At 39.1% G+C, this 72,089-nt stretch overlaps 4 protein-coding genes and 1 pseudogene across 14 annotated transcripts; 3 read left to right on the forward strand and 2 right to left on the reverse strand.

The window, feature by feature from the left end:
* Positions 1–16,865: 16,865 nt before the first annotated feature.
* On the forward strand, positions 16,866–27,287 carry LOC109078291 (paired box protein Pax-8). Of its 6 annotated transcripts, none has more exons than XM_019093603.2 (12): positions 16,866–17,446; positions 17,786–17,936; positions 20,824–20,989; positions 22,047–22,244; positions 22,392–22,468; positions 22,548–22,673; positions 23,021–23,190; positions 23,274–23,379; positions 23,698–23,937; positions 24,046–24,147; positions 25,774–25,860; positions 26,254–27,287. In XM_019093603.2, exons 2-12 carry the CDS (start codon positions 17,915–17,917, stop codon positions 26,322–26,324), a joined length of 1,365 nt encoding a protein of 454 aa, XP_018949148.1. In that variant the 5' UTR covers positions 16,866–17,446; positions 17,786–17,914; the 3' UTR covers positions 26,325–27,287. The 6 variants fall into 6 exon arrangements, with proteins under 6 accessions (XP_018949148.1, XP_018949149.1, XP_018949147.1 ...); XM_019093604.2 differs by having other exon boundaries at positions 16,870–17,446; positions 20,848–20,989; positions 23,695–23,937; XM_019093602.2 differs by having other exon boundaries at positions 16,871–17,446; positions 23,695–23,937.
* Positions 27,288–33,810: 6,523 nt separating this feature from the next.
* LOC109078290 (PH and SEC7 domain-containing protein 1-like) lies at positions 33,811–43,075 on the reverse strand. 4 transcript variants are annotated; one of them, XM_042715937.1, is made up of 16 exons: positions 42,993–43,075; positions 42,296–42,368; positions 41,867–41,987; positions 40,717–41,276; positions 40,322–40,406; positions 39,024–40,020; positions 38,867–38,947; positions 38,607–38,778; positions 38,411–38,500; positions 38,282–38,325; positions 38,038–38,210; positions 36,781–36,851; positions 36,438–36,583; positions 36,217–36,361; positions 35,143–35,289; positions 33,811–34,438 (listed from the first exon to the last, which is right to left on the reverse strand). In XM_042715937.1, the coding sequence occupies exons 4-16, from the start codon at positions 41,116–41,118 to the stop codon at positions 34,154–34,156; spliced, it is 2,838 nt and encodes a 945-aa protein (XP_042571871.1). In that variant the 5' UTR covers positions 41,119–41,276; positions 41,867–41,987; positions 42,296–42,368; positions 42,993–43,075; the 3' UTR covers positions 33,811–34,153. The 4 variants fall into 4 exon arrangements, with proteins under 4 accessions (XP_042571871.1, XP_042571875.1, XP_042571881.1 ...); XM_042715941.1 differs by lacking the exon at positions 42,993–43,075 and adding an exon at positions 42,755–42,805; XM_042715947.1 differs by lacking the exons at positions 41,867–41,987; positions 42,296–42,368 and having other exon boundaries at positions 42,993–43,065.
* A 1,115-nt stretch (positions 43,076–44,190) lies between these two features.
* LOC109078294 (zinc finger protein 664-like) lies at positions 44,191–47,899 on the forward strand. Of its 3 annotated transcripts, none has more exons than XM_042733600.1 (2): positions 44,191–44,443; positions 45,462–47,899. In XM_042733600.1, exon 2 carries the CDS (start codon positions 45,533–45,535, stop codon positions 46,931–46,933), a length of 1,401 nt encoding a protein of 466 aa, XP_042589534.1. In that variant the 5' UTR covers positions 44,191–44,443; positions 45,462–45,532; the 3' UTR covers positions 46,934–47,899. The 3 variants fall into 3 exon arrangements, with proteins under 3 accessions (XP_042589534.1, XP_042589528.1, XP_018949152.1); XM_042733594.1 differs by lacking the exon at positions 44,191–44,443 and adding an exon at positions 44,537–45,030 and having other exon boundaries at positions 45,465–47,899; XM_019093607.2 differs by lacking the exon at positions 44,191–44,443 and adding an exon at positions 44,556–45,030.
* A 7,657-nt stretch (positions 47,900–55,556) lies between these two features.
* LOC109078282 (uracil nucleotide/cysteinyl leukotriene receptor-like) lies at positions 55,557–56,941 on the reverse strand. The gene has a single exon (XM_019093587.2). It carries the CDS (start codon positions 56,754–56,756, stop codon positions 55,833–55,835), a length of 924 nt encoding a protein of 307 aa, XP_018949132.1. The 5' UTR covers positions 56,757–56,941; the 3' UTR covers positions 55,557–55,832.
* Positions 56,942–60,361: 3,420 nt separating this feature from the next.
* Positions 60,362–63,686, forward strand: LOC109074295 (annotated as a pseudogene).
* Positions 63,687–72,089: the final 8,403 nt, after the last annotated feature.

Consider the following 72,089-nt stretch of genomic DNA (forward strand, 5'->3'; position numbering starts at 1 on the left):
GAGATTTGAATACAAGCCATCCCACCAAGTAGGCAGAAAAAGCAAGTTATATTCTGGTTACTGACAAAGCAAGCTAATAACCGTTTATGAAATTTTTAATTGCTTTTGAAGGATGAGAAAATCAAGACTTCACATTGGTTAAGTAGCATGAAAAACAAAAAACAAAAAAATTATAAATGATACAAAGAAAGAAAGCGAAGGACACTAAAGTGGTCCATGACTTCAGTCTAATGTGAGCTATGCACTTTTGCAAAAACTCCCATAATTACTGAAGAAAATCGCTTACATTTATTTTTCAACTTTGTTGTTTGATTATGACAGAATTTGTGAATGCACATTCAGAATTCAGTCAGTAAGCGTGCACACTTGAACAACTTCGGCATACTCCACGGTGATGAATTAAAATGCCTCTGATTGGACATTGCATTCATAAACTCAACAAAAAGGTGTATGAATAGTTATGATACTCAACACTGCAAAATGCGAGTATAAAGATATCTGATGCAACATGAGCAGATCTACTCTAAAATGTAACCCTTTTCATTTATTTCACATTAAATCGTGACCGCAGCCGCTGTAATAGTTTTTGCTTAATTGTGTAGGGACACTTTTTGCACCTAATCATAAATTTGTTCATTTCATTTCTGACCCTGGTGCCAACCAACATTATAAGTCCTGCTGGGGTGTGCGATTTTGACAAAAAAAAGATATCTTGATATTTTCTGGGATTTTATCAATTATGATAATAAGACAATATTTTGCTGAGAGTGTTATTATGCTGGTATCTTAAGGATTGCTGTGGACAGCTCACTCTTAAATTTTTGATATTCTTCATATTCTGTGTTGAATTCATATTCACATTCCGGTCAGTTCACAGCAGTGATAGAAATAAATCTTTTATAATAAGTTTAAATTGATTTTTATCTTTTATGGGCTTTTTTTTTTTTAAATCTTTTATGGATTTATCTTTTTATCCTTTGAGCCAAATTTTTACATTTAATCAGTCATTTAGAATAATAAGACATTTGGGCTGTTACCAAGAAAATCAAATCAGTATCAACAAAATCCATCTTTGCAATGCAGAGGAAACACAGAAGCTGCATCTGAACTGAAGTGGCATTTAGATGCATTTACAATACTGTTTAATGCAGGCCATGTTGAATCCTCATTTTATATATATATATGTATATATATATATATATATATATATATATATATATATATATATATATATATATATATATATATATATATATATATATATATATATATACACGCACACACTTTTTTATGTGAAATTAAAATTATGTGGCATCAAGTCACTGTTAATAAGTAAGTCATTGCAATAGAACCGAATTGTTAAAACAGTTCATTCATTCAGGATTGAAATGTTGCTCAGAGGCACAAAACTGTGCTATGGTGGCTGTGTTTGGAATTATTTTTGTTGTCGAAATAGAGCAAAAACAGGCAATATGGTGTCTAAAACGTAAGTCTCTTAATTAAGTTTTTGTTTATTGAACTGTAATTGTGCTGATTTTTGGAGAAAAAAATGGTACTCTTCATGTTATTTTGTTTAAATTTATAATATGTTTTACATTTGTAACCATGCAGATATATATATATATATTTTTTTTTTTTTTCTGATTTCATTTTAATAAACTGAATCACGCAATGAAAGAAGACACTCTAAATGTGCATGCGCTCTAGTCTCCTAGACTTCACAACACTCTGTAGGACTCAGTCGCGTAGCTACGGGTTGGCTTGTGTGGGTTACCTTCTGGTGAACCTGTTTTTTAGTATGTTGGTGTGGTAAGAATGAGAGTCGTTTCTGGTCAAGTATTTTCTTTTGAATGACAGATCCTAGTCACAATACTTTTATTGTGTTGTTGCTTTTTCTTGTTTGACACATAATGATGAAGATAAGTTTGCAAACAGCCCCTTAACTACAGCAGAGATCGCTGGATGCCGTTATACATGCCTTTGTCCATATTAGGGGTTTCCTGGCACGTCAGGTAACTTCTATGAGTCCGTTTTGTGCTTTCTGCGTGAGAACGCCCTCCAGCGTTGAGTATGAATGAATCATCCACGCATATTCCACGCACAAGGAGCTGAACAGCTCTGCTAGTGCTAAGGTTAATTCACATATTTCTCCATCACCAGCAGTGCTCCATTCTTTAAAGGCTACCTCCCCTACACGCCAGTGTATGGTTAAAAAAATCTACATTCTCCTAACGTCAGTTGCCTAGTCATCGCTGTTTATTTCATGTGGATTATGTGGCTGCTGAACCAGACTATGACCAAGCATGGGTTTTACATACTGTCCATCACTACTGTCCTGCTGATTTAATGATGGTGTTGTGTTGCATCTGTCAGATGCATGTGTGTGTGGTGTGGCGGCCGTGCTCATGCTGTTCTTATCGTTATTTTCTTAACACTGCTTATGATGACATAGGCTTATACTTTGATTAAACGGTGATGTAAATTCAAGCAGGTGTAACTGTTAGTTGTGTTGGCCTATTTTGATAACAGATGTTTTTTAGGCTAGGCCCACCCACATTGTTATTTTTGTATAAGATGTTTTTTGGGGTGTTTTGTTTGTTTGTTTGTGTTGTTTTGCAAAATACTCGATAATATCAAATCACACATCGTTAAAACAACAATTACGATATTATCACAGACGAGTCCTGTACCACTGTCTTTTTGGCTAATTTGTGCAAAACCTCTTGCTACATTGTCAAAGCTTCATTTTAACCACCAACGCAACGATGCAAGTATTTAGCTTGCCTCTACTGCCCAGGGTTAATGTTGAGATTTTATAAGCTGCTAGTTTGGTCTCCCTAGGCAAAGACAGCTTACATTGCATAATAGAGCTTAAAGGGATACTCCATCCCAAAATGAAAATGTTGTCATTATTCACTTACCCCCATGTCGTTCCAAACCCTAAACAAAAAGCTTTGTTCATTTTCAGAACACAATTTAAGATATTTTGGATGAAAACAGTGAGACTGTCCCATAGACTGCCAAATAAATAACAGTGTCAAGGTCCAGGAAAGTATGAAAAGCATCGTCAGAATAGTCCATCTGCCATCAGTGATTCAACCTTAACGTTATGAAGCGACGATAATACTTTGTACACGAAGAAAACAAAAATAACGACTTTATTCAACAATTCTTCTCCTCTGTGTCTCTTCAAATCAGCGTAGCGCCATTTTGACAAATCTGAGCTGTACGCAGGCGGCTTATGCTCTTCTGTATCAGCTGCGCCACAATGATTTTTGTTTTCTTTGTTTACACCGCCTCTGTGTAAACTGTGTAAAAATACTGTAAACATTGTGTCAACTTATTTTACAAGTATGATGAACAGCGATAGATGGACGGACGCTGAAGTGCAGGCACTTGTAGCAAATGTAGCACCGTCAGTTGTCGTTGGAGATTCTTACTTCTCCTTTCCATTCTTTCAATCGCTTTATGTATACGTTGACATTCCATGTCCATTATTAGTGACACCCACGAGACACAACAACAACACAGCTCCAATCACAGTGTCCTCCATCCTCCTGTTGTTAACATTGTTCTTCTTTGTTTCCGTTGTTGAATGCCACGCACAAATGACGTCGCTGTCGACCAGCTTAGGTCACTTCCTAGTACACACTGTTGGTGCGAATGCAACCCTTTAAATGAAACTGGGAAATAGTTAGTGCAAAATCGTCCCAGTACTTTTGTAATGTACATTTAGTTCTGGAACTAAAGTGGTGCGAAAGGCCCTCATGTCAATAGTACCTTCGCAATTATTACAGCACCCCCATACCATGATAGACTTTTGCTTTTGCATCTGTCGCTGGTAAAGTCTGGATGGTCCCTGTGGTCTTTGGGACTGGAAAGTCATTGTCCATTTTTCCCAGAAACCAGATGAAATGTGGACTCATCTGACCACAGCACACATTTCCAATGTCTTTTTGACTATCTGCATCACTGCATAGAACTGATGTACATTATAGTTTTCTCCTAGTGTAACAGAGATCTAAGTTGCATTTATTGATGCAGCGGCAGACTGTGTTAAGTGACAGCGGATTTCCGAAGTACTCCTGTCCTGAGCCCATGTGGCTATATTTAACACCGCAGCATGACGGCTCACTCACATTCAACTGAGGTTTACTGCATTGTCCTACACAGACTGAGATTTCCCTGGTTTCCCTGAATCTTTTCACAATATTATGTATGGTAGTTGGTGAAATACCTAAATTCTTTGTGATTTTGCATTGAGAAATGTGATTTTTTTTTTATTTGTTTGACACTTCTATCATGAAATTTTTTGCTTGCAAAGACTGAGATGCTCCTTGTATACCCAAACATGACAATGTTTCAAAACCATTTAATTTGGATTAATTAAACTTTTCATTTTTATTTAGCCTCTGTCCCAACTTTATTTAAAGGGTGTTGCAGGCATCAAAATCGATCTTTGTTTATATTTACAAAATACATTTAAGTTGGTCAGTAAAAACTTTGGAGATCTTTTCCAAATTAATTAAAGTTAAAGAAAATTAACAAAACACAGATTCTTGATTTTACTGCATTTTACAAAACTTCCCAACTTTTCTGAAATTGGGGTTGTGGTGTTTAGCACTACTGTAAGGTTAACCCTGCCTGGTTTAAATGTTTGAAAATTACTAAGTTGAAAACAGATGATAACATGGTTTCAGCTCAAATCAGTAGTTTGTGTGTGTGTGTGTGTGTGTGTGTGTGTGTGTGTATATATATATATATATATAAACAGATGTAGTAAGTGAAAAAATGTACAGTTATTGTCACAAAATAAACTCTTTCAGGGTTTAATGACTAACTGTATATTATCCTCTTCTTATTTTTCATCCTTTTGCCTATGAAGAATGGAGAAAGTATTGTCTAAGTTGCACTAACATGTTTAATAGAGATCTGAGCTCTAATTTATGTACATACTGATTTTTATGCACTACTCAGATAACAATACTTTTAGGACACGTGCCATAAATATCATGTTCACTTTATGTATAAAGTTCTTCTTAGTGCTTTGAGAAACCCTCCAATGACAGTTGAATTTATTTCTCAGTAAACAAGCAGCTTTCCTTCAACATCAAGTCAGTAACTGCAACCAAACTCCTTCACACCATCCAAAGCAGTAAAGTGTGTGTTCAATCAAACCTTGCTCCGTTTATAGCATCATAACAGTCCCACTGAGAGACAATCCCACAATCTCCATCATCATCCACTGATTACGCCACCACATGCCGCTATGATAAAAGCAAAGCAATGTGAGCCAGAGCTGCTGATGTGTCACCCCTCCGGAGCCCAGACCATAAACATTGGAGTGGGAGGACAGAAATCGCACCTCAGTGTGGGTCACAGGATGGTCCGCCGGACCCAGCGGGGGTCCAGCATTCTGTTTGAAGGTGTAGAGATACAGACAGATGAGGAGATAGTGGCTGGATGGAGAGGCATCAGATGGGGGAGTGAGAGGAAAAGTTTCTGGAACATTTAATGCAGAGTTTTATAAATATGGGACATGATAGAGACAAACTGCAGCTTTCTCATGAGATGTTTAAAAAGTGTCAGGTGGATCGCCGCCTTTCTAGGAAACTTGTGAAACTCCATCAATGGGATGTTTTTCTTCATCTCTCTGTTTTTTTATAATGTTGTATTGTATTTGTACTGTTGTATTTAGCCATTTGATAAGCTGAAATGACCAGTCATTCTTTGTAGTATTGTGAGGATAATGAAACGCATAAAGCATCAATAACACCAACAATAACCTAAAGCTTCACTTTTGCAGCAATGTTAAAAAGCTTCTCCAATAAGAGAGAAAGAATTTCAAAATGTTTTTTTTTTTCACTCATACTCTTATCACATCATAATTATGACTTCCAAACTTCTAGGAACCTGCTTGAGGACGGATGAAGAATCAATTAGAACTCAGCTGCCTGCCTCAGGTCAAAGGTCATGATCTTGACTCCTTTCTAACCTCTGACTCCAGATTTTACTCACGCCAGCCAAGAGACAGCGGCCCTCGCTCACAGAATCACAAAAATCAAGTTCCTTCACTGACTGATCATCCTCATTTTTGAAAGGATCTTTTTCCATTTCCTGCGCTGTCTGTCAGTCCGTCCTCATGCGTCGCTCTGTCTGTCCTCGCTTTGACTCTTTATCACCTCTCGCCGCGAGAGAGAACTGCCTCCATCCGTCATTACAGCATGCGATGACAGCTCCTCACGCATGCATGAAAGAAATAGATTTTTACATTTGGCCAAATCCGGGGGGTTACTTTAGTGTAACCGATTCGATATTCTCCAAACGAGCCGGGCGATATATACGAACACGCCGAGACAGATGTGATGATCTATAGCTCGCTCTTAATGGATTCTGTCAACTTTAGAGAAAAGACAGGCCTTCCACTTTTAGGGAGAAAAAGACATAATGTGTGCAATAAAAACATAATTATTCAATTGATTAGGCCTGTAATTTATGCCACTCACATTCGCCGCCGTCTGAATAAGTTAGAAGCGTCAAACGTGGCCTAAGTAGGAAATGAAGCGACAAAAAAAGAGCCACTTTGACAAAGTAGCATCGCGTGCAAGTCCTGCGGCCAGTGAATCACGTCATTACACCAAAACACAGCTGGCCGAGCGCAGGGCAGTGCTGATCGTCCTCAGATAAGCTGAAAAATCAGTTCAAACGCATCTGATAGAAAGTGTGTCAGTCATATCCAGCTAAAGAAATAGCTTCAGCTCACATAAAAACACCACGAGGCTCATCTGGAGGCGGGACCTTTATCATGCTGCTCTTCTACAAGTGTTAATACACGCTTGCAAATTTGAATAAAAGTTTTTCTTTTTTTATGAATCTGTGAATTAATTTATAGATCAAATCCTTCACATTCATGGCATCTTTTCTCAATCAGTGCCAGTGAAGTAGGTGGGCATCATCAGGACCCTGATCGTGACAGAAGCTTCCAGACTTCACCAGAATCTGTAAACATTAGTTGTCAACTCTATTAATACGGTTAAGGACAGTTAGTCAAGAAAAGCACTGAACAGTATCATATCTACACTCTTAAGAAAAAAGGTTCTAAACAGTACCAGAAAATGGTTCTTCAGCTTGTAACAATAGCAGAACACTTTTTGGTGCTAAATAGAACCCTTTTTGAAGGGTTCCATAAAGAACCATGCTTTGCAAATGCTATATAGGACCTTAATGGCATTTATAAATAGCATTTTTTTTTTCATTAATATTAGTATATTAGTATATTTATATCATTAAATTTGTACATATTATTTATTAATATTTATTAATATCACCTTTATATTCTATTTTTTTTTATCCCTCTATCTGCCTGGTATAACAATATCTTGTAGCCTCTATTAGGGTTTTGCATAATAAAACAACAACAACAGCAGCATGTTGTGTCAATTGGGTACTTTATTTATTTTAATGATGTGCAATTGTAGCAAAAATGGCAACAGTTATTAGCAGAATACATAAATAAAAATTGACCTTGAAAATAAATAAATACTTTAATAAGTAAAACATAATAGAAACAGAAAATCATATAATGAAGACCAAGTTCCAGTGAAATGCTGTATTTTCATAATTCTCTGTGATGCATTTAAGTCCACCATTATGTGTATTTTGGTGTGATTGAATGGCCGTTTCTCACTGCAGAAGATGAGGTTGTGATGCATCTGAAATACACAATTGAGTTTAGAGTTACAGTGTGTCCATTTGTTTATGTAAAAATAATTGTTCATGAAGGCCAAAATAGCATAAAATGGACAGTATATGCTGCTGAAAAGTGATAGTTTTTTATTTTTTTGTGACTGCATATGTTTATGCGTAAACCCATGTTATAATTAGCATTCTTAATATGGATTATAAATTCAATGTCCCTGTTACTTAGTGGAGAAGAGGAGAGAAGTATCCTCATCTTAGCAGAGCTGCTCAAACTTACATGTGACCAAAAAACTAAAAAGAGAAAATAACATGTTTGTTTGGAAACCAGTTACAATTTTAAACTTAAAATTGTATTTAAATGTAAAAATGAATTAATTTACCTGTTAAGAGTGTGTTGACACTCTGTGTAGTTGGATCACTGAGCTCCAGAAAATCAGTAATGAGGTGCTTTAACGGTAACAGATTTTTTTAAAAAGACAGGAATAAAGAACCCTAACCTCTAACACAAAGAACATTTTCAGCATAAAAGGGTTCTTCAGGATGCTATGGTTCTAAATAGAACTGTTATTACATGTAAAGAACCTTTAAAGAAGCACTTTTTTTTTTTTTTTACTGACAGAGTGTACTGACAGAACACTGAACTCGTGTGACTTCATTCATTAGAACCTTTGGGCAGATTCATAGATTATATGTCAGCTTTGTTTGGAAATGTAATTGGTTTCATTCAAAATCAGATTTTTGTTCATGTGTCTCAATCTGAATGGTCAGAATTTCCTCATTCATTGTCCGTCTGGTTGTTTATACATCAGGTGTTGCAGCAAGAACAACAGTGCATGTGCTTCTCAACTGAATATTAAAAGCTTGTTAAAAAAAAAAAAAAGGTGTAAAAGACCAGAGCTTGTCAAATATTTCCCTCCATAAACAACTTGAACTCAGCAAGTCATCTTGTACAGAAAGATGACACGTTCCCACCGGTCACTGCTCCTCCTCACAGTGACAACAAGTATTACATATACCATCAGTATTCTGCTTCCACTGGCAATGAATGTGTTCAGATTTGGACACAGTGCTCATAAGGGTCATAATCAATGCCAAAATCAAACACTGGCAAAAGCTACTGCAGTCTGAAAAGAATAAACCCGATCTGGACATAAGAACATGCAATTTGGACAGTCATCAACCATGTTTCAGCGTAAACAAGGACAAAGTGTTTCAATGTCATTCAGAAAATCTTGGATGGTTCTTATCCTGTTCACAACTGAATTACCTGATCACTAAATTTACTAAATTAAAAGAAGCTTGTCATGTTCTTGGTGATGATATCAAATTTGTATTACACTCACAATTATCTTGTTTTTAAACAACGAAAGGGAAATTTCCTAATGAAAGAAGTTTTGAATGAACGGCTAGTGATGAACTCATGTGTCCAGCTGCAGAAACGTGTCCTTAGTGTTGAGACTGTAACCGATTGTGAAAACGCCAGTGATTAGACCTCAGGATGTCATGATGAGTCTCATCCACTAATAAAGAACAGATTCAGGCAGGCCCAGCTCCATGAATCAAATCACTGAGGGTGCTCTCTCTCTCTCTCTCTCTCTCTCTCTCTCTCTCTCTCTATGTACTATATAAATAATATATTTGTGCCGTCCATTGGTATGGCGCAAGAGCGTTCCCTTTATAACCACTAAAAGCTGTCACTCATCACGATCTCACAAAGTTATGTTATAGCTAATCAATGAAGTTCTCTACACTGCACAGTGAATCTCATATTTACATCGCTTCACTTTGTTATAATGAGATGATTCGAGCTGAACGCAACACCTGAACAAAAACTGGCGATTTGAGCGGTGAGTGGATTCCAACTTAAACGCCTCTGATTGGATGTTGGGTTCTGTGATTGGCTATATTGCTCAAAGCTGCAAAAGATATTGAAATAGAAACCGATCTGCAGAGCGCAAACCATAAAGCACTGGATAGTTTGCCAAATCTGCAATGAAATGCCATTATTATAGCATTAACTGAGGGTGCTATTGATTTCACTTAGCACCCTCTAGCACCCCGGTAGAACCAGGCCACTTGCGCTTCAGGATTTAACCGTGTAGCTACGAGAAAGCGAAGGAGACGAGAGACAGCGTTTGTGTTTGGTTAAATATCTCTCTTTTAATGTTTTGTTTCTGCGAGCATGTGTGACGTGGAGCGAGGGAAAGCAGAAAATGACAGAAAGAGAGAGAGAGAGAGAGTATTCTCAATTTCCCTCTAAAAAGAAAATTCATTTGCGCTTGCTAATGTAATGTCATCGTTGTGTTTACTGAGCGTGGATGATGTATAGGGGATGTTGCATTGAGTGAGACTGTTTAATGATGCATAGAATTAAGTCTGCAGCTTTCAGCTGAGCTCCTCCCGCTCCCGCGCCACTCGCTCCTGCTCTCCTTCCCTCTCTCTCTCCCTCTGTGTCTCGGACCGCTGGCCACACGCCGCTCCACGCTCCCATGCTTCACTCCATCAATCACTGCAGAGAGAGGGGGTACGGAGAGTAAAAGAGATATTGTTAAAAACAGGCCCAAAGCTCCACACTACAAACAATGAGTAGACACAAAAACACACAGAAGCAGAAAGACACGTTATTTACTTTCGAAATCGCCGCATATGGTCTCCGGCGGACGCGAGCAACTAAAACCGCCGGATTGCCTTTAGCGTCTCAGTGAATATACTGAGAAATGAGAGAGTGTGATTATAACTGTTATTGTGATGATGGCGATTATGATCCCGTTTATGGTTATGATGATGATGATGTCATATCCTCTAGTCTAATGCGCGTTTGCAGTGAAAACTGTTCATTGTTGCAGGACAAACGGTCATAACAAAGCTAAACAGACAGCAGACTCACAATTACAGACAGACAGATGCTGACGGAAGAAAAAAAAGAAAAAGAATTGCAACATTTTAAGAGTGTTTGTCGAGGCCTGTGCAGAACATGACGGCTTTCGCAGGTTTCAAAGTAAGGAAGACGATACTGAAAAAAACTGATCCAAAACTAGGCCAACTATTAGAATTGAAATTTACTTATTTGAAAGTTATAGAATTAAATAGTTTTCATCAGTTAAAAATAGCTAGGTTATTGTGTTTTAGGTGAGTTGAGCTGTTACTATCGCTGTCAGAAGAGATTCAACACCTTGTTTTATGTTCTTTCTGCACTTTTTTAATTTAGTCTATATCAAGGGCTAAAGGTTTGTCTGGTTAGCATGGTTGCTGTTATAACTGCTGTTGAGATTTACGTGATTAGATGAATATGCTCCTGCTGAATTCCAAAACAAGTTTTAAAGGGTGATTCTGACACAGCAAAAACATCGATAGCCAACTATGGCTGCATATTCCATCACTTCCAGTGTGATTTGAATGACAGATGCGTGACAAAATTCCTACATTTTCAGGAAACCATCATCCCTAGCTATATCAGTTGGTTATATCAACATGGCTGATCAAACATATATTTTAAGCATTTTCATTAAAACATAGATTTTACATGCTAAACTGTAGAAATAAGCTATGATAGGCCTACGTTTTTATTTGATTAAGTTGTGCCGTCAGAACGAGGAGTGTGTGGGAATTTCATTACTGATAAACGTGTGAATCCTCATCTCTCCATCATGACTCATGTCAGTTATTGAACTAGCAAAAACAACTGTTGATTTTTTTTCCACAGCATTTATAGTAACAGCACAATGTGTCTCTACAGCTCCATCCATCATCCGCCACATTCCTAGTGTGGAATTATTGTTGCTTTGATGTGCTGAAAACAAATCCATTTTACTGGCTGTCAATTCATCATCTGGGACGGAAAGTCACAGTGTAACCCTTCACTGTACCTGAGACAGACAGACAGAGGGACAGGTGAGGTGGACTCTGCAGTGCTCTTAAATAAAGAAAGAAAGAGGAGAGAGAACTGTTCCACTGCTGCCTCTCTCTCTCTCTCTCTCTCTCTCTCTCTCTCTCTCTCCAAATGTCTGTGATAATTTATCACTTCTTCTAGCTCAACTGACAAACTATTTGCAGGAAAATGAGTTTTTCCGCTACGGATTTGTCCTCTGGGAATGAAAAGGGAAGCAGTTGTGTTTTTATCCTCTTTTACACACACACACACGTGAGCTCATGAGGAACTATGAGCGCCTCTCTCTCTCTCACACACACACACACGGATACTGTGAGTATGTATGTGGGGTTTAAGATAAATGAGGTAAATTAATAGAGTCACTGAAGGAAAAGATTCAGCCTTCACTCCGACATACTCGAGATGCACTGAAGAGACGTTCTCGCTCTCTCTGTCTGTCTATATGTGTACAGTGAATACACACATACACAAACCTCATTCACATCCTCAATGGTCCAATATGATCTCTGTGAGACTATAGGAGAACTGGTGACTTAATGACTTAATGCTCATTACACTCACTGTAGTTGTATCAAATGTGTGTAGCATTTCACTGATAATCTGCATGTAAATGTGTGTCTATTTCAGTCTGTTTATCTCATTTGCTGTGTGTTTCTGAAGTCATGAATAAAGCCTGAACTTCATCATCTGCAGTATCGACATATCCAGTATGTTTGATCAGTTTTAGGCCAAACACTTGTCGAACTGATGAGCCAAACCCATAGAGTGTAAGTGATCTGCCCTACCTCAGTCCTCGTAAAACTTTCATCATACATTGACCTGACATTCTTGAGGAGCTGCGAATGAGGGTTTATATAATCACAGGGCTCAACCAAGGTCAGCGAATCCAATTTTCTCTCATGCCCTCAACAAACAACACACTGACAAGCATTTGATGGAGAGTTACGGGACTATAAAGGCCTAATTGCGCTGAATTTACACAAGAGTGTTTGTAAAGCTCAGTGGATTTCTCCACAGGGTTTCCTGCCAATAAATCTCCTACAGACGCTTGTGTGACTGGGGAAAAACTCCCTTGTTATAACTTAACGACTCTGAAATGCATGGACCACTAATTGGAATATAAAGCGCAGCTCAGTTTTACTGCATAGAGGTGATAAATATATTTGACTGAAGCAGAGAGAATGAGATGCTCATTGCTGTTTTTCACTGTATACTCAACGTGACAAGGATTTTATCAGCCAAAATGTTCAAGCATGAAGTGCTTGTTTTAACATCTTCTAAACTAAAGTTCAGTTACTTTTAAATTTTATGGAGATTGAAGCCCGTCTTACTGCAGGCATCTTCATCCGTGTTTATTTTCCTGTCAGTAAAGCAGAAACAGATTTAGTGTCCTTCGGTTTCTACAGCATTGGTATGTTTATGTTCTGTATTCGATTAAATCCTTTTTACTGGTACTGCACACCTAACGGGTGTCCGTTACAGTGACCCACATCACCTCAGTGGTTTACACGTAAACGTTTCATTTCCACCTTCAACAGCTTGACCTTAAAAATCTGTTTAGCCATTAATAGTTCCTCAGTAATAATCAAGAATATGTTTGATCTCTAATCAAACATATTCTAAATTAAAAGATTGTTGAAATATCAGCTCATGAGACAGATCAAACTTTGAACATCAGTGAGAGAAGCACAAACAAAGATTCTATCCGTCAGAGATTGGAATTGTGAAGCACAGTTTGAATCGACATGACATCCAAAACCAAAAAGACACTAAACAGTTTCTTCTTTTCTTTCTCTCTAAAAAGATGATTTGGTAGTGAGAAGTCAATCAGCTGAACGGAAACAGATCTAGATAATCTCATCAGTTTTATCAGTCACAATATAAAATTGCATAACTTCTAATAATATGAGGATAGTGTCGTTTCACTTGCAATGACAGTCTAAGGCTTACTAACTCTTCTGTGCTGATATTTCTGTTTTAAAATGGCTGTACTTCCATCATGATCTCTGTAAACTCACCTGGACTCCTCAAACACTGATGAACCACTTAAACACACTGAACATGCTTTGCCCTGTGCTGGGTGGAGCTCAATCCTCCTTCTAATGGGCTTTTAATGCCTTTTCATTACTGTGGCATGTACAATGGCCGGCATGCTGAGGTTTTGTCACAGCTTCTCTAAAACAGTTATTAGACCCCCAAACTTTAGGGGCGAGCGACCAATAAAGGAAGGACCAGGTCTAGGAAACGGGGGGAGATCAGAACAGGGTTTGGGGTCAGAGGTTACAGGCTGAAGCGGAAATGGGAGACAGAGACTGAACAATGCTGAGGGCTGGACCAGCAGACAGAGATGGAGGGGGGCGACAACGCACAAAACACCAGGAAAACAGGGATGAGCAGAGAACAGAGAGAGCTTAAAACAGAATGTTAAAGAAGGGAAAGAGAGATGAAAAAAAGCCACAATCAGAAGAATCTGTAGAACAGAATTTTATTTAATTTTTTTTGAGTTGATATTTTTTTTTTTTTTTTTTTTTTTTTTTTTTTTTTTTTTTTTTTTTTTTTTTTTTTTAAAACAGAATGTTAAAGAAGGGAAAGAGAGATGAAAAAAAGCCACAAACAGTACAATAGACTGATAATTAAATAATTACTATTTTGTGGGGTGGGTGGTGGGTTTCTGCAAATTAGTGTTGCGTATGGTTGAAGCAGCCGATAACTGGAACTAATGCTTAAAGCATACGCCACTCAGTCAGACGATGAAGAATAACTCCTACTATTAATTGTATGAATAATATGAATATGAATAATATGAATAAATCTACTTTTAAACAACAACAACAATGGAATCGTCATTATCGGGGCATTTCCTATATGCTTAATGATCGAATTATTATAATCTAATAAATAAAAGACTGGTTAAACGCAAGCTCAAAACTAAACTCGAGCGCGCGACAGTTTCATGTTTGTAGCTATCCTTTAATCATAAAATTGCAGAGCTTTTTGCTGCTTTTTTTACACCCATTTTTTGAACCATTGTAAATGACAAGAGTTTTAAGATGATTGTTGGCAGTCTTTCTTCCGGACGAGAAAAAAGAAAAAGAAACTTAATTTATCCAAAATGCTTAAGAAATTAAAACGTGCAAACATCGCTGTTTTGCATGTTAGATAAGGAGATTAATAATTATTTATACGACATTGTGGACTTTGTTCAGTGTGAGTTTAGGCATAAATTAACAACAACCAAAAAACAGCCATATTGCTTGAATGTGATTTTAGCCTCTTTTTTTATTTTTTATTTATTTATTTATTTTTACATTCATAACAGACCGTAAAGATTTATTGAAATAAAAGTTGTACTAAACCCTCGGTCACCTGCATTACTTGATGTAATGAGGTAAAGTGGATGACAGCATGACAACAGTCGCATTGTTTCAGCTCTTCTGATCGGTTTGGACTTGAAAGATGCAACAACATGAACCTTTGCCCTCTGATTTCCATACGGACACACCCGAAGCGCTGCACTTTATCTTGATCGCCGTGGGAATGAGAATAGTGCGAGAGGAAATTATGAATTAGCAGCTCAATCGGAACTTTACAAGGTTATATTTAGGAATATGAACATCCATCTAACTATGAAAGCTGAAATAATAATAATAATAAACACTCAATTATATTATTCAATTATTCTTTAAAAAACAAAGTGCTACACTGTCGTAGGCTTTAGATTTTATAAGAGTATATAAGCCTTCGTTCACGTTATGCAAAGTGTTTAATGGTAAACACACGGGCTATGTTTAGAATCTTTATGCTTTCATCAGTTTTTCTTTGACTGTCGATATTTGCAGGGTTATCATGTGTTGGTCAATGTAAGTTTCACAGAAACTTTAAACTGAGTACCAGTAAACCATAAACTGCCCTTGCTAATATTTATTTAACCGTTATCGCAGATGATCTGTCCATTAAAAATAAATGCAATAAATCAGAGATGTAATTTAAACTGGGTCTGTCCTTTTAAAATATTTAATTGTATACTAACTGCGATACTAAAAAACATTTCGAGGATGAAATTCTGTCCATTATTTTATATTATATTATATTATATTATATTATATTATATTATATTATATTAACTATAGTGCCGTATTTGTCTCTGTCTTAGACTCAAAATCCACGTGAACTGTTCAACTGTGACTGCTCTTTTTTAATCAGGTCTAGCCTATTTTTGATATCAGAACAACTCTTTGAATTGCATTTAAAATAGGCCGAGTATATCTGGACCCAACACGAATAGCACACACACACACAACTGTTTAAAATAGGACATATGAAAATCACTTCAGAGTATTGTGTTTTTCTTTACTTGGTTTCAAATCATTTCTCTTCAATGGTCACTCCATTAAATAAATAGTTAACCACTTTTAGGCGTTTAATGCATCATTAATTTAGTACTAACATATTTTAACTATCGCTCATGGGTTTAATCCCTTGTTAAACTTTCGGTAACCTCTGTTTCTCTCTCTTTCTCCCATTCTCTGCCCTCTCCTCAGGCGTTTGTTCTTCATTCGCTCTTTTTGCACTTAAGAAAGGAATTTTCTGCTTCCATTAACTGTGATTCTCTTTACTCTGTATTTATCTGAAAACACCAGCACTTTGTTCCGCGCTCGCTGTATTTACACTATGCACCGGGCGAAGGCATGAATACGAATGAATGAAATGAAAGAACCTTCCGAGGAATAGCAAGATAAGTATATGGAGTGCGTTTGCGCTTATTTTTCTTTTTAGCCTTTTAATGTGGTTTAATTGTCTTGTACCGAGGCCACATCCATGTAATGAGTCCAACGGAAGCACAAAATATTCATTAACACTCACGTTTAGCTATTCTTCATTAATGTTTGGTGTCAAAATGTGCTAATAAAATATTTGCTCCTTAATTTCTTCACTGCCACGCGCCATATGGCAAAGGCCAAACATCTCACTGTCATAAATGAGTAATTTGGGTTGTTCTGTTTGTTTAAAAGTTGTGAGAACAACATTAACTGTGTGAAGATGCTCGGGAATCCAGTTACCCTGCTGAGAGTTAGTTTATTCACGGGGAGCCGCTCAAGTTTCAAACAGCCCAATAAAAGGCAGCGAGAAGACCTTGCGCCCCAATTCTTTAAAGGACTAAAGCTGAAGACTTTGACTGCAAGCGATTAAGGAGAATTATTTTCAGAGAAATACTATAACATTATTATTATTAGGCTATTATTAAACAATAGTGAAATAACAACAAATAAATACAATCCAGTAATTATTATTTAGCTATTTGTCGCCTGTTCTCTCTGTAAAGTGCTGGTATCCATCAAGTGAGGGATCAGGTATTTGTCATGATTTAATAACAGATTATAGCAAATCATCAGTCCAATTGTGTGTGAACGATGAGCGCGTTCACATCACCCCAGGAGGCGCGTAACATCTCACATCTAATCACTGGGTGAATGAAAACAAGCCCGATCCTTGACAAATATTTCCGTAAACGTTGACGTATCGCTTGGTGTTTTGTTGTGTTCTGGAAGCGCTTGAACACCCAGAATCATCCATCCGTACACTTCGGTCTGGGCTACACCCCGATGAAAACGTCACGCTACACGAACCGCCCCTAAATCCGTCGTCCAATGGTCGAAGCGCGTCCTGGGCACCAGAGAGCCGCTGGGATAAAACCTCCGCTGGGCCCGTCAGGCGCTCTTACGGCTCCGTAATAGCCTACCGGACAAACTCTAATCCATCCGACCGAGCAGCCAAACAGAATATGTGCCATTCTAACTGACACTGTGGCATTGGATAAAAGCCTTCGGATATTTCCAAACATTTCTTCTCCAAAAGGTAAAACATGCTTAACATGCTGAATGTCATTTTTGCGCATTGATTTGATGTGGATTAATGGGGTCGACAGGTGTACATTTATTGCTAACTGCAGATTGTTCAGCCAACAACTTCTGTATCTCATAATGTAGCTACAGTAGGCCTATAACACGCAGTAAAACAAGCGAAATCTCTTTAAAAACGAGGAGCTTGACGTTAATAATTCATCGACTAAACATTAAGTGCTTAAGTATCGAATATGAGAGGCTGTTTGATGCAAATAGTCATTAATAAAGATTAAATAATAAATATATAACAATAGCCGTAACTGTCAGGTTCACCATAAATGTCCTTTTGCAGGGAATAAAACTATCCACGCAGGAATATTTTCACGCAAGACCTCATATGGACTAAAACACAGCAAATTAAGTGAGAGTGGACACTCGGACATATAACCAGGACATCAAGAGACCAAGACTTCTCTGAGAAATGTCCAACACAACTGGGCGAGGTAAAAACAATAAACGAGTTATTTTGAAATCTATACCGGAATCTGTAGATCACATGAAATGTCTAAATTTATACTAATTTAAATAAGATATTTTACCATATAGGCAACGTGTAATGTTCATCGTTGTACAAATTGACATTAAGTTCAAGAAACTAGGCAATACTCAGCGAATATCAGACAGACCTTCCATTTTATTTTATCAGTTTATTTTACAAATAGCTAGGCCTACTGTTAATTTACTATCAATTGTAAGAGAAATATAGAAACTGCTAATTTGACAGTAGTTGGACAATTTATTATAGAAGTTATGTGTCTCTATATTTCCAGCGGTCCGTGTTGGTCTCATGTTAGGCTATAGGCTATGCAATACTTGCTGATATAAAGGCTATAACAAATTACAAAGTGAGATCCTCTTACATTCATAACAAAAATCCGATTAGAAAAAGAAAAAAAAAACTATGAATTGGATTTTTGTTTATTGTTGTTTAAATAGTTAATCAAAGGTTTGTAGTGCAGAAGAAGGGAGCAGAAATCTCGAGAGGAGTTAGACATAAAGTCTTTACTCACACAGATATTGGATATTGACTTTACCTTTAGAGGTTAATGGCTTAAATCCGTTGGTGCTCAGTTCAGGTATAAGAGCCTATAGCAATTGAGCAGTAAACCTGCTCCAGAAACCGCATTCTAACACATGGATTTTTTCCGGTATTTACGACTGTATAAGAGCGGTAATGGAGAGAGACATCATTCAGTTTTTGTGTTTGGCCCCGAAAGCCGCTTTCCTGTTTTTCTCTCTCTCTCTTTTTTTTTTTTTTTTTTTTTTTTTTTTTTACATGAAAATAAATGTATTGGTAATATTAATGGTGCGTTTTGTTAGTTTGCATTTAGGTGCTAGGCTATATAACATGTTTAAAATAATTTTACACAGCATCATATATAGCACTTCTGTGGAGAAGATTTTTCCCCTACGATTTCGGTCTCATATTTTTACCTGAACATTTCGTTTTCCACGTATTTAAACTACTATACAATTAAATGTATTTTTATATTCCGTTGTTCATTGAAACACGATTATTATGGTCCAAATGTGTTGGAATTTCGTCTCACGTTTTTACCCCCATTGCGTACTGAAATTATAGGCTACACAAAGACTTAATTGTATGAAATATATCACGTGTCCACAATGTCAGAGAACAAAATAGATTTTAAACTGCCAAATAACATTTGCGGTATAAATAATTAGTTAAAATCATTTTGTAAGCGATGCGCTATAGATTTTTGTAGGCTAGTTATGCATAATCCAAAACAAGTCTCTTAAAAAACTCTATTAATAATGTGCATTTACAATTAACAATTACAATCCATCATCAAAACTAGGCTATAAGATTTGGCTGAGGGAAAGTGAACGTAAAACTTAAATTTGTGCAGCATTTGGAATCTGTGTTAACCCTATTTATTTTATTTTTTTTCAATTTAAGTACCTTTAAATTGGCATAATTGTGTTTACACAAAATGTTGCTAAAGCATTGTACAAAAAATAACCATTTTGGAAACAAATTTGTAGTAAGCTCGATGTCATTTGTCCTTATTTGTGAAAAAGGTGTTTTAAAAAAACTTTTTATTGTACAAATTCAGGAAGTTTTCTGTTAGGTAATGGTGTGGGTTAGTACAACTGAACAACTGAAATCTATGAAAGGTCGCCATTTAGATTGTGTGTGTGTGTGTGTGTGTGTGTGTGTGTGTGTGTGTATTCTCCTGGGGTTTCTCTGCTTTAATATCCTGTCGCTTGCTGACTCTTGGCGAGGAGAGTTTGACACACTCCGCTAACACCGTTAATAGCGCCGTTTGATGTGGAAATGAAAGCTGCAAAAGAGCAAAAGGGGAAGAAGAGACTGAATGGGTTAAATTAAAAGTGAGGCGCTTGTGAGAGTCACTGGTGCGGCGCAGCACGACATACGAGCGTGGACAAATTTCGTTACAAAAGGGCGCATGGCGAAAACACGAAAAACGAACATTAACATCTGCTGCTTAATATCAAATCTATTATCCAGACACTAAAAACAATGATAATAGTAAAAATTATTACTTATTACTGATTAATATGAACATCGAATGTTTATTTAAATGTAGGCTATGTATATATATATATATGCAGTTATGTGTGTGTAAACGTAAGTCCCTCTCTCCATTATTTCAGTGCAAAGGATGAATTTCTTTCAAACATTATTCTTTTCCTCTGATAAAATTTTACTTGTTTCATAGTTTTAATTGCCTTTGTACAGGTTCTTTATACTCGAAGACACAAACACTAATGGCTAAAACTGGTAATAGGTGTTATTAGTTCATATATTATTATTATTATAATTTCTTCTATATCTGAGAAGAGTTTAATGCAGTCAGAAAATACAAATATTCTAAAGGTAGTGTGTGTAACTGGTAATAGTTGTTTTTAGTATCTGGAACCATTTCCAGAAAACGTGTGCAGAGTGTTCTAGACCAGAAGCTGTCTGGTTACAGTACTAGTGGTGAACTTGAGATTTATATAATCGTTTTAAGAGTGGAATTGGTAACAGTGTCTGCTAGGTTTATAGAAACTGAGGAAACATCAGAAATGCTGAAGACATCATAGTGTAGTAGATGACATGAAAATCTTTTCAAGTCTGTCAAGTTTGTCGAATCTGGAAAGGTTTTAATCTGGACACTATTGCGAATGTACATAACTTTCAGAAGAGTGTTAATGTGATTCGGTAACTATCCAAAGAAACCTAGATTTCTGTAATGAGGCAAATTAAATTCACCTGTGCTGACAGAGGCAGTGTTCATTGTGCACGTTTTTCTCGTACATTTGGTGTGATGTTTATGTGTGTTCATGTCCTTTCACCCCCAGGTCATGGGGGTCTTAATCAACTAGGTGGCATGTTTGTGAACGGACGCCCGCTCCCGGAGGTCATCCGGCAGAGGATCGTGGACATGGCGCACCAGGGCGTACGACCTTGTGACATCTCCCGCCAGCTGAGGGTCAGTCACGGCTGCGTCAGCAAGATCCTGGGCAGGTAAACAGTCAAGAGCGGCCCATACTGGAACACATTGAACACACACACACACACACACACACACACACACACACACACACACACACACACACACACTTTAACAACAATAGGATGGGCCAAACACACTTATTTTCTTCTTTTCGTCATTTAGTGTTTGTTAAGTCTCCTCTGCTCCACTGCCAAACATACTGAATATGTAGCAATTGCTATATTGGCATTTTGTGTATTTTCAGTTGTTGTTTTTTTTTCCCCTCTGGATTCCATAATGTTATCTCTCCATTATTTTAGTGCAAAGGATGAATTTCTTTCTTTCACATTATTCTTTTCCTCTGATAAAATTTTACGTTTCATAGTTTTAATTGTCTTTGTATAGGTTATTTATACTCAAAGACAGAAAAATGTTAATGGCTAAAAACTGGTAATAGCATAATCAGTTCATATATTATTATATTTCTTCTATATCTGAGACGAGTTTAATGCAGTCAATAAATCCAAATATTCTACAGGACATCTGTGTCCCACAGGCGCATGAGATACATATCTTGAACCTTTTCTCACTTATTTTCTGCTTTTTCTCTCTTAGTGTTGGTAAAGTCTTCTCTGCTCCACTGACAAACATACTGAAAATGTAGCAAATGCAATATTGGATTTTTTTTGTATTTTTTAGTTGTTGTTTTTTTCTGAATGCCATGATGTTATCAGACACAAGTGGTTTCAGCATATCTGACATTTAGCCAGAATCAGGATGCACATTTATTGACCAAGCTGCACTTGCAAGAACTTGGTCCTGATTTCCTCTAAAGTAACCATCCCATATCAATTACTCCACTTATATAATGTTACACACAACATATAATCTATAAGATGATATACAGCACAGTGCATGATATACACATGCAGAGTGAGCAGACTGAGAGTAGAGTAGATCGAATCTAGCAGAAATAAATGAAGAATAAGTGAGCAGACGGGTGACAGAAGGAAGCTGTGAAAGCAGTCAGCGAAACTCACTCCCAGCAGCTGTGTGTGTGTTTTGTTTAAATGGTCGTTTGTCTTCCAGGTACTATGAGACAGGCAGCATTAAACCAGGAGTCATTGGGGGGTCAAAGCCGAAAGTGGCAACTCCTAAAGTGGTGGAGAAGATAGCGGAGTACAAGCGTCAGAACCCAACTATGTTTGCATGGGAGATCAGAGACCGACTGCTGGCCGAGGGCGTTTGTGACGGTGACACTGTGCCGAGCGTCAGCTCCATCAACAGGTAGTGTACCCAAACCTCATCAAAGAACATTACACACCACAGACCGCCAGTGTGCTTGAAAATCTTCTTAGTCCTTAATTTTCCTTGTGCGAAGTTCATCTTTCTTCTTGATTAACTTTGCTAACCCGCTGCTTTCTTCTCTTAAAGGATTATTCGCACAAAAGTTCAACAGCCATTCAATCTTCCCCTGGACAGTAAAGGCCTCAGTCCTGGACATACACTGAGTAAGAACATACACTAACAATTCACAATAATATCTGTTTCAGTTCAGTGTGGTTAAAGTAAAGTCTGTTTGGTTTACAGTTCCAAGTTCAGCTGTCACTCCTCCAGAATCTCCTCAGTCGGACTCTCTGGGCTCCACCTACTCCATCAGCGGCCTTCTGGGAATCCCACAGACCAGCGCCGAGGGCAAGAGGAGCCACGATGACAGTGAGTCTTACACACTATTAGTGGGCTGTAATGCACCGATTCAGACAGCACTGAACGATGACAGAACCTCCAGACACCAAACATATCAAAGTTTAACAAATAACCATGACATACTGAATGATACTGCTCCATAATGTTCCATATTGCTGTTTGCATGAGGCATAATTTTGAAACATTAAATGAAATTTCAGGCAGGGTTAGGAGATGGGTTTAGGAAAAATGCATGACTGGGATGAAAACAAATGTGGCACATTTTTCAGGTTTTGCAGAAATGTCTGTATGGTACTTTGTTTTAAAGAGAGTCCCATTATCAGTAAAGAAATAATGAGCTTTCATTGGCGTGTCAGGTGATCAGGAGAGCTGTCGGCACAGTGTGGACTCTCAGGGCAGCGGCAGCGGATCCCGGAAACAGTTGAGGACCGAACACTTCCAGTCCCAGCACCTGGACTGTGGCTTTGAGAGGCACCACTACAGCTCCGACACATTCAGCCAGACTGTGGCCAGCAAAACAGAGCAGGTACTGGAGCAAAACACTGTCCCAATCATTGCGCATGCACATGATATTCAGATATTCAGCTACTGACTCTCTCTCTCCTGCAGTCACTCTATCCTCTCTCGCTCATCAATGGCAGTTTGGACGAGGGTAAAAGTGCTTCAGCTATCAGTCGAAACCTGGCAGCACATCAGGGATACACAGTGGTTGCAGGTAATAACCACAAACCATATGTAAAAGCCTTTAATTCCTCATTTATTCTCCTCATCAGAACAATATTTACAAGAAGAGAGGCACATTTACTGTACGATATGTCCAGCAACACATTACACAGTTAATTTAGTAAACTGCTCAGTCCTGTATTCCCCAAAGTCATAATTCCTATTTGATTGTTGTATTTGCCATTTTCGTCATTGTTTTGCATGTGTGCTTATGCTGTCTGTGATTATTGTAATCCATTCCGTTGCACATCAATTAACATTCATACATTCATTTTTCCACCTGTCTGTCAACCCATGGCTCCGCCTCAAGCTCTACAGCCCCTCCCACTCTGTTTGAAACAGGAAATGTCACCTGAGGTTAACAGCTCAAGCCCCTCCCCCAACATCATTGCTAATTCAGCCTTCCTAGAGCTCACTTCCATTTCGGCTCCGTCATCAGCGCCCATCGGTAACAGCTGCAGCAACGCCACTCATTTATCTCATGGCTTCAACTCATTTTCCCATCATGCCCCAGTGCACGGGCAGTTCAGCAGCCCGCCACTCATCACAGGTAAAACTTCACACATCGCTCATGCATCCATCATCCCAGTTTCCCCACCTGTCCTGTGTTTTTGATACTATAAGGAAAACCAATGAGTGGATTTGATGACTGTTTCAGGCAGAGATGTGGCGAGCTCAATGCTGCCCGGTTATCCTCCACACATCCCCTCGGCCACGCAGACGGGCTTCTCGTCATCCACCATTACTGGGATGGTAACAGGTGAGCCAGCCTTTCAAATTCTCATGCATTTAGTGGTGTTTGTTAAGGCAAGTGCCACACCAGGCAGCAAGCAGTTTCGGCCCAGATCCGGCCCACATCTGGCCCGCGTGAGATCCATGCGGGCCAGATGTGGGCCGGATCTGGGCCGAAAATATCATTCTAACATTATCTACATACGGGAAAGAGTAAATTAAAGTGGCACTGGCTGTTCTGAGAAAATTATAGCATTTGTAATCTCTTTATTTTTCTTACGTTGGATGTATCTGAACCACCAAAATTGAACCATTTTACTCAGAGAGTTCAAAATTCAATTAATTTTGACCTGCCCAATAACACAGGACTACAGGGCATGAGCCAGCCAACCACCCAGAACAGCCTAGCAACTGCACAACAAATCCACAACCGCAGAGACACTTACTCTGATTCCTATTTATTAAAAACAATCATGTGTCTTCCGTTCTTCATTTCACCCCTACTCTAGATTGTGTACTAGTCTAACTTAGACTTAAACTTTCCACTGTATGCTATGAATCTGGTTCTTATGACAAATGACTTGTGATGTTCCTCAACTGGATAAAAACATCTGCTCAGTGAGTTCAAAGTGAATGCATAGCAACAATCCAGTATTGGTAAGTTTTACACAGGCATTCACATGTACTTCGGGAATTGTAAAAATTTAGTTTGGTGATTCCGCGTTCTCATCAGTGCAGTTTCTCTGAAAACAGTCGGTGATAAACATGGTACAGTATAAATGTGAGGAGCGCACAGAGCGTGTGAGAGTGCCAGGAGGGCGGTTTAAAGATTAACAGAGGGACGGGTGGGTTAATCAGTAGCTGGTTTGCTGTGGTAGAGCAGGTCTGGGGAGTGAATGGGGGGAACGAGGCAGGAGTTCCGCCCTGCTGCCCGCGGCGGCCCCTCTCACCCGACCACACAGCGCCACAGGAACCACACTGGGGCCCCACTGAGGGATCATGACTATCAGTCCCAGAGAGATGGAGAAAAGACAGTCTTGGGTGGAATGCAAACCATGAATGAATGCACAATCTGTATGAAAAAGCATATACAGAGAGTATATGCATTAAGGAACAAACAGCAGGAGGAACGTGAGGCAAACGCAGCAGAGCTCGATGGAGGTGCTCAGACTCTTATACACTTTTCTTTTTCATCTGAAGTCTGCCCTGCCAAGCGCGAAATGAGAGGGTCTGATTTATTATTTTTCTGGTGGGCTTGCTGAGAGGAAGCGTTCATACACAATTACTCACTGAAGGGGGGGATTCAATCCGGCTCCCATAATTACCAATTAGATATTGGAATGTTAAAAAAAAGAATGGCGGAGGGAGGCGGCGAGAGCATGAAAGGCTAAAGGAGGAAGTGAGGGATGGAGAGACGCTAAAGCAGACTGACTGTATGCACCAGTGAGCAACCGTCCACCTGCCCAGCCTGCGGGATTAATGGTTTACAAGCACCTCTAACCACCGAGTGAATGATGTGCTAGAGCTCAAGCTGCCGAAAGTGCAGACGAACTCGCACAGCCTTAGTCTGAATCTGTTGTCATTCAAGGAGTTTGTTTGTTGCACGCTTTTTGTTGCTGTTATATGCTGTTAACGGATGTGTGTTCACCTGCAGGTCCAGAATACATGGGCCAGACCTACAGCCACACGCCATACACTTCTTACAGCGACGCCTGGAGATTCACCAACTCCAGCATATTAGGTACGTTGAGCAGAATCAACAGTGTGTCTCTGAGGACTTTCAGTGTCTCCACATGGTTATAGTTGTCTAGTAGAGGGTATTTGCTATACATATGAAAAAAAAGACTTGTTTACACCCAAATGGGACTGCCGTGCCCTTCAACGATTGCATAATGTTTCAGTCACATGTCCTCTGAGGTAACTTTTTGTGTCTTCAGGCTATTGAATGTTTCTGTGGAAAAAATAGACCTACTGCTACAGTCACAAGACGGCCGTTAGCCCTCTAGCTCGTGATTTAATTAGAATTACAGAGCAGACCAACTAAAGTTTTAACAATACCAAAATAAATATAACAAATGTCTGTTCTACTTTGGCTTCTCAGTTTACTCTATGGACTGACTGTCTCCCCCTGCAGGTTCCCCCTACTACTATAGTTCAGCCGCGCGAGCGCCGCCTCCCTCCACCGCCGCTTATGATCATCTCTAGTACCGGAGAAGAACGGAGATGACTTTCTCTTTTTACAGTGGAGTGTCCAGTGAAAGACACAAGGAGTGAAGAAAAACGAAAACATATTGACGGACAATACCTTTTATTGCCTGTAAAACTATTTATGTCCTTTGTTCAAGGCGCGATTAAAGGCCATTTACAACCACACGTTTACATCTTCATCCACCAGTCAGAACATTTATTGGCTGGGTTTTTTTATTTCTCTGTAGCCAAAGACAGTTCTGCAAACTGTTTTCATATAGCCTATTCATTGACAGAAACTCTTCACGGGACATAGGCGTTGTTTTTAGCAGCTAAAGTATCTGAAGTGTAGCCTACACGGTCGACAAATACTACGAAACTGCATCCAACTAAACTATAAAAATTTAAATGTTATAAATGATTTTAACGGAGTAATGCCATTTTGCTCACGTGACATTTTGATGTTGAATTCGAGCTGAATGAATTTATATCGGATGGCCTTCATCGATATTCATACAGAAAATATTTAAAACGACATAAAAATAACACGATGTTAACAAGCGGATATTTCTCTTTGATGTGCCGTCCACCAAATCCACAAGGATTATCAAAAACATCACATTCGGTTGCATATTCAGTCCAAACCATTACAGAAGTTTAATGTTTTGGGGCAATATGTAAATAATGTAGAGAAGGCAAAGCCCTATTAAAATGAAATTGATTTATAATATACACATGATTATTCAGGCTGAACCGTGTGGGGATTCATTAGTTATAAAATGTTTTTATTCTCGCTTTTATTTTTTATTTTTTTCCAGCTTATCATCATGCTCATATTTCTGTGATTAAATGAGTTTTGTGTTTCAGAGATATCGTTTTGTTGTACTGTTAATTATATTATTCAAATGTAAATTAATAATTTCTACAGAATTATTTTGAATTAAATAAAGCATGACAATGTCCACTCATGTGTTTTCCTCTTTGATGCCTATCATAAAAGTGTAATTATATATCAAACCTTGCCTAGGCCTAATTGCATAGGCTGCTGCTGCTACTGCTGCTGCTGCTGCTAGACTAGGGTTGGGGGTGATGATTATGGTGTTTCTACTATTTTCTTGTTGAAAACCATAAATTATGTTGCATATTTTTCGCCAGTCAGCGGTTTAACGGAACACATGAAAGGGACAAAAGCAATGATCCTGAAAACATGCGCATCTGTTTAATTTCCTTTTTTATTTTCTGCATCACGTACTTTTATTTGCAATTATTTCTCGCCTCTTTGTGGCCTCATTATAATGGCTCTTTAACGAGGCCACGGTTCGACGGTGCCGCGGCCCACCTGGATCCAGCGCTCGCGTGATGAATGAGGGCCGTTTACACGTGGCAACCGAGAACACGAGCGCCTGGGGCTCCGGGACACGACAAGAATCCTGAACGATAAAGATACTGACCGTCGAAGACCCTCGATATTTACTTTGCTTCGTGTGAGTACTGAATGTTGTGTAAATGTACGGCAGAAACTGTGAAATCACACATGAGCATAACCTTCCTCATGTGACAGCAATCTTTCGCTTCTGCTTTATAATTTATTTTGCGATCATCCAAAGCAGCCTATATTGGAATCACAAAGACAAACCTACAATGTACTACCACCAGTGGGAGAGTAACACACGCACACACACACACACACACACACACACACACACAAAACTGTGTGTAAACTGTACAAACCGTATATCGCCCTACACAAACCTACACCCAAATCTAGCAACCCCTCACAGAAAACTTAATGCATTTAAAAAAATAAAATAAATAATAAATAAATAAATAAATAAAATAAACATCTATATGCATGATTTACAAGTTTGTTTCCCCTATAGGGATCAGGTCCTCACGGTGACACGAGTCCCCTTGAGTCGGTGTGTAGGCTGTTCAGGTTTAAGTTCCCACCGGAATTGAAAGCGCGCGCACGCACTCACTCACACGCACACAAACGCACACAAACACACACACACACACACACACATTTTAAACTGACGATTGAATTAAGTTTGAATTAAAACATCTTCCATAAGCTGTTTACCATTTTGAATTAAAAAGAAAGCAAGAGAATTGGTATTTATGGCAAAATAAATCTTTAAAACAAGTAGACCACATTTTATTGGGCCTAGCACTACTTGCATGGATAAGGTGTTTTATTATACATTTTCCCAATAAACAAAAAACGTTATAATCACTGAAATATCGGAGGTTTTTGTTGTTGTTTTTGTTTTTTAATAATAATAATTATTATTATGGGGTGTAGTGTGAGTTTTAATGTGTTTTTATGTGTGGTTATGGATATTTCGGCCGAAAACAAATTTGAATTTTTTTTTCACATTTGTTTTCGGCCGAAATATCCATAACCCGACAGTTAAAATCATTTTAATATCCTTCTGGGAGAGATTTGGTATTTTTTGTTATTAAGTGACTGATTTTTTTTGGGTTGGTTAATTTGGAGGTGATTTTTGTATATAATAATGAGAAAAAAAATATGTTTTGTAAAAGATTTATTCAGTGTCCTTTGTAGAGGACATCAATAGCCTATACTTTTTTTAAGTAAAACTACAATTATTTTTTCATTCACCAATCAATTTTTAGGTTTCAGACTATTTTGAACAAAACTTTGTACAAAGATGATTCTCAACTATGTTATTAAAGATATAACAGAATTATTTGATATAGGCTACTATTTTACTTTATGCAATATGTACGTAAAATGTCCATAATTGATATTCCCATTTTATTCAATGTATCTATAGGCTACACTGCATCTAATTTGCATATTAATGTGTTCTTTGGGCAAACCATGAAAAAAGAAGTTATAATGGGAGTAATAACTTGGCAACATTTTCATAAGAATATCTCTTATTTCATAGGAATATTGATCTATAATTTCTTTCCCCGTCGTGTCTCCCCAAAATGCCTGATTAACATGCGGTTTGGTGTCCTCTACAGAAGACATGTAAAAGGATGCCTTGTTTCGTTACAAAAACGTCTTATTACGATTTGAAACCCCATAATATTTTCCGAGATGTTTATTTACGACAAACTATTTGAAAATTAGTCAGACTGAAATGATAATTACGAAATATTATCATATTTCCCTAAGAGTGCTTAATTTGATCAGAATGTGCTCTGTATAAGACATCCAGACATAAAATTGCGGTATGTATGGCCTCAGAGAAATTCACTAAAATATAATGTCCTCTACAGAGGACAAAAGTCTATGCCTGGGTCCCAGGAGGGTATAAAAGCAAAACCCGATCGCCAAACATTTTGGCAAATCATTTTGATTCCGCTTTGCATGTACCTTTACCACTGCTCTGATTCTTGTGCGCATGTTTGCGTTTTTGTCCAGTTACGTTTTGACATCAAAACCTGAGGAAAAACTCCTGTAATTTCAATCCTCACGTAAACGCTTTGTCAAGTTTAAAAAACGAGCTGCTTTTTCGTAGTTTTTTATTGTTGTGCATGTAAATGCACTCAAACTTCTGTGTTCAAGCACGCAGAAACTAAAAACCAGGAACAAAAATGTACAAGTGTGTGTGTGTGTGTGTGTGTGTGTGTGTGTGTGTGTGTGTGTGTGTGTGATCATGGAGGCAAAAATTACACAAAATCCCTTCCTGTCATCAACCTCAAAAATTGTTTGCCAGTGCTGCCAACTGGGCTCCTGCCTGCTGCATAATGACCACAACTATCAAACCTTGATGCAGCTGAAATCCAAAGAGAGTGAGAAAAACAAGAATGTGTGGCCATAAAGGCAATGATAATACTTCCTCCCTGTCTCTTTTAACAGCCTCTTTCTGTATTTGTGCCTCACTCACACTGTTACCCCTCCCTTCCTCTCGCCCAGGGCGACTCAAGCCCTATTAGCATGGTGCTCGGGCTGTCGGTTTGCCAGTAATGAGTCCGGCAGCACAATACGGGCACCGGGCTGGAACAGCTGAGAGAGGACAAAGCCTCTGAAAATGGGACTGGGCAGAGGGCACAGAGAGAGAGAGTGGGGCCAGGAGTGTGTGGGCATGTGTTACTATCATCACAGGAGCCAAATAATAGGCAGACAGGGGCCCTTCAGGAGCTCCAGCCAAGAAGGCAGCTCACTGTTGGTGTGCTAATACTTCATGTGTGTTTCAAAGAGAGAGACCAAATGTTTACGCTCCCCGTCCTGCACCGCTCGACTGGAAACTTTGCGTTTTAGTCAACAACAAACTCCAAGTCCCCTCTAGAACCGTCGGTCTGCCAAAATAAATTAAGAGCCATGTCAGCTGACATCATGAAGCTGTTCTTCCTCAGTCTGCTGGTTATTTGTGGGTGAAGAGGGTCATTGTAGCTTTGACAGAAGCACTTAACCCAGATTGGGTGAATGAACCCACCAGCCTCATTAATTGATTTCAGCAGCAAACACTGTCAGTTTATGACATCAAATTTGCAGCCTTTTCAATGGCAATTAATTAGTGATCATTTCTGTTGAGCTTAATGTCCTCCATAGTGTGTTTGGTTTATGTTGAGGGAACGACATTCCTCAAGAGTACAGATCCAGCCCTAATAAACCTACATATTAATAAACAGGTTCATTATAAAAATGTGTGTAAAACAGCACATGGATTTCTGAGTATCCATGTCATGTGTCTTTGACAATCATTGATGAACCAAATGTATTTTGAAACTTTAAACAGCCAAATAATTTGCTCCTTTCTAAACTAAAAACAAACAAACAAATAAAAAAACAAACAAACAAACAAAAAAACCTTGCACTATTTACATGCACTATTCTTGAGGCATCAAATACAGCCTTAGAGGAAAAACATTTGAACACTTTGCTCTTACTCACATTCAAACCCACCACCAGGTCATGGATTAAACCTATTATATTGTTTCAAATGTTTGAATTAGGGAATTTATCCACAAAAATAGGACCATGCATTCTTTTTATGCTAAATGCCTCAATATAAGACAATCAATCCAAATAATCTGTTTATATCAGTTGTATAATTTCATATCAGTTTATTTCTTATGTCAGTTAAAATGTATAATAATAATTACGGGCATATGGGTTATAACATTGATTCTAAATAAATTACAACAAAGTTATTACAAAAATACTGTAGATTCGGGTTAACATTTTCCAAAAGTGATTTTCTAAATCTAATATTCATAAAACTAATAGCTGTATCTCAGTATTTTTTTTTTTTTTTTGTCTTTTTTGTCAGAAGTAGACTGCATAAACATGATGTAAGAACAGACTTGTAACCCAAAGGTTGCGGATTCGAGTCTCGATAGCGGCAGGGATTGTATGTGGGGGGAGTGAATGTACAGCGCTCTCTTCCACACTCAATACCACGACTGAGGTGGGACCCTTGAGCAAACCCCCAACTGCTCCCCAGCTCAGCAGCAAAAATGGCTGCCCATTGCTCCTGGTGTGTGTTCACGGTGTGTCTGTATGTGTGCACTTGGATGCAGAGCACAAATTCTGAGTATGGGACACCATACCTGGCTACGTCACATCCCTTCTGCCATGTTTATCTACTTTGTGTCAGAGGCCGCTACGCTCCATTTGGCACCAAACCATAAAAACAGCAAAGAGACATGATTTCCACTGGACTTGATGCAGGGTCTAGATGGGATTATATATTCTTTTTCAGGTATAATGTTTGGTGTTAGAAGAAGCTATATTTCCATATTGAAAAAAAAAAAACTATTTAATATTTTAAGAATAGAAAATATTTTAAGAATCTGCCATTAAAAAAAAAACAAAACTTTATGTTGAGAAATTTGGCAGTTACAGTGCTGGTAAATGTGAGAAAAATACTACTTGAAAGTTCAGCAGTAACTCCCCCCCCCCCCCCCCAAAAAAAAAGTTTGATGCATACAATAATGAACAGGGCAAATCATAAATGTCCACCTGCAGTCATATAAATGCATCAGTACATCAAGATGTACGTTATCTGCAAAAACACACAGGACGTGTCTTGCAGATAGCTTGCTTCATTTACCAGCATGAAAAATGTAGCCTGTTATTGTCCCAGGCAGCGTGTGTCTTCAGGCTGTTGTGAGTGGCAGTAATGTGGCCCAGCGCAGAGGCCAAACTCTGGTCACTGGCCAAGACACCCTAGGCCACTTTACCAGAAACCAACACAAATAAAAGTCTGCTTTAGAGTGACAGAATCATTTCCTCAAGGTCTGTGAGTGAAAGAAATGCTCAAAGATATTAAAGAACCCAAGAAAAGTTTAACCCACATATGAATCCTCATCTAAACTGGGAACTTAACTTTCGTAACATGACATACAAGACAACAAAGCCATTGTAAAGTGTGAGGAGATGGACGAATGAATAGACATGATACCTGTGCCTACAGTTTTGATTCACAGAGGTAAAATCTAGTAAAAAAATGACATGGGTCTTTAAAAAAAGTGTTTTATTTAACTTTCTCACACATCTCTCCATCTTGGAAGGTAACCAACCTCCAACAAACATCATGAGATGAACACAGGGGAGTGACGAGGAGCACTGGAGCAGATGGAGAATGAGCGAGAAGAACAGCCACCATCGAAACCAACTCTTCATCCGCCAAATCTGAGTGCGAGTGATGGCAAAAAGAGGAATTCAGAGGAATGATGTCAGAAATTTTTGTGATAGATCAAGCGAGAACGAGAGCGATGGATGCAACCCATGAGCAGTGGAGTGCTGGCTAGGACCCTTAATTAAGAAAAGCCTCCGCTTGCCTTTTTAATTACTCAACCAGGCCTGACAAGTGGCCACAAAACCCTTCAGCCATACAGACATGCAGGAACAAAAACACAGAAGAACTTGAGCTCACTCCAGTAAAAGCGGCTGCGCAGACGTCACGCTCCGTGGCTCCAGCACTGAGCACTGGTCGTGACCTTATGCCAACGGTGGAGCCAGGAACGGCTGCTGCTCACCTCGCGCAAACACAAGCGCGTCAGGGAAAGGTGTAACGGTGAAAACAGCTCGACTGTAGCAGTTGATTCAAAATAACAGACATCCTTAAACTCTATAGTATTTTGTAACACTCTATGAGGAATGTGTGTTCCTGTAGGTTTGTTAAACATAATTCTATCTAGCAGCTGCAGGATTTCAAATCGCTCAAGTATTAAATTAATCGTCTCACCATATTTAGAGGCACATTTGTACTTACACTGGTGCTTCATAACGTGGTATAAGAGCAGAGGTCTGGCTTTAAGTGGCGTTCAATCATTTTCTAACTCACTGACAGTCTGATTGTTTTTCCTCACAATCTGTTTATGTGTCAACAGGCGGCATTATCTGATATTGGCTTTTCAGATCTTTATCAAGTGACACATCCTGAGCATCCAGAGCCTAAAGGCACAATCCATCACAAACATCCTCAGCATCTGAGCTTAATGACGGCTGTTGTTTAAATGAAAGGATATGAGATATTCACAAACATTTGATACACAAAAGCCATTCAGCAACGGTGCATTCAGAGGAAAATGTGCTTTACTATGGTTCTCTTGACAACACATTACATCCAGGAACTCTTATTAAGATGTGAGGTAAGAACTAATGACTTGGAGCTTGTCCTTCATTTAAACATCTTGAGCAACATCTCCCTCTTGTGGACGGTACGAACAGTGTCAATTAATAAGAGCATTGTGCAAAAAATATCTGTATTTAAAAAGACTACAGTTGTTGCTATTTTTACTTTGGATGGGACAGACTTAAAAAATATATTAAATGACATAAAATCTTAAAGGATTCAAGTGCTTCAAGCATAGCTTGACAGTTTGTGTGTAAGAGTTCAAACACTCTAGTCCTGATTTTTTCAAAGCTCTTTGTTACTGCGGGGAATTATGATCTTTCGGTAGGTCCGTCTCTCTGAGATGTTGCGTCTGACTTTGACGACAGGGTGAGGAGGTGTTTCTAACTCCAGAGACGGACTGGAGTGAGATCGCTTCATCCCAGCATCGGCCTCATCCTGCTGCTCGTCCATCACTCCTCTCCACAATCCCTCATCAAACACATTCAGTTTGTCTCCGACCGATGAATCAGACTTCTCCAGCTCCTGCCAGGCCTCCAGAACTTTAAGATAGACTTCATAACGAGACTTCTGTGAAAAGGAGCAGACAACAGTCTTCACTCATAGCTTCTACAGTGGAATTAAACTGAGTTACAGCATGAAGAATGATACAACATAGTAAGGGTTAAAAGCTTTCATGTCATCTGTGGCCTTTTTTGATGAAAATGCTGTATGTACACTAGATCTGGCACAAACAATGTAGGTAGGGAAATATGGCGTATACAAAAGCTCTATTCATTATCCTCTATCCTGAAATGATCATTAGCTGTTTTTATCATCTGCATTTCATTTCCATATGCATAGTGAGGTCCAGAAATGTGACACTACTGCTTTTAACAGTACTAAAAAAAATAGGAAATCAAGAGATAATACTGACTGTAAATATCACATCGCTTAAAATGTCCATGATTACCATCTTGTTTTCCTGCAAAAAATATAGGGATAGTTCACCCAAAAAAGAAAAATCTGTCATCATGGAACAAGACTCAGGGTGAGTAAACAGTGACAGAATTAGCATTTTTGGGTGAACTTAACTGTCCCAATAAACAGAAATTCTCCTCAGATGCAGAATGTTGACTTGTTTTCAGAACAAGAGCTTTTGTTTTTCTCAGCCCATTGGCGATACTTATATCTCACTAATCTTGTGTGTGTGTCATTTATACATCAGGCCTCTGGAGTTTGTAAGTGAAATGCATTGTGTATTATAAGAAGGTCCTGTGGTGACAAACACACACCTCGTACTGTAAGTACTCCTCTCTCTGCCTGAGCTCCTCCAGCTCTCTGGCTTTGCTCTTTCTGCTGTCCGGCGCCTCCTGCTGGAGAGACGTCAGGTCCTGCTGAAAGCTGTGCAACATGGCTGCATGCGATTGCAGCTGTTTGTCCTGTGAAAACAATAACAGATGCAAACACACCGATCCACACCCTAAACGACGAATAGATGCTTGTCATTCTGAAAGACTCTCTAATGAAAGCAGGGAAAATAATGAATAGGGAACATGGTGTCTACAGACAAACATTTTTGTCCTTTGGTGTGGGTGGATGCTAATATATTTATGATCATAGTTTTTATTATTGGAGTGAATGTGTATTCAGGTATATTGTCCGTGATCAGGCATGTGACAGTATCAAACTTTCATGTTGCGATTAATTGCTAATGCTTTTATCACTATATATTGTATTATCAGATATTTAGTTCAGTTTAGCGCCATCTGCTGTCAGAGAGTGAATGTGCACTTTCATTCAGCGCCACATGCGCTTCTCATTCGAGCTTGTTTAAATGAGAGTGTGCAGCAGTGTTGTACATTGTGACCAGTTGATGGGAAAAGAAGTATTCTTAAAATGCACTCAGAAAATCTGAATAATTTGTAATAAATAATTATTCACAGTATTTTGAAGTTCCCACGATAACAATATCGTGCATCTTCATTATTGTGATATATCGCATTACCGAATACCGGCACATGTCTATCTGTGATAGACAAGTTTAAATTGTAGTCAATCATATCCACTGACAACTGTTGACTAGTGGGCTTACCCTGTTGTAAAAACAGCATATGCTGGTTAGGTAAGTTTTGAAGCATTGCTACTGGTTTGAGCTGGATCAAGCTGGTCCTTAGCTGATTTAAGCTGGTCATGTGCTGGTCCTAATCAACTAGCTTCTGCTCAGGACCAGCTTAAACCAGTTCATGACCAGTTAAGGACCAGCTCAAACCAGCAGCAATGCTTCAAAACATACCTAACCAGCATATGCTGTATTTACAACAGGGCAGTTACTTCCGGACAGAGAAGCAGATCAGAAAGGCTGTTACCAGCATGAGGTTGGACTGTGTCGCGGGCAGGATGGGCCGACAGAACTTTCTCTGAGAGCCAACAGCAGCGGGAAACGGAGGTGAGGAGTACAGAGCAGACACAAGGTTGATCCGGCCGATCCAGGAGTTCATCTGCTCTGTGGAACTGAAGAACGCGTGACGATCACTCAGACCGAACTGTGAAATGATATGGTTTAAGAATAATCTGCACACAAACTCACGCAGCCTCAAAGAGGAAAACTCTCCAATCGGCCGTCTGCAGGCGAAACACATGAGGGCGTTTGGTGTAATTCAGAGCTTGCTCCGCCAGAGCGTGATGAACGCTGACCACTTCCTCTGAGCTCTGGCAGTCCTTCACGTAATCATCCTAGACAGACAAGAGACACGGCTCACCTATGACCGTTTTTACTGAATTTGTATTGATGCTTTGGCAAGGTTGTTTATAAATGCAGACATGCTAAAGCATGGTCAAACATGAAGACAGAGCGTGTGTCACCACTCTGGCTGTCCGTATGCATTTATTTAAATCTTACTAATATCCAGGATCAGTATCTGGCAACAAACCTTCTGCAGGTAAAGAACCATTCCCTTCAGCATGGCATAAAATGTCTTCCAGCTTCGTTTCCCCCATGGAGCTGTAAATCAGTTCAGTTGGTTATCAGTGTGTTTGAAATATTGCCTGTCCAGCGCAATTCTTGGGATCCAAATGCACAACTCATTGATTAAACATTTGAAAAATTACTTAATAATGAAAAGTTAATTTGTGAGCTCTGCTAGATTTTTTCAGTTTTTATCGGTGGTGCTTTAAAGGGGATGAATTATTACTTGTTGAAGAGATTCTGAGGCCCGTTTCACACATACTTGTTTGCAGTGCATATGCAGTGTGTATTTTTTTTTTGCTTTTTGCCTGTGCCTGTCTTTACAGGTTAGACCCCACTGAGTCAACACATGGCTTTTTGGCTAGGTTTAAAACAAGGAAAAGTGCATTAGACAAATGAGGCATCATAACAGATGGCACTCGTGGAGGTAGAAAACTGTTCTATATGACCTGCATAAATATTTAAAGGCAAAAGAAAAGGCACAGAAGCTGGCTGTTTCTGTCAATGGTAAGTTTTCATTTAAAATGTTTGTGATAGCCTACTACCTTTAACGTAAAAACGTAGGCTATAGGTTATGTTTAAATGTTTTGCCACTTGCTTGAGCAACTTAATATGTAAATCTATATAGAATTAAATTGAATAATACATATTTATATTTATTGTGTTTACACGTGACTATGTCTATGAAAGATTGTATTTTTGTACTGTGTAAAAAGAATCACAATGCTAAAAAAACATTTTTAGTATCAACGTTTGGATTTGAAATCAAGATATTAATGTTGTGTTTGTGGATCAGTAGCGGACTGTAAATGCGTCCTGTGTAAAAGCACAATGAGCCTGTGCTGCTTCTGTACCACATGTGCTGTACACGTAAAGCACACGGACTGCATTTGGACTGCACACGGTTCAAGTGTCAAACAGGTATTAGTGACTTGTCTGTCAGCAGCACAGTGAACACTGCCTCAACAAACATAAATTCACCTAAAATCATACTTCAGATTGTCTGCTGTGAGCAGTAATGTTGTTGATTTGTGAAAGGACTATGATCGTTTTTTGAAATAAAATGTTAAAGTTAATTGCTCTTTTTATTTGTTTAATATTGATCAGTTAGGCTACTGAAGGGCTGCACACAGAAATGTGTCTAAATGCTGTCTGGTGAATATAGCCTCCTAAATACTGACTACTGTTTATCACACTTGTCTTTATCCACACTGTGACTCACTGCGTTTGCCATCAATGTCTGCGTGCGCTTTGCGCTTTAAAAAGCCTTTCTGGAACACGGTGGCCTTGGTGTCATGAGGGAGATCCTGGAACGGGTTACTCTTTGAGCGCAGACATCCATCCTGGTCCAAATCCTGCTCGAGCATCATGGATTTAGCCAGAACCTTATCCTCTCTAGGAAAAGAGATAAACATGATGAGACATCAGATCAAAGTCAGATCAGCACCGCAGGTCAGTTTACTCACATGGCCCACTGCAGTGGATCACTCTTGATGGAGCTGTAGAGACTCTGAAAGAGACAGAAGAAACAGAATTACTACTGAACTAATAATGCAACACGTGAACAACCCGGGATGAAGATTTGGTGCTCACACCTTCAGATAGTCCTTGTTGAAATTCTCGCCTCCATTCATGCCATCCAGATTTGACACAAATTCAGATGAAGTCATGGGCTTCCCAACATTCTGATGAAAACAAAAGAGTTACTCTCTCAAAGACTGGACTCCTCCAGGTAATGGAGTTTAGGGTCTTAATCTTTTTCTATGATTGTTAGAGATACATGAGACTCACTTGTCCATGCAGGTCTGTGTTAAGCAGCATTATGGCGCACGTGAGCGTGAGCACAGATCCCACTGAGGAGAACGTGTCAGGATTACACTGCTGGAAACGAGAGGAGAAGTGCTGCAGGACTCTCTCTCGCTCCTGAGTTTCACCGATCAAAACCACCTCCTTCAGAAATGACCTAAGAATCAGGAAGAACGATCTTTGAAAAGCGACCTCTTGATGCATCTCCTCATTGTGTGCTCATATGTTGGGAATGAGAATCTTACCGGAGCGCTTGCTCCAGACTTTGGTTGGTGAAGTCAAAGAATTTGAGGTACTCCTCCCCAACAGCATGACTGAACTCATTGCTATCAAAAGAAACAGCTAATGGTAAGATTTGCTTATAATTGCATGATACATAATCAATGCTATGTAAAGACTTACTCTTTGTCCAGATGTCTGACCACATCTGTACGCCGAAAACCGTCCAATCTGTAGAGCTTCACAGCCAAGTGTTGAGCCTTGGCCCTGTCCATGACCTCAACGCTACCGTTGATGCAGGGACCAGCAGTATTCGTGTCTAGAACAGGCAGCTTGTCCTGCATATGGTGCTCTGATGTCATATCCTGTGCATGTTGTGCCATGTCTGTCAGCACTGTAGGTTGGTTCATGTCACTGGATGTGTCTGAGCACTCTGATGGCTCCATCTCTGATTGTGGCGTCTGCTCGCAGGGTTTCTCCTCCTCTGAACACTGGATCTGCTCTGAGGATTCGTTCTCATCTGGACATCCGAACTGCTCGGGCTGATCTCCCAGCTCAGACTCTGCTTGCTCTGGTAGCCCATTTTCAGGTTCAGACTTTTGTTCTGAACCGACAGGTTTTTCTACATATTCTTGGTCTTGTGCATTGAATTGCTCTGAGTGGTCCTGAATCTCTTCTGCATGTTGAAAAGTGCCATTATTCTGGTTCATCTCTGTCACTGTAACAGTTGTGCTTATCTTTTCTGGCTCTCGTGTCAGTATTACTTCCTCGATCTCCACTGAATTGTCCATAAGGTCCGACAGCTGCTCTGGTTGTTCTGTTGGGCCTGTAATGATGGCATCCTGTGATTGATCAGGCTGGACCTCTGGAGGAATTGACTCTTCCTTTTCCAGACATTGATCAGGTCCTTGAATCTGATCCTGAATATCGGTTCTTGCATCTGATGATTCTCCATTTGCTTCGGTCTCAGTCCACTCTCTTGTTTGCTTTTCACTGCCTGAATCTTTGGTTTCCTCATCGGCAAAATTCATTTGGGGAAGGACTAACGTGTCAGGTTCCTTATCGTCATGCGACTGTGAGCTGTCTTGATCCAGTTGAATCTCTGAGTCTCGTGCATCCATAAAGATCTGAATATCATCAGAAGGTTCAGAATGCTCTTCAGTCACATCTGCTCTGGAATCTGATGGAAAACAGCACAGATAAATACTTCCATGCAATATTGATTTCTGAGAACAACAAAAGACCCTACAATACAACACCAAGTCCAAACCTCTAGGAATGAAAAGGCTGATGGGAAACTCATGTGCATGTGGTCACATTTTAAAGGTTATGCAACAAAACTCATGAGGAAGAAGTGATATCGACCAAGTCAGCAAACAGTTCAACATTCACAGCTGACGAACACATGGCCATTTCACAAATGTCACATAATTACAACCACACCCCTATATGATTGAAATAATTTAGACTTAAAACGTTACCGTTGACATCTGCAAATGACATGGAGGGCTCTTCATGTAAAAGTGCCAGTTGTGTTTGGGTATCTGACTTCTGAGCATCATATGTCTATTGGAGGGGGAAAAAAAAAACTTTAGAACACATTCATTTCACTCAAACAAACATACATTTGCCATCTTTATCTTCTGGTCAATTCTAAACCAACTCAAACTGATATTGTAATTAATTCAAACAAACTTTACTTTATGTTCTGAAAGTTGTTAAACTCACTTATAAAGCTGTTCTTTTGAAGTAACAATATATAAAAGCACATTAAAAAGTGCACACACACAGTATTAAGGAAGCAGGTCACTGGTTACTGATACAAGAACATGTCTACCAGAAAAACCACAAGGCCCTTCCGGTTTCACTGAAATACCTGGGAAGACGCAAGTCTAACATCGAGTTGTGACTCAGCTTCAGGTAAGAAATCAACAATGGCGTCCTGATTTGTGTTATAATTGAGATCTGCAGACGGAAGATCCAATGTCCAGTCGAAACTTGGCTCGGCAATGGAGTCCAGTTCAGTCTCAGATGATCCGGGAGGCTCTGTGGGCGTTTCTGGGGCATCCCATTGCACAGTAGCATAAGAAAGAGGAGCACAGGGAACAGTGACAGGGTACAAAGACACACCGTGATCTGGCAGGTCCAGACCCTCGCAGCTCTTCCTGGGGATGGTCTCATTCTCAAGGGTACTTTCATTATCCTGTTTCATCCTCTCTATGTACTGCATGGCCTCCAGGTAAGGCTCAGATTCCTGATAGTCTACGATATCCTCCATAGTCTTCTCATTCAGATGGTCATCATGAACAGTTTAGGAAGAGCTCATGTCAGTCTTTGTCCTCCGTGATGAGCAGGGCATCCATTTTGAGATCGTCACTCAGAAACACGGTTTCCTCCCACACCGACCAAAATTTTCAAGCTACAAACTCCAAGAGCCTGAGATTTCAGAAAACAATCTATATCATGATCATTCATTATAAACATTTTGAGAATGTAAATCTTCACTTTAGTCTAAAGTGCATCGGTAGAGATAAAACCCTTTCATTAGCCATCATATCTGCGCAGCTATGATACCACAAAACCACGACACTTTACAGCCATGTGCATGAGACTGCTGAAACTTTAATTTCATTCAATTTAATTGACGATCCGTGGAAGCTGTTTGTGTTCAGCATTTACACAACAAAGGCAATATAAATAAAGACAATATAAACCATCAAGCTGACATGAAACACTGCAAAAAGAGAATCATCTGTAGAATCAGGTTTATTTGATAATCATACACTTCTCATGATGAAAGTCCAAACGACAGGATCAGAGTCAGTTTTTGCAGTGCTGAAACAGTCTGTCAAAACCACACAGAAATGAGCAATAAATTCTTTACATGTCATTTATTAGGCAATGGAGTCCTCCGTAAGCAACATGCCTGGTTTGCATGTTCACATTCTCTTAAAAAACAGCACACGACTAAATCAATGACTTGATTTATAATATCTAATGTGATGATAGTAGAGAATGGAGCTCACCTCAGCCGTGTCCTTCAGTGAAGCCACTTTTCAAGACACACAGAGCGGATGTGCTCTGCAATGACTTTTGCTCAAGCAGCACTGAGGCACATTTACACTTCCTGACCACAAACAACCACCACTGACAGTGAGAGAGAGAGAGAGAGAGAGAGAGAGAGAGAGAGAGAGAGAGAGAGAGAGAGAGAGAGACATAGAGAGAGACATAGAGAGAGAGGGAGAGAGAGAGACATAGAGAGAGAGGGAGAGAGAGAGACATAGAGAGAGAGGGAGAGAGAGAGACAGTTGAGGGTGCTTGGCGAGACTAAAACACTGCAAAACAGTGAAACTCAGTGAGTTCTTTACTTGCAGTTACAATCACTATAATCATCACCATTAGCACAGATAAACACAAGACTGACAGACAGACACTGAGATGAAACATGAACTGACCCTCTAACAGTAATAGATTATAGATCAGCATATCACTTCCTGCTGCTTCTCACATCACCTCACACTTCCTGTGCTGTGGAAAACATGAATATGAAAAAGGCATCTTATGTTTCTGACACTTTCACAGTCCAGTGACATAAACTGTTTCATTGCAACACACACAGTTTAATCTTCATCTGATCTGTGATGGTCAGAATGTGTTTAAACAATAACAAAACACTATTCATGACATTCACACTTAAGTTCAAAAGTTAAAGGGGACTGAGAATATACAAAAAGCATGATATTAATACGTTTTCAGGACAGCAGTTAAATGGACAGTCTATGACATTAAAGAAAACTTAAAGAAATGGTACATTATTTGAAAAGTGTTATTAGGCTACACACAAACAAGAGAGCAAATAAGTAAAAAACAAACAAACAAACAAACAACAACAACAACAAAAACAAATAGCCTACATCACACTAGATCACCGACTCTCTGTCCGAACAGATTTTCTTTTCAAGTTCATCTTTAGGTGAATCAGATGAAATCCGTGATGCGGCGGTCGTTTTCAAAAAATCATTCGCAAACAAGTCCAACAGCATTTTTTGCATTTTACAGGTACAGAATTCGGTTCAAATGACACACAAAAGTCAACGCAAAAAAAAAAAAAAAAAAAAAAACACCATTCAGCACCTGACAAATTTCACTCACCGGCTTTGTGTTGTTTTTTACTGCGGTCAGGCCAGCCTCCACTTTGAAACACACGGTCATTCTAGCCGCCAAGTTGTTTTATGTTGCGCGCATATACTAGGCGTTACGGTAATAGATCAAAGGAAAAGCGATCTCTGGCATTCATTTAGCCTTTTGAGCCAGTTTCTCTGTCAATAATGAAGGAATGAGTGAATGAATTCATGAATGAATGAATACATTTAAAATAATACAAATGTTTAAAAAAACGGTCTGATAAAATGAAAATGACTTCAAATGTTGAGTAATATTAAATGTAAAATGTTCAAATAAAATTAAAATAACTGATGAGAAATAACAAAATAAAACTCTATCACGAACTTGCATATAACCATATGTATCTGTAAATTCACATAGTTATAAAAAGAAAACTCCCTGTCTCCACACACACACACACACACACACACACACACACGCACACACACACACACACACAAGTTTCACTTTTGATTAACAGTACACCACTCCAGAATGTCATTTTCCCAATGTCAGGACTGTCTGATTTCCAATTACACATTACACATTTCGACAGTCTAATTTCAATTCAGATTAATAGTCCAATACCAGAGTGTCACTCAGCCAGTTTCAGGAAGATCTGATGTTGCATTACAAAATAAAAGCCCTCAAAAACTCATATATGACCAGTTTTGTCTTTGCTTTTGGATAGCTCTAAAAAGGAAACTCCCTGTTTCCACAGAACAATTTCAATTCAGATTGACAGTCCAGCACCCCAGTCAGTGTCACTCAGCCAGTTTCAAGACGATCTGATGTTGCATTACAAAATAAATGCACTCTAAAAACTCATATTCTACGTGCCTGTGATTTTGAATAGCTCTAAAATGAAAACCCAGTGTGTCACTCAGCCAGCTTTATTTTGTAATGCAACATCAGATCGTTCTGAAACTGGCTGAGTGCCATCCTGGGGTAGTGGACAATTAATCTGAATTGAAACTGGTGTGTGGAAACAGAGAGTTTCCTTTTTAGAGTTATCCAAAATCACAGGCAGAACAGGTAGAATATGAGTTTTGGGGGTCTTTTATTATGTAGTGCAACATCTGACAGTCCAGAAATTAGTTGAGTGACACCCTGGGGTAGTGGCTATTAATCTGAATTGAAACTGGTCTGTGGAAACAGGGAGTTCTACATTTACTATTACTCAACGTCATTTCAATGTTATCAGAACTTTTTTTTTTAAACATTTCTATTTTTTTTTTTTTTTATTATTATCATTATTATTCGTTAGTTCATTCATTCATTCATTATGGACAGATAAACTGGCTCAATAAATTAATGCCAGAGATCGGTTTTGCTTTGATCTGAGTTTTTATAGGCTTTTACCGTAACGCATAGTACCACAAAACAACGTGGCGGCTAGAATGACCGTGTTTTTCAAAGTTGAGGTGGCCTGACCGCAGGTATTTATTTATTTTTTTTCTTCTTTTTTTCCTGCGATACCGATGCGCGTCTACAGGAAAATGATCATACGATTGGCTGTTGGGAAAAGCGAAAGAATTGTATGAATTGTGTTGTCATGTCATTGATCCAGAGACAAAGACTAACAAAAAGTAATCGATCTATACAAGTGAATGGCTTTCAGAACAAATGCTGTCGTAAGTTTAAATAAAGGTATACAACGTATAGATAATTATAGTTCGAAATGACGCGTTATATCGCCGAAAGCATATCGAAAAAAAGCAATCAGAGCGGCTGTAATTTTCTTCCAATCCCGAAGGGGCAGCGGTGAGTCCGGCGGCGCTCAGGATTGTTCCGCGGTCACTGCGGCTCTGTGTATTTGTTGAAATGGCGAAGTTTGGCGATTTAAAAGCCTTTCTTGAATCTTCATTAAATGAAATCTTCCGTGCGACCGTCAGTGACATTCTAGATTCAGTGGAACAAACTGTCGGCGAGTATCAGCATAAAATTCAGCGAATTGAGTCCGAAAATGAAGATCTGAGAAAACGACTGTGTGCAGAAGAAAACAGGACAAATTATATCAAAACTGGTGCGTGCAATTTGCTAAATTATATCATAGTTAGTATACACTGCTCTGTTTTTTGCTTAATGCGTGAAAATGTGTTGCACATAATAGCTGTGTGCATTTGATTATTCCCTCTGTGATTATCATTTGCAAACGCATCTGATATAACGTTATATGTAAATGTAAATAACAAGGTGTGTCCAGGGGTGAAGTATTTGTTTCTAAAATCCAATTCACTCTGTCATAACAAACAGGAACATTTAATCCATATAACGAAACTGCTGTTTGTTATCATCTGATATGTTTTTCAACCAGTAATGTTTTATGTAAACTCTATTTTAATCCTCTGCAAGAGTTTAACTCTTTGGAGATCAGTGTGATTTCCTTTGTTACTCGTGACTTATATTGAACATATCATGTTGGCCAGTAAAAATATGTTTTTGTGTGTGTTGCAGAAGATGAAGATTGTGTTGTGGCTCAGCTTGACTTTTCAAGAGACACTTTCAGCCAGACTTCATCTGCTCATATGAATGAATACAATGATCAGACGAAGATGGTTGGAGATTTACTGTGCAGCCATACAAAATCACAAACCACAGATGTCACGTCGTTCCAGCTAAACAAGGATTGTGCAACAACATATTTATTTGTAAAGGCCGACCCAGACACGGAGGATGGATGTGCTGTCGACCTTTCAGATCCTCATGCGTCTCCTAAATACACCTGTAAAGAAATAAAAATAGAGGATACTAAGGAGAACTTTGACTCTGAACATCACGCTTTATTTAAACATCCGTTAGAGCCAGAGATCAACTCTAATGACTGTGATGTTAAAGTAACGGTAGTGTCAGACACACACCTTTATCATGTTGATGAAGGTGAGTGCAGCAGACATGCAGCGTTGGAGAATGGAGTACGGGAGTCACCGGAGCCCGATATCATCTCTGATGAAGAGTCTAATACAGACAGACTGTCCGATGAGGGACTTTCTGGACTGCTGCATATGACGGCGTCGACGCCAAACTCACAAGAGCTGACACCAAATTATTCCCGCGGTCAGTTTAACAAGAGCGTCAAGCGCCAAGCATCACGCAGCATCCAAATGAGACCTCAAAGCTCTGAGAAGATGCACATCTGCGGCCAATGCGGGAAGGGGTTCGACCGAGCCGATCTCCTGAAGAACCACCAGCGCACGCACACGGGAGAAAGACCCTTCGCCTGTAACCTGTGCGGGAAGAGCTATGGCCACCAGGGCCAGCTGCGCATCCACAAGAGGATCCACACAGGCGAGAGGCCGTACTGCTGCCCGCACTGCGGCAAACGATTCAACGAACACAACCAGCTTAAAGTCCACCTACGGACCCACACGGGCGAAAGGCCATACACCTGCACCGTATGTAGCAAAACCTTCACCAATGCCGGAAACCTGAGGAGCCACCAGAGAGTCCACACCGGAGAGAAGCCATACGCCTGCGGCCAGTGCGGGAAGAGGTTTAACGGTATGGGTGACCTTAAAACACACTACCGCATTCATACGGGCGAAAAGCCGTACCGCTGTGAGCTGTGCACCAAGACCTTCAGCCAGGCCGGGCATCTGACCATCCACAAGCGCATGCACACCGGCGAGAGGCCATACAGCTGTGGTGAGTGTGGGAAGCGCTTCACGGTGGCCAGTAGCCTGAAACTGCACCAATTAACACACACCGGAGAGAAACTGCACACCTGCTCGCACTGCGATAAGAGCTTCAGCCGGGCCGGACACCTCAAGAGACACGAGCTGGTCCACTCCAAAGAGAAGCTGTATTGCTGCACGCACTGCGACAGGAAATACAGTGACCAGTCGTCTCTGAAGAAACACCAGAAACTGCACATGACGGCCGAGAATGAAGTTGACCAGAGCGCTGCTGCAGCGCTTGTCACAGAGTAGCAGTGACCAGACCGTAACATGTTCCTGCATCTTCATTCATCTTCCTCATCATGTTCCCCAGTATCGCTTCTTACAATAAACATGTTGAATCTGCTGGGTTAAAGCGACCGTTTGATTGAAATGATGGTTCCTGTGATTGAAAATATAATTTTGAAATGCATTGAATCATAACGACTTAAGGATCGTGAGATCTGATGTTCATCCCTAATACTGAATGGTTGTCATATTCATGTTTAAGAATACCATGGCATTATCATGGTAGATTTTGGCCCGTTGCACAGTACACATACTGTATTGATGTTTGATAATATAGATAGGTCTTCATTCCTTTAGACAGTGTGTTTTCTGTCTGTGATTGTATAAATTAATGTTGTCGTCCTGTATGACCTAGTCTGTTAAATATCAGTTATGATGTGAGCACATCTTAGATGAAATGCAATTTAACTTAAGCACCTTCTATAAGATGTTCTCTATTGTATTGTGAATTAATGTTAATAATTTCAACTCCTCTTAAATGTTAACTCAAAGCTTCAGTGACAGAATGAAGCTTTTTAAATAGGTCAGTGTACTGTTTGAATCTTTAGATTTACTAGTATTTGAGCTCCATTGATCATAACTGAAGACCATACTGTGTCACTGTTCATGAAGCTCAGTCATATTGATCCTATAAAGATGCTGTATCATATTGGATTATGAATTTCTAGGCCTCTAAATGATTAACATGATCAAACTTTGCTGTTAAACCTATTGCACACAATCTACTACATGCCTTCTTTCATCTGATTGACAGTTTAGGCTTTCTTTTTTCCAAGTAAAAGGTCTTTTAGTATAATTGTACAAATGTCCACCTTCAGCTTGTGCTTCACGTGTCTGTTCGCTATCAAATCCTTAACGATTTTTATCAAAACGTGAGAATAACTTTGATATTGTTAGTAATATGTCAAGATAAACACGTACTGGACTGAAGCAGCCTCGTTTTACTTGATTATTCAGACATAATTTTTTAGAAAAATCTGTGTCTTAAATATGATCTTCAGGCTTTTGAGGAACGTTTGTTTCTAGAACCTTTGCTTTCACTGTTCCTTAGTGGAGAAATTATCTTCTCAAGCCTTGAAAACATCTCAAATCTTTTGAGAATATATATATATATATATATATATATATATATATATATATATATATATATATATATATACAAATCTCAATCATCATTGGATTGCATTGCATTATATGTTTTGATAATTTAAACATAATCTTACTAAGACATTTTATTGGAGTAATATTCAAATATTATTGAAAATCCAGTTCTTCTGCATTTAGTCTGTCTCAGTTTTTCTCTGTTTCTCTGATGGTGAGATCAGATCTCTGTGTGGAGAACTGGCTGTTATCAGACTCCTTGTGCATTCAAAAATCTCACTGCATTATTCCAATTAATGGCAAAAGAAATGTAAACTGATATTTCCTACTGACACACTACTGCAAAAGATAGAAATAACTGACTTAAAACCATTTTGTTTTTGTTGGTGAAAATACAAATGGCCTATGTATATAGGAATTTCAGCTTTCTTTTCATCCCTAAATGTATCAGCATCTTCACCAAATTGCATATTTTCGCTCAGTTTGAGTCTCTGAATAAGATTTTTTTTTTTTTAATAAAGATTTGTCTAAAGGATCGATACACTGTTTTTTCTTTAAAATACATTTTTCATGCTATTATTTCACACACTTTACAGAGTTAAATGAGCCGCTCGTGTAGTTTCTCATGGTCATCCAGTGCCCTCTAGTGTTCACTCGAGTAATGGTATTGAATTGCAACAGTACCCCCAGTTCAGGGGTTCTCAAACCTCTCCATGAAGTAACGCAAGCACCGCACGTTTTGTATGTCTCCCTATATCTGACACAACCACTTCAGGTCTTGCAGTCTCCACTAATGAGCAGATGAGTGGAATCAGGTGTGATACTTGAGGGAGACATACAGCATGTGCAGGGCTGGGGGTACTCCAGGACAGGTGAGAACCACTGCTCCAATGAATTCAGATCCTATTAACTGGATTTCAACAGTCACAAACGTCTTAAGAACTGGTCGGACCAACATTTTACCAAGGGAAAAACTTACTTGATCTTACTTTTTAGATTCAAATTAGACCAACCCACTTACAAATTTAAACTCACTTCTTAGATGACTAACTAAAGCTAGTGTACGCAGCTTGTGTGACCGACCACAGATGTGCTTCACGTTGCACATATGACGTCATTGCTGAGGCGCGAAATGCAGCTGGAGGGCAAGTGATTTTTTTTTCTGTACGTTATGAGTTAATACCTAATAAAATGTATGTACTTATAGTCGGGTTCATTTGCGAACGATATTATACATCTGCTTTAGATGGCTGAGAGGCTAGCTTGCAGCAACTGTAGCGATGTTATAGACTTGCTTTAAGATTTGTATGATAACGATTACGTAGGCAATCTAAATTAACTATATAGGCATATTAAAACCATTTCACTTGTTATTTCGATTTATGTCATTCCCTGGATAATTTATTTGATTTATTTCAGTTCAAAAAGAGGTCTTCATAAACAACACTATATGTGTCTTAAGTCGCTGGGGTATATTTGTAGCAATAGCCAAAAATACATTGTATGGGTCAAAATTATTGTTTCTTTTTTCTTTTATGCCAAAAATCATTAGGGTATTAAGTTAAGATCGTCGTCCATGAAGATATTTTGTAAATTTCCTACTGTAAATATATCAAAACTTAATTTTTGATTACTAATATGCATTGCTAAGAACTTCATTTGGACAACTTTAAAGACGATTTTTTCAATATTTAGATTTTTTTTTTCACCCTCAGATTCCAGATTTACAAAGAGTTGTATCCCAGCCAAATATTGTCCAAATCATACATCAATGGAAAGATTATTTATTCAGTTTTCATGTGATGTATAAATATCAATTTCAAAAAATGTACCCTTATGACTGGTTTTGTGGTCCAGGGTCACATATGTGCTACAGAAATAGACCTCTAGTATAGCCTACTACTTCCCCCGTTTAATTTGACTTTACATGTAGGCTATAGGCTACTCTCCTTTTCTTTGTGAATTATTATCAGGGGCGTTGCACAAGATCCCGGGCCCTATGCATAGGCAGTCCTGATGGGCCCCCATGACCCCCCCAATGAAAATATCCAGGTAAAATAAAATATATTCCAGACTTTTCAAGGGCCTTCTCTTCATTTGGGGCCCTGGTAATCAGTACTGGTTTTACCCCCAGTCAGACGCCCCTGATTATTATTGATTGATACGATCCGTAGTATTTTATGTTTGTTAAATAGGCTATATGCAATGTGATCTTAAAAAACAGCTGACGTGCGTTTTATAGGCTATTTATTTAGCCTACAAAAATGCTTAGAAAATCTGTTTTTAACAGTAAAAGCTTTTTATGTAAACTTAATATATTTATTATTTATTTATGAATTATATTGTGTCATGTTTATCAAAATAAAGCGGAAAAATATAGACCTCATTTTACTGATATAGGCATATATATATATATACAGTATATACATAAATACCCATAAATTCACATGAACTAGATGAAATGACTGGCAACATGGACACTATCTTCTCTAATACATTAGAAACTGTTGCCCCCATCAAATTGAAAAACATTGGAGAAAAATGTACTTTGCCATGGTACAACAGTAATACCCACTCTCTCAAGAAAGAAACTCGTAGTCTTGATTGCAAATGGAGAAAAACTAACTTGGAAGTTTTTAGAATTGCGTGGAAAAACAGTATGTCCAGCTATACAAGCTCTGAAAGCTGCCAGGGCCGAGCATATCCACAAACTCATAGAAAATAACCAAAACAATCCATGGTTTTTATTTAGCACAGTGACTAGATTAACAAATAACCAGACGCCACCCGATCTAAATATTCCCTCACAATTAAATAGTAATGACTTCATGAATTTCTTCACTGATAAAATAGATAACATCAGAAATACAATAACAAATGTAGATTCTACAGTGTCTAACACTTCAGTTTCATCCATCGCACCCAAATATATACTGCAGTGCATCTAAACCAACAACATGTTTATTAGATCCTGTACCCACTAAATTACTGAAAGAGTTGTTACCTGTAGCAGAAGAATCGCTTCTCAATAATATTAACTCGTCGTTATCTTTAGGTCACATCCCAAAACCATTCAAGCTGGTGGTTATTAAGCCTCTTATTAAGAAACCACAACTAGATCCTAGTGAACTGGCAAATTACAGACCCATTTCAAATCTTCCATTTATGTCTAAAATTTTAGAAAAAGTTGTGTCTGCTCAATTGTGCTCCTTCCTGCAAAAAAATTTGGTTTCAGGCCCCACCATAGCACAGAAACTGCACTTGTTGAATTTACAAATGACTTGCTTCTTGCATCAGACCAAGGCTGCATCTCATTGCTAGTTTTACTTGATCTTAGTGCTGCATTCGACACCATAGATCACCTGACCAATCGCTACCACTTTGTTTATTTAAATGGGGAGTCATCTCATTTATCACCAGTAAAATATGGAGTGCCACAAGGATCTGTCCTAGGTCCTCTGCTATTTTCGATATACATGTTGCCCCTTGGTAATATTATTAGAAAATACAGGATTAGTTTCCACTGTTATGCTGATGATACTCAACTATACTATATATCTCAACGAGACCAGATGAAACTTCTAAATTATCTAAGCTAACAGAGTGTGTTAAAAATGTAAAAGATTGGATGACCAATAATTTTCTCCTATTAAATTCAGATAAGACAGAGATATTACTTATTGGACCAAAAAAAATTACACAGAATCTCGTGGATTACAATTTGCAACTAGACAGATGTACTGTTACTTCCTCTACTGTCAAAAATCTGGGTGTTATATTAGACAGCAACTTGTCAACATTCTTCCATCTTAGAAACATTGCCAAGCTATGAAACATGTTACCTGTTTCTGATGCAGAAAAGCTAGTTCATGCATTCTTGACCTCTAGACTGGACTATTGTAATGCACTGCTAGCTGGTTGTCCTGCATCTTCAATAAACAAGTTACAGGTAGTCCAAAATGCAGCAGCTAGAATCCTTACCAGGTCAAGAAAATATGATCATATTACCCCAATTTTACAGTCTCTGCACTGGCTACCTATTAAGTTCCGTCTCAGTTACAAAATATTATTACTCATCTATAAGGCCCTTAATGGTTTAGCTCCCCACGCTACAATCCATCACGATCCCTAAGGTCACAAAAGTCTTGACTTTTGGTAGTACCTAGGATAGCAAAGTCCACTAAAGGAGGTAGAGCTTTTTCGCATTTGGCTCCCAAACTTAGTGTTCAGACACACTCTCTTTGTTTAAATCTAGATTAAAAACATCTCTTTGGCCAAGCATTCAAATAATGCAGCTAATTATGTCTCTATTTTGTAACTAGGATTTACACAAGCTCCAGTCTGGATCCATAACACCTGAGAAGAGATGATGCCAATCCATCAGACGACATCAGATGATGCTAACCCTGAAACAACATACAGAAGTACCAAATTTTGCTGTAAGTTTGATTGTATCATATAATAATTACTGTTACTAGTGTTCATCGTCTGTTTGAATATGTCTTTAATTGTTTTTTTCCGTACATTTCTGCCATATGTACATAAACTGACAGTCACCACTGATAAGCTACTACTAAATATTGTAGAAACTTAATTTTCTGTAAAGTTGCTTTGCAACGATTTGTATCGTAAAAAGCACTATACAAATAAACTTGAATCGAATTGAACCGAATTTCAAGCAGCAAATCTCGCCGACCGGTTTGTTCATTCAGACGCCTCTCCTTGGATAAGGAGAGTGAGGACAGTAGACAGCTGCAGTCATTACTGCGGGAAGTAAGGGTGCTGAGTGTGCTGCAGCACCCCCTGGAGTGTAGCCCATGAAAAAATGGGGGTGCTGGGGATGGGGTGTTAAAATAAATGAACAATAGGCTATGTAATAAAAAAATAAATAATATTAATTTTATTAATTTGTATATACATTAAAATTCATTGAAAAAGGTAGCCTAAGTCTACAATGACAAGTAGCAACGGTTAAATATGAGTTGAATCAAATTGACTGTGAAAGTCGTTTCAACTGATTAAACTTATTGAACTGATTAAAAAAAAAAATATTTGTTGCCATGATTTTTGGATTATATTATAACCTGTAACATCTCTGCCATACCCAAATTAAGATTTAACAACGATTTCTACAGACAGCAGAGAAAGAGCGAGAGCGTCTAGCAGCAACAAATCTCGCATTCTCACAACTGTAGCACTTATTTTGATCTTTAACGTTAGGTCTTTCCTATTCTTGAAACAAAATTAATGCTTACCGTTGATTCTATATTATAGCCTACTCTTAATGACACACACACACACACACACACACATATAATTGTAAGGCTTTTTTTACTTTAAATGAATGCTTATGGCTCATTACTATTAACCCCCCCCCCCCCCCCCCCCCCCCCAAACAAACAAACATAGGCTGTGGGGTACAATAAAATAGTAAGCAATGACAAATTCACCTAGGCTATATTATAGTTTTTCTGAATTGCTAAAACACATTTGGATATAGTTGTAACCCAAATAAATAAGGTATTTCCCCTTATTTAAGATGAATGCTTAGTTTGTGGTTCACTGTTGTTATTTTTTTAATGAAAACTCAGCAACAAAGACATTCACTTATAGGCTATTAAACGAAGAAATGAAAGTTTTATTAAAAAAAGTTGCACTTTGGATCCACCATCATAGGTGTCAGTCTTCTCGCATCCCTCTTGTCACTTCCATTTTCCTTTTGGGTATTTTAATTTATGATGATTTTTTTTATGTTGTGCATATGTCAAAATTTTTTCATTTTTAGTATATTCATTTCTTCTTATTTTAATCCGGTAACACTTTCTATGAAGCCGTATTTAAAATGCATTATAAGGGTATTCTTAAGGCATCATAATGAATGCATAATGCATTATCAAAAACCTTATAATATGTTGTATCATCTCATGAATATTCATAAGAACAGTTTTAATATAATATTTACTTATCTGTGGTTATAGATTTTAAGAGTATGATGATTTATAACACAATGAACACGTTGCGTCCACTTTTACAATGGATTATATTTCTCATAAGACTTGTAAACTTATAACCACAAATACGTAAGTATTATGATGTATTATAATTGTTGTTATGATTAATCATGAGTTGATATAACATATTATAAGTTTGTTAATAATGCATTATGCATTCATTATGATGCCTTAAGAATACCCTTATAATGTATTATAAATACGGGCTTCATAGAAAGTGTTACCTAAAATCCTAATACTTAACATATCACATTATAATGAGTCATATTTTTTTCCTTACGAAAATTAACCATCGTTTATTTATGTAATGGTTGTGTTGTCTGCCCTAGCTCCCTCTAAACCTATTATACAACGATGTGAATATGTGTCTGCTAAATTACTACTGTAACTATAGTTAGCTAACAATGCTTTTGAGAAATCCACCCCAGTTCAGGGATTCAAGTGCAGGTCAGTTTCATCTGTAAATAGGCTACTGTATTTTTACCTTTGTTAATTTAGTTAAGTATTAAACTGCTAGTAAATGTTTGTCTATCAGTTGCATCCCATTATTATCCACAGTCAGAATACTGTATGTTATAGGACATCATTAGGCTATATCATTATTACTGTAAAGTTGCATGAATGAATTTAGCAGACAGATGTTCAAATCTGTTTATAGTAAAGGAGGAAGTTAGAACAGACAACACCACAAAAATATGAGTCATAATAATGCAATAACATGTTCAGTATTATATTATTATATTAAAAACATATTGTACCAATTTTTACATTTAGCACTTTAGAAAATTTATTGTAAAATATTTGTATGAAATATAGGTTTGTTAATCTTGGGTATTAAAGTGATTTTAAGATAAATAATAATAATAACACATTGTCCTAATGTAATACATTGAATTTAACTAAACAAATGAGCAAACGAATTACAATGAGGTGGCTGTTTTGCAACAAGGTGGAGACAGTTGTGTTAATAACAGTAGACCTGCGGGTAAAGAAGTGACAGGTACAAGAAAAAACCTATAAAAAAAACACACATTTACACTCACATAAACAGAAGGGAGAAAACGAGATATTAAAGAAAATGAAGAAATGGAAAAGGAAAGTGAAGGTGCTGATCAAGAGAGAACCTTTAATTATGTTACATGGCCTGAGCCTAAGGATTAAGACATCTTTATGTGATGACTAAACACATAATAGGGTTGTCCGGCCCTGGTGTCAAACCAGAAAAGCCAGGGTACATACACAGAAACTGCCAGAATGGTGCATACTCGCAAACATTGTTCAAAATTCAAAATGTTTATGTATTTATTCACAAATAAATGTTATCATATACTTAATTTTTAACATTTAAAACAAGCAACTTTTACTTTCATACATATGCAAGCAGCTGTTTTGAACAGACTGCAGGATAATTTAGAATTTACAGACATAAATTAATAAAGGGCCAATGAGTCTGATGTGACATTATTAATGCACTTAATTAAATGAAAAACTAACCCACTGTAAGTAAATATGCTTAAAACAACACAGCACAAAATATGCTCTTGTCAGCATGTTGGTACTCACATTTTACAAGTAATTCTCCTACATCGAACATGCTTAAGCATAAAACAGCTGCAGATTCCTGTCAGAATGAGTGACAATCTGATCACATTGATACACACTGTTTAGAATAAACACAAGTCACAAATGTACATTATTATGTGCATGCAGTAGTTCTGTTCCATCAAATGAAACAGTCCAATAACAGCCGCTCACTGACTGACGGTGTAAACGGCATCATCAGCACATTCAGTGTTTTTAGAGCAGCAGCGCAGGGTTTTGGGCAGCTTCTCCCGTGACAGATACAGAACTGGCTGGACGCTGCTGCTGATGTCCATGAAGCCAAAGGCGATGTAGTGGATATAACAGTGGAAGACATCTGGAGAGAAATACTCTCGAAAGGGAAAGAGAGCCACTGGCGGGAAGTAGTTAAACACAATGATGGCCAAGATGATGAGGACCATTTTAAAGGCTTTTTTCTTGACTGGATGTCTCTCATCTCGACCTGGAGCCGACTGTCTCAGAGCCCAGAGAATGGAGATGTTACAAAATAGCATGAATGCGAATGCTGTCAGGATCATGACTGTGAACACTTTCTCAAAGTTAGGGATGTTTCCCACACACTTCGCTGCAGCATAGACCAAAGTGATGAACCAGACGACGCCAGCACAGACAGAGCGATGCCGCTTGTCTCTGAGTTTGATGAAGGTGATGGGATGGAGGACGGCCATATATCTGTCCAGACAGATGCAGGACAGGAAAAGCGGTGACGAGTCTTTGATGCCGTAGAAGAAGTGCAGGACGTACCAGGTGCTGCTGGTGGTCAGATAGACGAAGCTGGCCAGCTCCAGCGGAGGAATGAGGCAGAAGAACGTGTCCAGCATGGCCAAGTGGACGATGAAGATGTCTGAGGTAGACGAGTCACCCTTATTCTTACGAATGAGCCACAGAACCATGATGTTGGTTGGGATGCCCAGGAACGTGTTGATGAACTGCAGCACCAAATAAAAGATGAGGACAGCGGGCATATCTGCGCAGCTGTCAAACACGGTCTTCTCTGCCAGTGAGATGTTCAGAGGCCGCTGGCTGATGAGCAGAGAGGAGTTGATGAATCTGAAGAGCTGTAGGATTGCCATCGTCCTCTTCTTGTGCTGAGACCAACAGCGGAAACACACAAACAGTGATCAATTGCAACCAAACTGAAAAATTCTTTCACAAAGATTTTATAATGGAAGCTAATACATATTGAAATAAAGCACGCATCTGCATCAACATCAACATCATGTCATGCTCTCTCATAATGCAAAAACAGGCTTTCTAAATTTCTTTTTGAAGAATATTCACTTTCTATACTAATTAAAAAAAATGTTCCTTAGTCAAATCTTTAAGTTTTTGCCATCTACAGCAGTGCATTTTAGCAGAAATGTACCGTTTTTTTTTTTTTTTTAACTGATTTCAGAAGAATATCTTTGTTTGAAATATGGAATAATATTTAAAGGACAAAAATCCTTTTAACTCAATTTAAAAAGTATAATAATGATGCACAAAATATGAACATTATAACAAGATATAAAACACAGCCTTATGACTTTAAATTGAGTCTTGTTTATACTGAGTATATACACTGTAAATATATGAGTTTGTGGTATAAACTAGTAAGTTTTGTCAAGTTTATAGCACTTTATACATTACAGATTGTCTCAAAGCAGCTTCACAGAAATAAACAACATCAGAGAGTTCATATTCAGAATCATATTAAATATCATTACGATTTAAATATTAACTGTAAAGCACCTCTACAGAACAATATAGTTTCATTAAGTTGGATTATTCAGCAGCCTCAGTCTAAAGTTTCAGTACAGGTCAACTGTCTTATAAACTGCTGAAAAGTTCATCTGCATTCAGATTTACTAACAGAATAAATGACACAACTGATGTTTATAAGCAGCATCTCTTACCTTTCACGAGTTACTGTGGTCTCAGAGATGCTCTTCAGCCGCAAGAGCTTGTATGATGTTTGTTGTGGGAATGACGGCTCATTTTAAACTGAAAGCACAGACTACACACTCACTCCCATGATTCAAAACCACAGAGTTTCAGGAGCCAATCAGAGCCAAGCATTCAGGAGACTAAAGGCTAATATGGAAATGTATGGTCTAAACGGTTCTCTTACAGAAGAAACATTTGCATATTATTGATTTTATAGAAAAGATAATGTAAGGCTGGAGTCGGACCGTCTGGACTGAGGGACAATAGCAAGCATCAAAGAAATTGAAAAAGCACGCTCTGAAGAATTGCAAAAGCTAAGAGCACAGGTCGAGGCATTTACATTTGAAAGATAAGGTTGGGCAAGACAGAGTCAGGTGATGTCAAGAAAAATCGAAGGATTTCAAAAGAAACTCCAAACCGGCAATAATTATATATCAGCTCTTGAAGAATGCTGTAACAATGCAGGGTTCCCAGTGACTGTGGTTAAGCAAGCAGCACTGGATGAAACTTTTGATCCTGAGGTAAACAGTGATAGTGAAGATGATGATGTTGCCGCGTTAGAGAGTCAAACACGGGGAGAAACTCGTAACCGAGATCCCGTTCAGAGAAACGGTGAACAAAATCAGCGAAGTCCGATTAAAACCAGAGCAAAGTCCTGCAAAAAACCTTCCAAATCAGTTAGAGTTGCTGTACTCAAAACCATGACAAATGCAAACGACGAAATAACCACGATTAGCCGCCCGTTAACATGTGAAGACTGTACAACACACAAACAGATCGTGGGAATGATGCCCAGAAAAGGGCCATTCCAACCATATTGGGAAACACTGATGTTACAAGCCACAGTGTATGAATTAGAAACTAGAGATGTATGGCAAATTGCACTCTTAACCATTCCTGAAGAACTCCGATCTAAATGAACCCCTCAAATTAAATCTGGAGACATAATCAAGCAAAACAATAACGAAACTGACAAGATTACATACGAACGATTAAAACAGGAATTGTTAGATGTGAGGGGTCCAACGAACGCGGATTGGAGCAGGATACTAGAAATTAAGCAGGGAAGCAATGAGCCGTTTGAAACATACGCTTGAACGTCTGTGGACGACATACAAAGAATATTCCGGTCTAGAAAATGCAAGCCGTGATCATGAACCATTATTACAACTCATAAAGAACAATGCTGGCACTCCAGTCCAAAATGCATTGTTAAACGGAGCAGATTCAGCCGAAAACACGTTCAGAGCGATTGTAGATTGGGGTTCAAGGATAGAAAACAGAAGGAAATCAAAGCCCCACACTATTGCATCTGCACAGTGGTTAACAGAAGGGAATTTTCCTAAAATCAATGGGTCTGAAAAGCATGTCCACAAAAGCATGCAGCACCATAATAGCGCAGAGTCATATACCAGAATGCATGGTGTAAAGAAAGTATTAGAGAGTCATAAAAAAATCCTCAAACTTAAGGAGAACACAGCAAACAAACCTGTGGCAAAGATAGCAGGTTTTGTTCTTCCTGTCAGAAAACAGGCCATACAGAGGAAAAATGCTGGTCACTGGGAAGGGGTAGACCTCCACCTTATTTTCTGAAACGTAGGATATCACTTTCTAAAGGCAAAGATCAGGGGTTTACATGTAACAAGTCTTCCTCAAGTAAAACTCTTAGTGAGTTAACGGCATTGTTCATGCAAGGCCTCCAGCTATTGACTTCACTTGCTAGTGGGTTAGCAGCTTAATAGCAATGAATTTAATATGGAAACATCTAAATTTCAATAATCCTGTTTGTATTTTCAAATGTATAATTGTGCTAAACATTGTGCGCATAGAACACACATTATAGTTGTTTGTGCTACTAAATGTACACATTTAGTTGAGTTTATTCTTTAAAAAACACATGACTGGTTTACTGTAAGTGTGTGAAACACTTAGGTTTAAGGTTGTAGATGCTACATGCATACTAGACAAAGTGTCTTGTGTAAAATTGGAATAACTTTAATACTGGAATTGCATAGCAATTTCAAGTTGCAGGTGTGTCTATCCATGTTGAATTTGTTTGTCTCCTGAGTGGTACACTCTGCTATCTTACATATAGCTGCAGTCAAGCCATGCATAGGAACATAGAATTGCCATGTGGCCACAGTGTGATTCACAATTGTCTTAATGAAAATGCTCTCCTCACATATCAGCAACAACTGGGGTCTCTAATGCTCATGGCACAGCAGACTGTGAAGGCTCGACTGCAAAGGGAAGCATCAGGTTGACCACTGCGATTCTTTGGAGGACAGATACCAGGAAGGTGCCTGGTCCCATCTGCATCAAGCCAAGACAGCAGAATTGTTACATTACCTGAAATGTGGGAAATGAATGTGTAGACACTTGAAGGGGCCATTCACACCTCACAGGAGAGCATTACTACACAAATATCTATATGGCCTCCCGGATTAGAACCGGAACAAAATTTTTGCAACACAGATTGCTATAGATTAGACTCCATTCATCTCCCAGACATGAGCACAGAACACACACCTCCACCATTGCATAATAACCTCATATAGACTATCCAGTCTGTACACTACACACAGAAGACAATGATGGCTTAGATTACAAATGTGGTACTCCACTAAAGATCTATTGTCCATTTTCACATTGACAGAACCACATAGCCTCACACACACAGGACAACAAAATTAATCCCATGCTAAATATATGTGTGTGTGTGTGTGTGTGTGTGTGTGTGTGTCTGCAAACTCATGGAACAACACTGTAACACACATTTGCACGTCTAGTCACGGATGGATGGTGTAAATTTTGAACACAAGCCTTTAAAATTTAAACTATTGAATCTTTCGGATTGTTATTAGGGTGGTTGACAAGCCAGAGGGCCCCTGGTTTCCCAACACATCACTAATAAAAAAAAAAATAAATAAAAAAAAAACCTTATCAAAATTATTAAATGTGAAGTGACTGCACTTCTTTTCTATCAACCAATCATAAAATGTACAATTTTACCAAACCATCAACTGTGACTTAGCCTGTATATCAGATATCCAGTGACACAAACACACACATACACACACATACACACACACCTGTTACAAGGAATTCAGAATCTCCATTCTAGAAAAATTCTAAATCATGATCTAAGTCACTTTTTAGAAACCCTAGATCTACATAAGTGGCTTGCATTGGAAGATTTCTGAATGAACAATGTGATTATTATATATACCTTCATAATTGTGATTGGATTTTTATTATTATTATCATATGTTTTATTGATGCATACCATTTTTATAAATATGTTACACAGACTTTTTGCTACTTTTCATTTAATCCACCCAGACCAAGTTTATCCAAATTCCACTCTCTATTGGCATGGTAGTAAAAGATCAGGTAATTAAATGGGACCACCTCACTAGATATATGACTTTGAAGGGTACTGTTTACCAGTCGCACTTGTTGTCATGAAACTCACAATTATGTTATTTGTACATGTAACACAATACAAACTTTCTCTCCCAATGATACTAAACTCATAGATGTTCAATCATTACATGGCCATTCAAATGCTGTTCAACTGTCTCATACACAGTGGTGCATCATCAGTGAGATGAATCCTTTTACATATGGAGGACTGACCTGCCCTGCTAATCACTCATTTTGCTTGAAAGTGACAGAGGACTTTTCTATGGGCCAGATCAACATCCTTGGAAGGACGCCACAGGACGCAGAGGTCTCCCAATGGTGGGACGACACCTTCTATGAACACGGGACACAAACATTGGTCAAGATGATGGACTTAGTACAGAAAGTCATCCTTCAAACTGAATACCACCTCTCTCAAGTGCAAGTGGAGACAAACTTGTTGCGAAAGACTGCACAGATTCTGTTTAGCTCATTTACTCGGTCGACTCAGACTGGATACACTTGGTGGGACTGGATGCTTCGAGGATGTGCTATTGGAAGCACACTCATCTTCTCCTTCACGCTCTTCCAATGTTGCTATTTCAGACACCTCATCGGATCGATAAAGTCGTCCACCAACGCTATCCTGACTCTCAGTCCCCTACAACTACCCACCTTGCAAAGACTGAAGTGACACCGCCAGAACCTTTGTGAATGGCCAATGGTGCCAAAGGGGGAAAAACTGTAAGGCTGGTGTCAGAAAGACCATTTCAGGAACTTGGAACTAAAGTTCAATACATGTTTCCTAGAGGGACGTTTATTACTGTTACCTGCAAATGAAGACCAGCTATCTGTCTGTGTTTATGCTGCTGCTATGTTTTCTGTAATGTGTTCATATAATACAAGTAAGTCCGAACAATATTGTATCCAATTATTATATGTTATGCATGCTATTGCTATTTCTGATGTTTATACTGTTCGCGGTGTCCTGTTTGATCGGTTATTTGCGGCCGCGATTTGCCGTGATTGTTTTGCTGAGTCATATATAATGTCAGCTATATGTAGCCGTCACGAACGTATTTACTTATATAATTACGTATACAAGCGGGCATTACTCAGTCCCTTATTGTGTTGTTGTTGACCATATTGTCACTTTGAGTACAGACATTTCTGTTAAATATATTTGGGTTATAAATGTATATTTGCTGATAAATACTAGTGGTGCTATGCCATTATATTATGTCAGTAGATGTTATAGGCAATTTAAACATTTGTTAATAGTGAGTAATTTGTAATCATTTCCTTTTTTTCTTTGTAGAACACATCTAATTTCATACCAGAGGCATATGCAGATGCATATGGAGTAAAATAAATGTCTCAATCTAAAGACTTCTCCTGCTCTCCTGATTCTCTGACCGGAATCTGGTCCATACTTGGCCGCCTCAACCAGTTGTAATTCAAATGTAGTAAGGTTTACTACATTAGTTTGGTCCTTCGAGCCGGATTAAGAGCAACATCAAACCAGTATGGACCCAACAGTAAGTGACACAGAGACAATGGAAAGACCTCGCCGCAGGACAAATCTTCCGCCTCACCTGGATGATTATGAGGTTGGCTACCGGCCCGCAGAGGACCATCCTCCTAAAGTTTCTACCCCCTGTCCCAGTCAACGTAGAAGCAGCTCGAGGAAAACGTCCCACAGCAGTACCAGCTCTCATTCCAGGACCAGTAGGCATTCCATTACCTCCACTGGCGTTTATCTTCCACCAGAACTCTCTAATGTCCAGACTGCTGTTTTGGAGGAGAAGATAAAGCAGAGACAGTTTGACAGTCTCCGGCAGCAGGTACAGGAGGACTCACTCGCTGACATGGAATATCAGCGGCTGCAGACACAAGCAAAGAAGCTCAGTGCATTCAGGAAGAGGCTCTCGCAGCTAAGGAGGCTTTGTCCAAGCATCTAGAGAGACAGCGCAAGCTGCAACAAGCAGAGACCGAACTCGAGGTAGCAAACCTTGTATCTACCATGCTTATTAAAGACTCTTGTTCAGCCACTCCTATGCATCCAGGCTCACCAGCCAGCCCTTTGCCTCCACCTCAAACCAATCAGAGTAGTCCAGCCATGAGTCCACAGTCTCACTTGTTGTCTCAGCAGCCCTTTACTCAGTCACCAGCCGTGACATCATCTGTACAGCCTTCCTCAGGTGATCAGATAATGCTGGAAGACACATCACAGCTGTCACTCAGGCCACAGGCTGACATTACCTACCACTGAATCCGTGAGTGTTTTTTTCCCTAAAGCACTCCATTTGCCACAAGCAGTTTCGTCACCAGTCTCTACAGTATCTCAGGCTGCCGCTATAACTGCGCCATTACACACAGTGATGTCAGCATCATATGTGGTACCTCAGCCCTCCTCATTAGCCACAGTTAAGTCCACTGCTGCGCACTCCATGAATATGAGCATGCCGTCTGTGCCACAGCTGTCTACAAGTCCATATGTGATACGTCAATCATTGAACCCTCCAGTGAGCACACATGCATATCATCTGCAACCTCCAGTTACTAGCCAGCAGGCATCAGCTATGCCACCTAATGCTAGCTTTGCTCAGCCACCCTCATTCCTGCACCTTCCCCACACACATTCTGCATACCCTGGTACAGAGCTACTATATGCCTCAGGCTTATGGCATCCCACAACCTAAGCTACCAGTGTTTGAAAGTGGTAATGAGAGTGACTTTGCACTGTTAAAATTGGCATTGGACAATTTGTTAAGTAATCACAGCTATCTCAGTGAGCAATACAAATACCACGTCCTGTTAAGCCATTTGAAGCTTCCCAGTGCTCAGCAGCTAGCTAAAGCCTACATGTATCATTCGCATCCATACTCAGCTGCGCTGCAGGCACTTCAGGATAAGTATGGGCAGCCAAGACAACTTGTGCAGTCAGAGCTGGGTGCCATTATGAACAGTCCACCACTTAGACTGGGCGATGCTAATGCCTTTGACTCCTTTGCCTTGTCAGTGCAATCATTGGTAGGCATGTTGAGGACTCTTGAAGGTCAGAATGGTTTCGAGCTCATGTGTGGCTCTCATGTGGATCATCTGCTCAGCAAGTTGCCACCTGCCTATCGTGATAGCTTTGTTGAATACTGCCTTTTAAAGGGTATTCTCCAGACAGGCACAGACAAAACCTATACACTCCCCGATCTGGCTTCGTGGTTAGAGATTAAGTCCCAGGCGAAACATATTTCCACCCGAGCTGCAGCCTTGTTTCAGAGCGACTCACCCAAGTCCTATGGTAAACCTACAACATCTTCTCGTCCAAAGGAGCGATTTACACCGGTTCTGTTGACCAGTGAGAGGGGCACGAAAGGTCCTGATACTGCAGCACAGAAATCTAGCTCAAAGCCGAAGCCCAGGCCATATTGTCCTCATTGTGATAGCAGGGATCATTACCTCAATGCCTGTGACCAGTTTAAGAAACTAACTACAGCTCAAATTATCACTTGGATTAAAGAGGGAAAACGTTGCTGGAGGTGTGGCCGAACTCATGTAGTGAAGGTCTGCAACCTCAAGCGTACATGTGGTGTTTGTAAAGAGTTACATCTTACAGTTCTGCATGATTCTGTTGATGATACTTCCAGAGCTGTTCTCATGGTCAGTTTGCCACCAACTAGGATTTACCTTGATCGTCCTAACCATTCACCCAAGGTCATGCTGAAAGTGGTTAAAGTCCTTCTACACAATGGTCAGCAAACCATGGAAACTCACGCAGTTCTTGATGACGGGTCAGAGAGAACATTAGTGCTTCAGCCAGAAGTGCAGCAGCTTATCCCTCTGGAGTCTAAGGGTATTTTGGGGCCTGGAGAAGTTTTGTCATGCCCTGACATTTGTGCTTTTTTCAGTTTCTTATAAATAACCAAATGGCTAAAGTCTAATCTCATTGTAATCAGCACAAACTGGGTTATAATAATATGTGAGCAACATGTATGTACATGATTGTGTTTTTGAGAAAAAAAATGTTATGCGTGGTTGGTGAAAAACTAAAAATGTTAAATCACTTGAATAAGGCAATAAAACACATACAGAAAATTTGTTCCCGGAACTTTTGAGAACTGGAGCTTGTAGCCTAGAATTTTTTTTTCTAAATGATGTGAAAATCATCTTGTTTACTCACTTACAGAAAACAATATATTGATTTAAATTTTCTAAGACACTTTTTGTTGGTAAAAGTCATATGCGAATAAGGGCGTCAACTATCATGAATTCACACCTGAGAAGACAAAGGCCTGCATAATGAGCTGCATAATGAGCCATTCAGTCAGCTGTGTCACTGAGAGGGATGAGTTACAAGAAAGAATGTGAGGACAAAATAAATGTATATAATTTTATGTTTGTAGTTTATTTAGTTTTTATTTTTAATATTCACTTGTGAGTGCAGTTAAACAGTTTATTAGGAACAATCAAAGTTGACTTTCAAACTGAATTTTTTGCATCATTACTCCGGTCACACAATCCTTCAGAAATCCTTTTAACAATCTTATTTTCTACAAAAAAACATTTATTGTTATTATTATCATTATTATCATTATTATTATTAATGTTGAAAATAGCTGAGAATATTTTTTTCAGGTTTTTTAGGGGGGATAAATTGAAAGAACAGTATTGTTTATTACATTTGTTACAGTTACATTTATTGTTACATTTATATTATTTACATCAAGCTTTTGAATGGTATAGTAGTGTATATTGTTATTGAAACTTCATAATATTTCACTTGATTATACATTTAGTCAGGAATTATAGTTTGGAAAAAGTCTTTGGAAAAAGTCTAACTAGTAAAATGTTTACACGTTATGTGAAAACGTGAAAAACGGACATCGCGTTGTTTTCATATGGATTACTTTATCACAGAATATTTGTTTTCGGTAGCGCTTGTTTAGTGTAAAAGTAGACATGTCAGCCTTTCTATAGATATCTCTCTCATGTCTCTGTGTTGAGTATTCACTGAGTTACAGTTCATTTTAATGACGCGTTTGTAACTGAAGATAAGCGCAGACAAAGGCTGCAGACAGCACTCCTGGTTTGTTATCTTTATTTTATAAGTGCACAAAGTTTTGTTGTTATTATGTCTGTATACAAAAAAGTAGACCCTTTACAGATTCGATTGATGTATTTCTCTTATCTGTACGATCAAAACTGAAAGTGTAATTTAAGTTCTTTTCGGGGTTATCAGGAGAAAATACCCCAAAACGCGTATACGCGTTAATCGACTTCAGAGGGTTAAATTATCTGGTACCCCTGAATTGCTCCCCTTGCAGACAATTCACCAGTGTCACACTAAACTTGCAGGGTCATCTGTATCTTTTGAGGTGTCTTCATTATCCAAGCTTAAGAGGAAGTTTGCTATACACAATGCATTCACTGCTATGGGTCTGTGTCTAGCAGAACACAACTACCCAGTGGCTGCCCTCCAGAAGGCCTATCGACATCTGCAGGACCTGCCACTGCCTCCTATGGACAGAGTGAAACCACTGCTTCTTATTGGGTCTGACATGCCGCTTCTCCTGACACCTGTTCAGCCCATATGCAAAGGCCCGGTAGGGGGACCCATTGCAGTTCATACACAACTTGGATGGTCTCTCCAAGGCCCGATGAGTCCCGTGGCAGCCCTCAAGGGGAAATCAGCAGTGCCTCCACATTATGACAGTTCCAACCCGTGATGACCTGATTCATCATGTGGAAAGACTCTGGCAAGTTGACACCCTCCCATACAATACTAAGATGATTACCAGGTCCAAAAAGGACAAAGAGGCTTACACCTTGCTACAAAATGCCAATATCAGAGTGACGGTGGACCATGTACAACGATATGCTACCCCATTGCTGAGAAAAGCCCCTCTGAGCTTACTCCATGCAGATAAAATGGCGGTTCTCCCCCAGGACAAATCAATACTGCGTTTCCTTTGGAGAGACATGTACAGGGAAGTAGAACCTGAGATATATGAGTGGCAAGTGCTTCCATTTGGCACTACATGCAGCCCCTATTGTGCCATCCATGCCCTTCAACAACATGTCCAGGGGCACAAAGATGATATGGCTGACTTAGTTGATATTGTGGAACATTCATTCTATGTCGACAACTGCCTTCACAGTGTACCAACGACAAGTGAGGCTAAAGAGATAGTGGATGGGCTGCGCCAGATCCTTTCCGAAGGGGGCTTCGAGATTAGACAGTGGGCATGTAATGTGCCATCTGTAACCCAACACCTACCTCCAGAGGCCAGGTCTGCAAACAGTGAGCGCTGGTTAACACAAAGCAGCACGGATCTTCAGGAACTCACTGTTGGTCTGCAGTGGGATTGCATCAATGACACTCTGGGGTACAACTTACGTTCTGTAAAGACTGCTGAGCCTACCATGAGGAATATATATAAAACTTTGGCAAGACAGTATGACCCTTTGGGCTTCATTATCCCATTCACGACCAGGGCCAAAGTTATTATTCAAGACCTCTGGAAGCACAATCTTGGTTGGGACGACCCCATAGAGCCGTTACATTTGAGAGAAAGTTGGCTCACCTGGGTAGGAGAGCTCCCAACACTTACCAAGCTGCAGTTTCCTCGAGCATACACCACAGCCTCTGACAACCCATTGGCCATCCGAGAACTTCATGTCTTTAGTGATGCGTCGGAAAGGGCCTACGGTTCAGTGGCATACCTACGCACCACAGATGATCAAGGACAGGTTATTCTTACCTTTGTCTTGGCCAGGTCTAGAGTAGCACCTCGTAAATGCCTGTCAATACCTCGTTTGGAGCTGTGTGCTGCCCTTACCGGCGCCCAGTTGGGCAAAGTGATCCAAACTGAGTTGACCATACCTGTCCACAAAGTCACTTTCTAGTCTGACTCTACCACTGTGTTGTACTGGTTGACATCTGAATAATGCCGCTACAAGGTTGTAGGGACACGTGTGGCAGAGATACAGACTTTAACAGAGATGTCTGAATGGAGGTATGTGGATTCAAGTCACAACCCAGCTGACCACATCACATGAGGTCTTAAACTGACCGAGTTAACAGGCCCTCATCAGTGGAGCTCAGGTCCAGCCTTCCTGAATCAGTCACCTGACCAATGGCCGTCAATGCCCAAAACTGAAGGAGAGCCTGACTGCAATGAATTAAAGAAATCTGCCTTTATTGGAGCTGTTTCATTACTTAGACGTTTTCTTCCAGATCCAAGCCAATTCCACACATGGCAAGAGCTCGTCCAGGCCACTGTTAGATCCCTGCATGGGGCGGCTACCACCAACACTGACCATTCTACAGAGGCTTCTGAATATATTGAAGCTGAAAAGCTACTTCTGGCACAGGCTCAAATGGACTCCTTTCCTACTGAGGTTAGACATTTAAAGGTCGGACACCCTGTTCCTCAAACCAGTCGCTTAGGCTCACTTCCTCCTGAATATGATAATGCCACTGGTCTCATTAGAGCGGGCGGACAGCTACGGCATGCTAGTGACCTCGACTCAGAGGCCACACACCCAATTGTATTAGACCCTAGCCATCATATCACTAAGCTGTTAATTAAGGAGACAGATCAACGACTCCTTCACCCTGGCTCAGAAAGGGTTCTGTCAGAACTGCGCCGCCAGTACTGGATACTTCGAGGCCGAGAAGCAGTTCGTAAACATCAGCACTGCTGTCGAGACTGTCAGTTCTGGCGCGCCAAACCTCAAACCCCACGTCTGGCAGATCTACCCCCCTGCAGATTAAATCTGTATAAGCCACCTTTCTATTCTACTGGCGTTGACTGCTTTGGCCCATTCACAGTCAAAATTGGGCGCCGTCAAGAGAAAAGGTGGGGGATTATTTACAAATGCTTAACGACACGTTGTGTGCACCTGGATCTGTTGGAGCATATGGACAGTGACGCTTTTCTGCTCTCCAAGCGCCGCTTCATAGCCCGACGCGGCAAGCCTATGGAGCTGTTGTGCGACAATGGCACCAACTTCATTGGAGGTGATCGGGAGTTACGGGAATCCTTTGAAGCCATGTCACCAAAGCTACAGGAACAGCTGGCGGAGCAGAAAATTCGGTTAATAAAATCAGTTAAGGCAGCACTCCGTGTGGTCCTCAGAGAGCAGTCGGTGCTGGAACCAGTGCTGCAGACCCTTCTGGTAGAAGTTGAAAGCATCCTGAACTCCAAGCCACTCGGCTACGTATCTTCTGATATTGCGGATGTGGACCCTGTGACTCCAAATCTACTACTAATGGGTCGTTGAGATGCCTTGCCACCTCAGGTCTTGTATGACTCTAACAACCTGCTTGGAAAACGAAGATAGAGACATAGCCAGGTGCTGGCTGATTGTTTCTGGGCTGCCTTTATTCGCCGATACCTCCCAGACAGTAGGGAGGTGATGGGTGGACGACCAAGGGCAGGGAACTGACAGTAGGGCAAGTAGTACTTGTAGCAGATCCACAACTACCACGCTCACTCTGGCCTGTAGGAACCATAACAGCGACCTTACCTGGGGCTGATGGTAGAATTCGTATCGTCAGAGTCCAGGTTAAAGACAAAACTTACACTCGTCCGGTTGTGCGATTAATCCCTCTTCCTCATCTTGAGGATAATGACATAAGCACCCCTGATAGACTTTCTTAGAGTGTTCAATTATCTATTTATTACTTATCGTTTATTACTGTTACCTGCCAGTGAAGACCAGCTATCTGTCTGTGTTTATGCTGCTGCTATGTTTTCTGTAATGTGTTCATATAATTAAAAGTAAATCTGAACAATATTGTATCCAATAATTATATGTTATGCATGCTATTGCTATTTCTGATGTTTATACTGTTCGCGGTGTCCTGTTTGATCGGTTATTTGCGGCCGCGATTGTTTTGCTGAGTCATATATAATGTCAACTATATGTAGCCGTCACGAACGTATTTACTTATATAATTACGTATACAAGCGGGCATTACTCAGTCCCTTATTGTGTTGTTGTTGACCATATTGTCACTTTGAGTACAGACATTTCTGTTAAATATATTTGGGTTATAAATGTATATTTGCTGATAAATACTAGTGGTGCTATGCCATTTTATTATGTCAGTAGATGTTATAGGCAATTTAAACATTTGTTAATAGTGAGTAATTTGTAATCATTTCCTTTTTTTCTTTGTAGAACACATCTAATTTCATACTAGAGGCATATGCAGATGCATATGGAGTAAAATAAATGTCTCAATCTAAAGACTTCTCCTGCTCTCCTGATTCTCTGACCGGAATCTGGTCCATACTTGGCCGCCTCAACCAGTTGTAATTCAAATGTAGTAAGGTTTACTACAGCTGGAGTCAAACCGTCTGGACTGAGGGACGACTTCTCCCTAAGAGAACAAAGGATTTTCCTGATAATTAACATTTGAACACTCTCTTGAACACCCTCCTGCATAAGTAACAGTGCCATCAGAGATGCACCATGCCTAGCAGTTCACACCTCACCATCACACTCCCTCCTCACACTATGATCCCCATCCTTTTTCCCTCACCTGAAACTCACTCTAAATCTATGCAATGTTTTGTGTATACAACAAGTGACTATATATGTTTGGTATCATTTGAAATGTCTCAGTGTGCCTGGTACAATGATCTCAACCTTACAAAAGTAGACTAAAAGATAATACAGATCCTAAGAGTCAAGAGATATTTTGATTACTGTAATGGGAGTGCCCTTTTCCAGGGTCTTCTATGTAAATTACCTTCTGTTCCTTTTGAGGTGTGAACTACACTGGTCTGGGACCTGACTTAATCAAATTCCAATTGTTAGTTTCTGTCTTCATCTCGGGGGATGTTTGTCTTGGTCTGAGGTATTTAAAGGATTGTAGCAAAAGGATCAGGGCGATTCTGTAGCCAGAAAGCCCGTAGTGTGGTGTGTGTCTCTTCACTTCATACTATGTATTTCACTAGAAGTCAGGTATGCATCTTTCACTCTTAGATTCATCTTTGAGAATTTGATGTCTTGTATTGATTTGATATCTTTGAATTGGGTATGTAATTGGCAGAATACATATTTACCTGACTGATAATAAATTGTTACATTTGATTTTATTCTGTTTTACTCTGTAATTATTGACTCTAGTAGATTGTTGTATCCTTGTTAGAGACATGAGCACCTGAATGAACAAGTACAATAATATTAAAGAATAAATAGAATAATCAAATGTGAGAATAATAATAATTAGAGACAGACAAACAACCAATTTGCCTTTCAACCTAAATTCGAGGTCATACTAAAATGGAGTCAGATTAGATACCAAAATGGAGTCAGATTAGATCATTAAATGGAGTCAGATTTGAGTTTAACCTAAATTGAATAACTCTACGCGCTAAAAAGACTGAACACGCAGGAAACCTTCAGCCAGCACCGGATACCTTCCTTGGACCGTGTGCGTGGACCTTACAATAACATGCTAACATCTTAACATATTTACTGGCTTTGTGAAGAATGAGTAAATGAATGGCGGGCTTTGTTCAGAAAATGTAGAACCATGATGAACATGCCAATGAGCTCTTCTGACTTTGTATAAGAAATAAAATAAATCACATTATTTTTGGCAATTATCAATCCCACAATCAAATGAGGAATATATGCAATACTGTGTAAGGCATGTTAGAAGTTTCACCAAAAACTGTTTTAGACATTATTTTTATTTATTTATTTGCTTCTGTGCACCAATACAATATGGGTGTCATGTGATCTGACCGTCATTCAGTCCATATGAGATCACATGAAGAGACAGAAAAACACTAACTTCTAAACTATTGAACTGTGACAAATTGCTGTTATCAATTAACTCCAGTAAATTAATATTTGATGTTTCCTTGCATTTAAAACAGCTTTTGTCCTAGATAGACTTACACAGTTAAATTATATTTTCCCTTAAAATAACTTAAAACCAAAAAGTACACAATACACTACCTAACAAATCTTATATAAAAGAGAAAATAAATAACTCTGCATTTGCATAAGTGAAATGTTAATTGAAGCAGAAGAAACAACGTCACAAGAACAGA

This window comes from Cyprinus carpio, chromosome A3 (assembly GCF_018340385.1).
Source record: "Cyprinus carpio isolate SPL01 chromosome A3, ASM1834038v1, whole genome shotgun sequence".
Lineage (NCBI taxonomy): Eukaryota > Metazoa > Chordata > Actinopteri > Cypriniformes > Cyprinidae > Cyprinus > Cyprinus carpio.

Bases quoted from the DNA above. Each gene is read 5' to 3' on its own strand.
- LOC109078291 (XM_019093602.2), top strand. From the start codon at position 17,915: ATGTCCAACACAACTGGGCGAG. The intron at 17,937-20,823 runs GTAAAAACAATA...TTTCACCCCCAG, and splicing joins GTCCAACACAACTGGGCGAG to GTCATGGGGGTCTTAATCAA. The intron at 23,380-23,694 runs GTAATAACCACA...TGGCTCCGCCTC, and splicing joins GGGATACACAGTGGTTGCAG to AAGCTCTACAGCCCCTCCCA.
- LOC109078290 (XM_042715937.1), bottom strand. From the start codon at position 41,118: ATGGAGGATATCGTAGACTATCAGGAATCTGAGCCTTACCTGGAGGCC. The intron at 40,021-40,321 runs GTAACGTTTTAA...GTTTTCCATCAG, and splicing joins GTCATTTGCAGATGTCAACG to ATTCCAGAGCAGATGTGACT. The intron at 34,439-35,142 runs GTGTGTGTTTGT...TCCTTTTCACAG, and splicing joins AGGAGTACTTACAGTACGAG to AAGTCTCGTTATGAAGTCTA.
- LOC109078294 (XM_019093607.2), top strand. From the start codon at position 44,829: ATGGCGAAGTTTGGCGATTTAAAAGCCTTTCTTGAATCTTCATTAAAT. The intron at 45,031-45,461 runs GTGCGTGCAATT...TGTGTGTTGCAG, and splicing joins GACAAATTATATCAAAACTG to AAGATGAAGATTGTGTTGTG.
- LOC109078282 (XM_019093587.2), bottom strand. From the start codon at position 56,756: ATGGCAATCCTACAGCTCTTCAGATTCATCAACTCCTCTCTGCTCATC.